A 72,089-nucleotide genomic window follows, 5' to 3' on the forward strand; every position below is an offset into this window, starting at 1 on the left:
TTTGTATGAGCTGTGACGGCGAATTGTGTTCAGTTAATTGTGGTTTCACGTCACTGGAGGTAGAGAGTGTTTGAGGGTGAGTCTGCCATACGGAGTCAGCAGCAGCGGGGACGGGTGGAGGCCGTACTCACGATTCATGATAAAGCGGGAGTCCAGGAGCTTGTAAAATGTTGTAACTGACAAAGCTAAAGGCCGCACAGGAGAAACCGGCTACTTTCGATCACAGCAACATGGCCGCTCACAGCTCTAATGTGTCGTGTGGTGACATCACCCACAGCGGCCCTCCGTGTCGATGCATTCGGTCATTGGGGAAGTGTGATCATAGCGTGATGTCATCGCAATGATGCCGCATTGTGGGTAAACAAGCTAGGTGAATACATGTTATGGTTCATTTGTGATAGCTATATGATGGGATTTAAAGGCGCAAACATTTACAGTGCCCTCCATAATTATTGGCACCCCTGAAGAAGATGTGTTTATTAGCTTCTAATATATATATTTTTTCAAATAATATGGGACCTTAAGGGAAAAAAAGAGAAAAATCCAACCTTCTATACAAGTGCATTTATTCAGTGGAGAAAAAATCCCACATAAAGAAATAATTATTTGACATCAAATAATGTGTGTCACAATTATTAGCCCCCCTGGTGTTAATACTTTGTACAACCCCCTTTTGCCAACAAAACAAGGTCTGGGGACTGAGATGGCCATGGGAGGAGCTTGTTTTTGTGTCTGGTGAACCATTTCTGTGTAGATTTGGCCATATGTTGAGGGTCATTGTCTTGCTGAAAGACCCAGTGACGACCCATCTTCAGCTATCGGGCAGAGGGCAACAGATTTTGATTTAAAATGTCCTGGTATTTTAAAGCATTCATGATGCCATGCACCCTAACAAGGTTCTCAGGGCCTTTGGAAGCGAAACAGCCCCACAGCATCACTGACCCACCCCCATACTTCACAGTGGGTATGAGGTGCTTTTCAGCATATGCATCTTTCGTGGCACGCCAGACCCACTTAGAGTGTTTGTTGCCAAAAAGCTCAATCTTGGTCTCATCTGACTAACCGGTCCCAGTTGAAGCGGTCCACGGTCTCACACAAAAAACACACACGGTCCCAAGCTTCAACTGGGACCGTATGCTTTGTGTGTGTATAGTGTTCGCAGCGGACAGCAGGAAATGGGTTTTTTTTTTTTCCAGCGAAAACGTGCCGAATATTGTCAACAATAGTCCCGCTTTGTCAGTGCTACGTCAGTAAACCAGCGAGCACTGTCAGTATCACATAAGGCATATCAATTTGCACAATGCAAAATAACCAAATACCACAGCAAAGGAGCTGATACTGCCCGCAGCAAAAATAAAAACCATCTCTCCGTCCAATGACACTGTTGTTTTTGTTCTATTATTTTTTGTTTTGTTTTTTCCAGTCTAATAGTTTGGAAAATTGTCCTCTTAAGTTAATGTGTCTAATCAATTTGAATTTATGATTATTTATTGATTTTACTTTTTTTCAGTGTCAAATGGTCAAAAAATGTATCTCGAGTATATTTTTACAGTATGGCTGTACAACTTTTTTTTCTTCTTTAATATTAAAACAGACACAATGTTATGCAGTGGTGTACTTATAATAATAAGTATTTTATAGACAGATGGTACTACAGTATATTTACAGTGGGAGCAGAGAGTTGGGGGGGGGGGGCGCAGAACGTTTACGTCTTCCTGGAGGGGGCATAACAGATCAAATTGGGGTCTACATCAAATTGGTGTACATGGCTGTCACCCCACCTCTTCTGAAGACTGGAGACTCTGCTGGAGACATGTCAACAAAGCACTTGGATTATATTGACTACTAAGGGAAAATGACAAGCAGTACTCAATTTGGACATTTAGGGATGTAGTTTCTAAGGGCTGTACTCACCTTTGTTGCCAGGGGTTTAGATATTAATGGCTATATTTTGAGTTATTTTGAGGGGGAAATAAATTAACTCTATTATATAAGTTGCACACAGACTACTTTTCATTGTGTCAATGTGTCATTTTTTCACTTATACTTAAATATCTGCAAAAAGGGGTGTACTCACTTTTGTGATACACTGTTTGAATAAACTGGAAAACAAAGGATTCACATTTTTTCCCCCCCGCTACACATAATTGGTCTTGTCCTCGCCCACTGGTGCTTCCAGTGCACTTAGCCGTCGGCTGCCACCCCCCCAGGAGAAGTGTCTGGCGCAGCTTGTAGCTTGAGTGCAATCATCACGCAGTCACACCTCACCAACAGAAGAGGTCTGCTCCGTAGAGACGAGTCCTTGTCATGTTGCGGTCAGAATGTCCTTTTTTTTTAATGCAAGGTTGAGGATTTGAAAGCCGCTTTGTTTGAAGCTTCCATCTGGGAACCCCACGATGAAGATGGCTGTAATTACTGATCAAAATTGAACACTTGTGCAGGCAACAAACACCCCCATCGCACTCACGTTAATGTGTTTTAAAACCTAAATGGAACATGGTGGTTTTAAGGCGCATGTGTCAGAATCACATGGATTCAGGAGCACTTGCCGTTGTAACTCGCTGGACTGAATTTTTGTGAGTGTGTTCCACTTGAGTATCAGAACGCATGAATAGATCCATAAGATGCCCAGCAGGATGCTTTGCATTCATGTATTTCGACTCCTCGGTTCCTTTTGACTGTGTAGGTTTGCGTACTGAATGACAAGGGCTATCAGTAAGTCTGACCAATCAATGGGAGATTATTGATGGAGATAGTACCTTTTCTCGTAGGCACCGTCTAACTGTTTGCATTATTCTAACACACTTAATATAATCAATCAGGGAATAGTATCGTTTCTGATATTTACTGTTTGACTGTTTATATTACTCTAACACACCTAATATAAAATAAATAGCACTTATACCGTAGTTTAAGAAGCCCAACGTGTGCGTTATGCAAATGACTGAGCAAGATTGACGCTGATATCTACAAGCCCACGTCTGCTCTACCAACTCTCGCAATCAGTTCTCCTGTACATCCTGAACAAATGGCGGGACACCCTGTCCCAATACAAGGTACACCGGAGAACGCCCGATATCCACTGATAACATGACTGACAAGACTCCAAGAGCCCCTTTGACGCTGAGGTGGCAAAATCCACAAACTTCGTTGCCCTTAAAACAGTAACTCCCGAATCCTCCTGTCCAATCCACAAACAGACAATAATCCTAAACAACGCCTAAACACACCCTTCTATCTGCCCACAGCCCGCCCCGCGAGAGCCTCCAAAAGACTGAATGTTTAACTAATCATTACCATTTTTCTCGGGAACCTTTTGTTGACTTGTGATATGGTGACATTGTGATATGGTGACATTGGTCCTCGCCTGCTGTCAACTCAGAATGAATTGTCAACTTGTGTTTCGGAGCCTTTTTCCAGCTTTCAAAATGGAGTCAGTACAAGGGGTTAAGACGCGAACGCGAGTTTGGTTTTTTGGCCGGATTGTCGGGTTCTTGCCTGCCTGGATCGTTGAAGGTGCGCCAGAGCGGGTCAGGCGGTTCGGCTGGCGTGATTCCAGCAATCTGACTCTAAGGTTAGATTCCTTCATTATCAATGTGTAAGTGTGTGTCAGTAAAAAAACTGGAAGGATTGTGTGCTGTTGTATGTCACCAGATGGTGCATTTTTTAAGGTTTAGTTTTAATAAAAAAGAGCATTTTACATACAGTGGGGCAAATAAGTATTTAATCAACCACAAATTGTGCAAGTTCTCCCACTTGAAAATATTAGACAGGCCTGTAATTGTCAACATGGGTAAACCTCAACCATGAGAGACAGAATGTGGAAAAAAAAAAAACAGAAAATCACATTGTTTGATTTTTAAATAATTTATTTCCAAATCGTGGTGGAAAATAAGTATTTGGTCTATACCAAAAGTTGATCTCAATACTTTGTTATGTACTCTTTGTTGGCAATAACGGAAGCCAAACGTTTTCTGTAACTCTTCAAAGCTTTTCACACACTGTTGCTGGTATTTTGGCCCATTCCTCCATGCAGATCTCCTCTAGAGCAGTGATGTTTTGGGGCTGTCGTTGGGCAACACGGACTTTCAACTCCCTCCTCACCCCATGGTGTCAAAATGATAACAAGAACGGGGAGCAAAAATCCCAGAATCACATGGGGGGACCTAGTGAATGACCTGCAGAGAGCTGGGACCACGGTAACAAAGGCTACTATCAGTAACACAATGCGCCGCCAGGGACTCAAATCCTGCACTGCCAGACGTGTCCCCCTGCTGAACAAAGTACATGTCCAGGCCCGTCTGCGGTTCGCTAGAGAGCATTTTGATGATCCAGAAGAGGACTGGGGGAATGTGTTATGGTCAGATGAAACCAAAATAGAACTTTTTGGTAGAAACACAGGTTCTCTTGTTTGAGGAAAAAGAATACTGAATTGCACCATACCCACTGTGAAGCATGGGGGAGGAAACATCATTCTTTGGTGCTATTTTTCTGCAAAGGGACCAGGACGACTGATCTGTGTAAAGGAAAGAATGAATGGGGCCATGTATCAAGAGATTTTGAGTGAAAATCTCCTTCAGTCAGCAAGGGCATTGAAGATGAGACGTGGCTGGGTCTTTCAGCATGACAATGATCCCAAACACACAGCCAGGGCAACAAAGGAGTGGCTTTGTAAGAAGCACTTCAATGTCCTGGCGTGGCCTAGCCAGTCTCGAGGTCTCAACCCCATAGAAAATCTGCAGAGGGAGTTGAAAGTCTGTGTTGCCCAACGACAGCTACAAAACATCACTGCTCTAGAGGAGATTTGCATGGAGGAATGGGCCAAAATACCAGCAACAGTGTGTGAAAAGCTTGTGAAGAGTTACAGAAAACGTTTGGCCTCCGTTATTGCCAACAAAGGGTACATAACAAAGTATTGATATGAACTTTTTGTATTGACCAAATACTTATTTTCCACCATGATTTGCAAATAAATTATTTAAAATTCAAACAATGTGATTTTCTGTTTTTTTCCCACATTGTCTCTCATGGTTTAGGTTTAACCATGTTGATAATTACAGGCCTCTCTAATATTTTGAAGTGGGAGAACTTGCACAATTAGTGGTTGATTAAATACTTATTTGCCCCACTGTATTGGAGCCAGTAATACTGGGCCACAATAATTTTAGAACAACATCTAGCAGGTCTCCCAGTTTGAATTTAAAAATCAGATTGCAAAACTTAGCTTACCTGACAAAACAAAGCTGCGCCATCCCATACTGTAATGCTGTCACCAACTATGACATTCAGCGCTGCATTATGATGCCATCCGTAAATTTTCACTCGCCATGTGATTATGTTTGACTGAGGTCCAATTCATGTTACACTTTCCTGCAGCTTTGCCATAGTCATGGTAATTCTCATGAAAAACAATGCACCATTTTCAGTAAATTTTCCTAACTCATCTGCTGTTTCAATTGAACACCCTAATAAAGTTAAGCGCGAGGCAAAGTAATCACTCCGGAAAATTCCCCTCTTGATGAAAATCGGATTTTCAAGCAGCGTGGTGTCTTCCACTGCGCACTGACAAGTTGGAGCGCATTAATTGGGGTTTCAATTAGTTCTCCTGTCTTTAATTAAAACTCCCGAGCACGGTATTGATGAGATGGTGAAGCGGTGAAAGGGTAACACAGATTAAGACGTAGTGCGCTAAAGATGGAACAAGAGAGTAAAAATGAGGGATGGACTTGTGGAAGGATAAAAAAAAAAAAAAAAACGTGCAGATTTTGTTGGTGAAAAAACCACAGATAACCCATGAAAGGGAGGAAAGGAAGGGGGATGTGAACTTAGGGTGAATGAGGCCACAAGTAGGACCACCCTTGTGGCCAGAAGGGTTTCCATGGCAATAAGGGCACTCGTTAAGGCTCATCGAGTACTCAGCAGCAGGTGTCCCTCCTGATATTGAAGACCCTCCATGTTGGCATAATTGACAAATACTCCCCATCACTTCACCATGGTTAAACGAAGTCTTTCATACCATTGACAGAATACATATATATTGGTGCAAGTTGTGAAGAATCGCATCAGTAAAAACATGAGTTTTACACATGCTTGTTTAAAAGAAAATATACCAGAAATTTACATACAGCGGTGTGAAAAAGTATCTGAAGATTTTTGAAATTTCTCACATTTCAGCATAAAGTCACCATCAAATTTGATCTGCTCATTGTCAAAATCACATAAATGTAAAAACAGTGTCTGCTTTAACCCTTAGATGCATAAGTGGGTCAAAAATGACCCGGTGAGGTTGTTTTCTTGAGAAATCTTCGGAATGAAAAAGGGTTATCGATTTATATTCCAGGTATTCCTCAAAAAACATGTTTTGATATAATGCCATTCATATTTTTGATGAACTTTTTATACATTTGAAGAAATTGTCATTTATGTATTACTACCCTAAGCTTCCACAAGTGGGTCAAAAATGACCCACATGCATTTTCTATGGAATCCAATGGGAATCTTTCATTCTTATCAACTTGGCTGTCAGGAATAAATTTACCCTGGACCACACAGACTAGGTATGTAAAAAGCTACATCCCTTAAGAAGATTATTTTACACAGCAAGAGCTGATACGTGTAATGTAAGTATTATGTCCATATAGTATTTTGTGTGTGTGTCTTTCATGACTCTTTATTATTATTTATCAACAAATTAACCTACTTCATAACTAGCCAGCTAACTAAGGCTCGGTTCATACCGCTGGTCTTAATGCACAATTTCGATTTTTTGCCATATCTGTTTTTTTTTTTGTTTTTTTTTGGCGTAACCGTTCAGACTGCCTTTGTCCATTGAGCCTGTTCAAGTATCACACATGCGGTCTAATTCGCTGTCCGAGATGTGCTGAGCAAACTGGCCCGCATGCGCAAGAGCATTGGAGCAGAGAGAAAACCGAGCATTGTCAGGCTTATTCTCAACCCATTTTAGTTTTTTATGACTTGTCAAGCCCGCTCCTTCCCCAAAAGCCGCGTTCAAGCTAAGCGCTAACGCTAATGCACAGCTGCACCGCTACCGTAGCACCCTGTCGCTCTCACTCTTTGTTGATGTTAATTGCTGCATGAATTCCAATTTGGGGGACTTCACAGTTCGGACCGCAGCCACATTCTGGAAAAATGTGGCCCGGATGGGATTTTAAATACATACGAAAGTGACCTGGATCGAATTTGAAAATGGTCCACTTTTATGCAACTTTTCCTGTTCAGTCGAGTGGGAAAAACATGAAAAAATCGGATTTGTGCTAGATTTACAGCTGAAATGGTCCTACAGATGTTGGATGATGGAGAGGCAGTGCCGGGGTTGGACTCAAGTGTCCGAAATTTCTGATGATGAGGACCCAGACTATTGTCCAGGTGGCAGTGGCAGTGGTCCACCTGGAAATCCAACTGAACAGGATCAATCTGACTTATAAGATTCCATTTATGTGTCCTCTGAAGAAGAAAGTGTCCAAATCACGGCCAACAGAATGACTTGGTAGGGCTCTTAATAAAGAGAATTACCTCCCACCCAGGGCAGAACACAGAGCCACAATATCCTCAGAAATCAGTCAGTGCGTCTACAAGGACTTAGCACCGCTGGCTCACCAAAAAGATGCATGGGAGCTCTTCCTCATTGATGATAAAATACAAGGGAGGATGAACTCTATTGCTGTTTTTTTATTTATTTTTTTATTTTATTTTTTTTTATGTTAATTGAATCATAAAGATATTTCAAGCATTGAATCATTCTTGTGTGGCCCTAAATATCATACTAATTAATATACACGTGATTATTCTTCACCAAAATGGCATAAAAACACATTGGTTCCAATATGGGTCATTTTTGACCCACTTATGGAAGAGTGTAGGGTCCAGTAACTTGTGCATCTATGGTTTAACTAAAACCACCCAAACATTTATAGGTTTTCATATTTTAAAATAGGGAAAATAAGTAAGTGGTTCACTTACTTATTTGCCTAAGTACACTTAAAGAGCAATTGAAACCAATTTTTACCAAACATTTTAAGTAAGGTGTGTGCCCAATCACTGATGAGTGGTTTAAAGCTGCCCTGTCCACTATAAAACACACACCTGGTAAGAAACTTCTTACCTTCATGCATCATGGCTCGGTCAAAAGAGCTGTCTGAACACCTGCAATCAAAGATTGTTGATTTGTATAAAGCTGGGAAAGGATACAAAACCATCTCTAAAAGTCTGGATGTTCATCAGTCGACAGTCAGAGAAGTTGTCTACAAATGGAGAGAGTTTGGCACTGTTGCTTCTCTACCAAGGAGTGACCGTCCACCAAAGATGATGCCAAGAGTTAAGCGCAGAGTACTCAGAGAGGTAAAAAAGAACCCTGTCATGTCTGCGAAAGACTTATAGAAATTACTGGCACAGGCCAATTTCTCTCTGCACACATCAAGTACATGGCCAAGAATCGTGTTCATGGGAGGACTCCAAGAAGGAAGCCACTGCTGTCTAAAAAAATATTGTTGCTCGTTTAATGTTCGCAAAAAGGCACTTGGACACGCCACAGAAGTTTTGGCAAACTATTTTATGGACTGATGAAACCAAAGTTGAATTGTTTGGGAGTAACACACAACGTCATGTGCGGAGGCAAAATGGAAACGCTCACCAACATCCACACCTCATCTCCACCGTGAAGCAGGGTGGAGGGAGTATCATGGTTTGGGGCTGTTTTGCTGCCTCGGGGCCTGAACAACTTGCAATCATTAATGGAGGAATGAATTCAAACGTTTTGCAGGAAAACCTGAGGTTCATCTGTCAGACAGTTGAAGCTAAAAAGAGGATGGATGCTGGAACAAGACAATGATCCAAAACACAGACGCAAATCAACTTCAGAATGGTTTCAGAAGAACAAAATACACGTTCTGGAGTGGCCAAGCCAAAGTCCAGACTTGAACCCCATTGAGATGATGTGGCATGACCTAAAGACAGTGATTCATGCCAGACATCCCAGAAATCTGACTGAAATACAGCAGTTTTGTGGGGAAGAATGGGCCAAGATTAGTCATGATCAATGTGCCAGATTGACCTGCAGCTACAGGAAGCGTCTAGTTGAAGTTATTGCTGCCAAAGGTGGGGCCACAAAATATTAAACGTGATGGTTGACTTACTTATTTCTCCCCCTTTCTGTCATTGTTAGCGTATTATCCTCATTAAAATATGAAAACCTATAAATGTTTGGGTGGTTTTAGTTAAAGCAGACACTATTTTTTCATCTGTGTGATTTTGACAGAGATCACATTTGATGGTGATTTTATGCAGAAATATGAGAAATTCCAAAAGGCTACGATACTTTTTCATACCACTGTAATTTAATTGGGGTCCTCAACCTTTTCAGCACATGAAATACATTTTGGACATCTTAAGTTTCTTTGTATCCGCCAACCTGTCATTAGCGGGCTACTGGTTTGCTGTTTGGATTGGAAAAAGGAAAGAGCTTTTGAAGTCACAAAACCTCATTAGTTGCTTGCAGTCCTTAGAAAGGGCATTTAAAGAAGCTATTATTGCAGCAATGGCGCAGGTTGGTGTGTTTTTGTGTTGAAGGTCTTTCCCTTGCTACACGCACACTTGAGATCCATCAATGAATATGCTTTGAACTCAGTCAACCGTCCACTTTTTCCTCAGTGACCTAGAAATGAGTGACAAGGCAAGCAGAAGTAACCCTTTCCTGTCTGTTTCTGCTCAATATAGGAACATTCCAGCTAATTCAGTTTATGATGTATTCTTAAAAATAAGTGATTGATTGTTCATGTTAACTGCAAAAATGCATCATGCAAAATGTAGCGTTTTATCACAAGTTTATTCACCTCAGTTGCAGAACAGTATCGATAGCGTATCAGTAACGTGTCCCCATAGCAACAGCCTCGCTGGCTAGGCGGCAAGAGGATGGATTATTCCTTTGCTTTAAATAGAATGAATAAAGACTTTGGAAGGAGTTGCCATAGCAAGCTGACAGCGAGGAGGTTTACTTGTCGCAGAAAAAGTAGAGCACAAACCATATCCCAGTTGTCATCAAGATACCTGCACTCACACTGAGAACCAGTTCCCACTAGTGAGCAGTGCTTAATTTGTAAATCATAAGTTGCCTGAACGCAAAGTATATGTATAAGTGGATCTCCTATTCAGGCGAAGTAGGGGATCGCCTTAGGCCCCCAACCAGTAGGGGGACCCCCAACCAGCTGCCCTTGCCCCAACGAGCAAGAGCTTGCGGAGCCAGCAGCACCCCCAACTATTCGTCATGTATAATTATGTCAGCATACCAAACAAACAAATAACAAAACAAAAAAAGCCATTTGAATGCTGCATTCATATTATCACCCCCCCCCCCCCCCACACACACACACACGTACTACAATGGACTGAGTATCAGTCGCTTAGCTTCATTTAGCACCGTAGCTTCGCTTAGCTCCGTTTAGAATCGCTTAGCTCCGCTTAGCTGTTCGTTAGCTTCACTTAGCTCACCTGCGTTTTTAACGCCACTAAGCTCGCTATTTTTACAGCTCACTTGCTACTTTGCACGTCGGCTATCGTTTATTTCGAACACATGAGCGAACGTGCTCTCCATGAGAGCCAAAGTGTAGTAAGGGAGAAATTGAGAACAGGCCGCTAATACCTCTTTTAACTTTCTTCTTCTTCACACCGAACATAAAATACACGACAGCGCACCCTGTGGCAGAGAAGATATATCAATTGGTAGCACTACTATCAATTGGTAAGCTGAACAAAAACACTAGATGGCAATATTTAGCCAGAATATACAAAGTCACATTTATCCTTTAAGAATTACAAGTCTTTCTATCCGTGGATCCCTCTCAGAGAAAGAATGTTAATAAAGTAAATGCCATCTTGAGGATTTATTGTCATAATAAACAAATACAGTACTTATGTACTGTATGTTGAATGTGTATATTCGTCCAAGTTTTATTCATTTTTTTTTCTTAATGCATTGCCAAAATGTATATGATCGGGAAAAATTATCGGGAATGATTGGAATTGAATGGGGAGCAAAAAAAAAAAAAAAAAAAAATCGGATCGGTAAATATCGGGATCGGCAGATACTCAAAACGATCGGGATCGGATCGGGAGCAAAAAAACATGATCGGAACAACCCTAGTGGCAATACTTTTATCCAGCCGATTTTTGGAGTTTTGTGTAAAATGATAATGATTTCGTTTTTTTCCCCCATTCTACAAACTGCCAAACTAGGAAAAAAACTGCGACCTATAGTCCGAAAAATCTTTTTTTCATTGCATCAACAAATCTCTGACTCTTGACTCAAATGAAGTAAATTTTTTATGAAAAACATGAAATTCTTGGGATTTGTTCTGTAAATGAATTTATACATATTGTTATTTTATACTGTTTTGTCCGTAACTATGCACGGTCCCTTTAACTCATTTTCTCCCAAAAACGTATAAATACATTCTATTTTTAATTGTTTCAGTGTCCCAAAGACATATTTATACGTCTTTTACGTTTGGGATGTAACTAAAGCAAAAAAATAGCTGTGTTAAAGTCAAGATACACGAGAGGTGCCGGATCTGCTCAAATAAGTCCTAGAACACAGGGAGGCCAAAATCCAGATGTGCCGGATCTTGTTCCGGCAGGATCCGGCACAAATTAACCCCTGCTAGTGAGTTAAAAGAAAGACAAGAAACTGAAGCACTTTTACGGTTTTAATGTACAGTTTTTCATTCTTTGATAGACAAAGGGACAGTTTTTGGCTATAAAAAGCTATTTAGAAACCAGTGAGCAGGTATGAAGACAACAGTGCATGTGCTTACATCAGCAGCCACCAATTATAGACAGGGGACACTCACACACCTCGGAATACATACTGTATGCGACGAGAATCACTTCAACAGTTTGAACCGCACAAAACTACACACCGAACCACTTAGAATTTGCCGTAAAATATTCTGGCAACATTTGGGAGGTCAGTTTGACTTCGAATCCGCAGTTGAGATGACGAGCTGTGATTTGTGCTCAGGTTTGCGAGTAGCACCACGGGAGTTGTTGGCACTCAAGAATCAACCTTTGGGATTGACGACTCACGAGTCAAACTGACCTTGCGTGCTGGAAGGACTGCGAGAAACGGCGAGCTGCTGCTACCACAAGACAGACAGTAAGGTATTTGGCAGTGCAGTTGAACTGATTGTGATACACACAGTATTTATAAACATTGCACCTGGGTCGTGACTATTATAAGGCCTGTTTGAATTCATTTTGGTCAATCTTACAAGAACACGTGAGAGTCGCCCCCATGAAGTGATCGCTAATTAGCCGAGGAGAAAAACCGTGCACCGTTATGACCTTTTCGAAGTACTTTAAGCATCTTGGATTGCATATTATCCATAATCAATAAGGGGCTTACTTGGACATGGAGTGATAATTCCCTAAAGTGTGAAAAAGTGCTGATAGAGGAAAAAGTACAATGCCGTCTGGCCTTTTACTTCGCTTCCTATTACAGTGTGTCACAAAAGTGAGTACACCCCTCGCTTTTCTGCTGATATTTATTTAATCTTTTCAGGGGACAACAATTACAAAATAACACTTTGACACAAAGAAAGTAGTCTGTGTGCATCTTATATAATAGATTTCATTTATTTTCCCCTCAATATATAGCCATTAATATCCAAACCCCTGGCAACAAAAGTGAGTACACCCCTTAGAAACTACATCCCTAAATGTTCAAATTGAGTACTGCTTGTCATTTTCCCTCCAAAATGCCATATGACTTGATAGTATTACTAGGTCCAGGTGTGCATAGTGAGCAGGTGTGTTCAAATTTGTAGTGCTGCTCTCACACTCTCTCATACTGGTCACTGAAAGTTCCAACATGGCACCACATATATGGAAAACGTACTGTTTAAAATGAATAATAAGCATGTCTTTTGTTGTGGAGACATTAATCTTGAGATAAAATATGTACAACATGTTGTTTGATTTTTCCTCAGTGATCTTTGTGTGCGGCAATGTTGCCACCATGTACACCTTAGGAATGTACCCTTTAAAGAGACTTATAAGAAAAGCATTTTGAGTCGCTACTTGCACACTAGCTGTGATAACAGATAACACTTTTGCCACACACATAGCCACAACAAAAGGTTCCCACAACAAACAGATGCTAGAATGTCAGGGATAATGACAAAGCCATAACTTTGTACGCTCTGAAACTCAGTGTCACTTAGTGTCATGTCCTAATTATTGCGGTCTTATGGCAGTCTTATGACGCCGCTGTCAAATAAAGTCCTATCAATTAACCCAAATAAATCAACGAATAAGCCGCACTGGACTATAAACCGCAAGATTCAAAGTGAGAGAAAAAAGTAGCGGCTTATAGTCTGAAAATTAGGGTATATAAGCTGCACACAGGCTACTTTTTATTGTGTCAAGGTGTCATTTTTTCACTTATACTTAAATATCTGCAAAAATGCGAGGGGTGTACTCACTTTTGTGATACACTTTAACATAGAACATCACACCCTGAACATTGTGTTTTCAATTTTTATTGAAGTTTGCGACAGATATCCAATAGTGCTTACATTTTTGCAAGCTGTGAGGACCAGCAGTACTCAATTTGGACTGTTTGGGGTGTAGTTTCTAAGGGGTGTACTCACTTTTATTGCCAGGGGTTTAGATATTAATGGCTATATTTTGAGTTATTTTGAGGGAGAAAACAGTCATTTTCGGACTGTGTGCCGCTACTTTTTTCCCTTCATTATGAATCCTGCGGCTTACCGTCCAGTGCGGCTTATTTATAGATTTAATTGGGTTGAAATGAACAGGTAATACTTTATTTGACAGCGGTGTCATAAGATCGTCATAATTATGACATGACACTATCATGGGCATTACTGAATGCTTGTGAGAGATGTCATTAAGTGTCATCCGGCAAATTATGTCACTAATTCCATTTACGTCCAGCTTGGATCTTTTACATCCACTCAAAAATGAGATCATTTGCGGGATGACACTAAATGAAATTAATGCTCATGACAGTGTCATGTCATAATTATAATTGTCTAATAACAGTCTTATTGCTCCACCGTCAAATAAAGTGTTACCAAATTCCATAACTATCAATTAATGAAACAACTAGAACAGTAACTGAAGAAATAATTACCGTAATTTTTGCACTATAAGCCGCTACTTTTTTTCCTCATTTTGAACCCTGTGGCTTACAGTCCCGTGCGGCTTTTTGTTGATTTATTTGCGTTAATAGGTAACGCTTTATTACACAGTGGTGTCATAAGACTGTCATAAAACCATCAAAATTATGACATGACACTATCATGGGCATTACTAAATGCTTATGACAGATGTCATTAAGTGTCATCCATCTGGCAAATTATGTTACTAACTCCATTTATGTCCAGCTCAGATCTTTTAAATCCATTCAAAAGTGAGATAATTTGCCGCATGCCACTAAAAGACATCTGTTATAAACATTCATTGATACTCATGACAGTGTTTTGTCATAATTATAATGGTCTAAACAGTCTGGTCAGTATTGTACCACTGTCAAATAAGGTGTTACCAAATACCATAACTAGCAATTAATGAAACAACTGGAACAGTAACTTAAGAAATAATTAACACACAACATGGATAATGATTGTTATTTACATCTGTAGCGCTGCAATGCATGCTAGGAGGCATGTTGGAAAACAACAGTGTTGACAGCAGGTGGCAATAGACCCTACCCACCGACGTCACAAAACCACGTGCTCGCTGTATGGTTCCGCCCACTTGTCCGTCATTTTGTCTCTGTATTAGCATTGGTTTCAATTGATCGAGGAATTTAAAATGCATTTCATGGAAGACCCGGTGCTTTCTGATGCCGTAAACTCACTGGATGTGTTGCATAAAAGGCGTTATGTGGAAAAGCTTCGTTCTATACAGTCGCCAGATCCATATTTGATGCCCAAATCGATGTTTTTCGACCCACTGTCTTTGCCCTGTCTGCCTGATATTGTCCACACAAAATCAGCCTATTCTCACGAAAATTTGAAAAACTTCAAGAGCTTGGAGGCTTATAAATACTTCGTTGCTGGTTGGGTGAAACAGGTCCTTGTCCACGAAAATTCGGCAGGAATCTATCTTGTGCTTGGAAAGGTGAGTTACGAAATTTTCAATTCAAAATCTTTTGTTATTGCTAACATCCACTGTCAAGTCTAATGTATTTCATGTCGTTTGTCAATGGAGTTAAGGCTTTTAATGTTTATATGGTTTAGCGATAGCACTCTCACTACATACATACGTGTATGCTGTCGGCGATTAGCCTAGCAATGATCTTAATTGTGGTTATTTGTCAGCCCAAAACCCTCTAAGTATATCTTAAATGCATCTTACCGGATATAAAATGACTACTACATAGTCTGTGGTGATTTTTTGGTGCCCAGTTTTCACGTCGAATTGCAGCCGTCCATTTCGCTCTCCTTTTGGATCCCTCGGAATACGGTAAAACTTCAAGTCTCTCCTTCCATCTTCTCTGTTAGTGCAACCAACAGCCACACACGCCTTCACCATTTTGATTATTAATGTTAAGGAGCAGAAAAACACGCCGTAAATAGGAGGAATGTACGTAGCCGTAACAGGTTAACACTATGTTTTGACGGACAATTGGGCGGTACCATTCAGGAGAGCGGAGTTGTGACGTCACGTGGGTAGGGTCTATAGAGGTTGACTGTCTCCCCAAAGGGAGCAGTGATGGCCAAATGAAGCTTCATGAAGCAATGAAGCTTTGTAGCCAATTGGTTCAAAGCTTTATGGTGGTTCATGTGGTCTTATGACAGTCGTATGATGCCGCTGTCAAATAAAATGTTACTGGTTAATATCTTTTGGTGTAAATATCCCATAATACCGTGAGGATAGCCGCAGCTAATAGTGCAGTGCGGCTTATCTATGAACAAATGTAGTTTTGGTGTCAAATTTGGTGGGTAGCGGCTTATAGTCAGGTGCGTCTTATCGTGTGAAAATTGCGGTAAATGAACTCTATTATATAAGCGGCACACAGACTACTTTTCATTGTGTCAAAGTACCATTTTGTCAGTGTTGTCCCAAATATCAGCAGAAATGCGAGGGGTGTACTCACTTTTGTGATACACTGAATGTCTTGGGTGAAAGATACTACAAAATCAATAGGATTTTTTTTTTGAGACATGAAAAAAAGCAGTGGAAGTGTAATTATTCATCAATCTTTTTTTGATTGTGTGACTTTCAAGAAACCACTGAGTAGAAATGTAAACCACCCATTTTGGTGTTTTCTCTCAGTTGTCATGATTGTAAGGAACATTTTCAAAATTATTTTGACCCAGGTTTCCTTTACAGGGTTAACAAAAAAATACAGTACAAGACACGCATTGATTTAAAAGTCGCCACTTTGGTGCTGTTTTTTTTTTTTTTTTTTACATGCTTGTGATAGCATTCTACTTTCTACCTGATCAGTAATTCAAACATTGTTTATTTTTCTCATTGTTAGTCCACACACAAATTACTAGCTTTTGTCTTCTTGACCAAAAATTAAGCGTGCGGCTCAATTGCTCGTGATTCTAAGTGGACCTGATTGATTTGTTGTTTACAGCGCATTCATCATAAGAGCACCAAAGAGAGTGAATTTTTTGTTGTTGTAATATACAGCCCCAAGTATAAGGCGTAATATGATACAAGAGTGTAGTGGGCAGCCTGTGTCGTCCATGCCGAGTGCTTGTTTTATGTTCCATCGCAGTCCATTTGATGAGCCCATTGAGAACCTTTTAGTTCCACTTGTTTATGCTTCTCTGAGACCAGCCCAGTAATGTCCAATGTCCAGTAATGTATTAAATATGTACAGTGTAGACACTTTATTAAGTTCACTTGCACAATTGACTACTGTATATTGACATCCGAAACCACAACTGTATCAAATGTTGAACAATTTTTGACACAGCTTCTGTGTTGGCTTTCAACAGAACGTGCAAGCTAAAACCTGCACAGATAAGAGGAAATGCACCTAAAAACGTGTAAAGTTACAGTAGGTTTTGTATGTAAACAGGCAGTGTCAACTGACTGGATTATTTATTATTTCAACCTATAGTGCTGGCCAAAAAGTATTGGCACCCCTGCAATTCTGTCAGATAATGTTCAATTTTTCCCAGAAAATGATTGCAGTTACAAATGCTTTGGCAGTAATTCATTCATTTATGTTGCTTGCAATGAAAAAACACAAAAGAGAATGAGAAAAAAAAATAAATCATTATCATTTTACACAATTCTCCAGAAAATGAGCCGGAAAAAAGTATTGGCACCCTCAGCCTAATACCGTATTTTTCGGACTATAAGTCGCAGTTTTTTTTCATAGTTTGGCAGAGGATGTGTCTTATACTCTGGAGCGACTTATGTGTGATTATTTACGGTTGGGTCGGGCCGACTTCTCTCTACTTTTTAAAAACTAAATATATATTCTAGGGCTGTCAAACGATTAAAAATTTTAATCGAGTTAATTACAGCTTAAAAATTAATCGTAATTAGCGCTGCAACGATTAATCGATTAACTTGAGTATTCGATTAGAAAAAAATATTCGGAATAAATTTTGCTGCTTCGAGTATTCGTTTGATTGGCGTAGTAATGGTTTGTTATGAAAGTGTTTGCCTTTAGTTTTATTGATTTGGGTGGATACACTGCCCTGTAGTCTGCCTCATTGACATGGCTGAATCCATTTGCTCTCTGTTAAGACCAACATAAGCTGAGTTTTGTTTGAGCTAATGTTTTTGTTCATGCATTCGTAGTTTAGTTTAAAGGTATATGTAGCCAATTTTTGTAGGAATATGTGTCTGAACCATTTGTTTAGAACATTGTATAAAGGAAAAAAAAACCGTTAGTATTTTATAGCATTTAAGCTAGCGGACTTTTACTATGCAAGTTAGCCAATTGTTCTTTTGCTGTACCTAGATTCTTAATTTATTTTCTACACCGTTTGAGGCACAGCTAAGGTATTTTAATTTTTTTATGTTCCTTATCCGATTACTCGATTATTCGAACTAACTAGTTCATCGATTAATCGACTACTAAAATAATCGATAGCTGCAGCCCTAATCGTAATTAATCGCAATTAAAACCATCTATAAAATATGCCATATTTTTCTCTAAATTATTGTTGGAATGGAAAGATAAGACACAAGATGAATATATACATTCAACATACGGTACATAAGTACTGTATTTCTTTATCATAACAATAAATCAAGATGGCATTAACATTATTAACATTCTGTTAAAGCGATCCATGGATAGAAAGAGTTGTAGTTCTTAAAAGATAAATGTTAGTACAAGTTATAGAAATTTTATATTAAAACCCCTCTTAATGTTTTTGTTTTATTAAAATTTGTAAAATTTTCAATCAAAAAATAAACTAGTAGCCCGCCATTGTTGATGTCAATAATTACACAATGCTCGCCCATGAAATCAGTCGGACCTAAACGCCAGCAGAGGGCGACAAAACTCCAAAAAACACAAGTAACAAGTTGGCATTGCACTGTGCTGTCATTTTAATCTGTTTGAGCGGGGCATGTGCGTTAATTGCGTCAAATATTTTAATGTGATTAATTTAAAAAATTTATTACCGCCCGTTAACGCGATAATTTTGACAGCCCTAATTTATACTAAAACGATGTATGAATGTTAAATAAAACAAATAATTTGAAAAAACAACGCAATGGCCCACTTTCTTTTCAATCTTCCCCTCCAGCCCTGGCGCCCTCCGCAAGCATCCTTGTATTTCCTTTTCGATATGGAGCAGCTAGGAGTAAAAAGCAAACTAAAGACAGGGGAATTAAAAAGCAAACAACTGCGGCAGGAGTGGGGTATGGAAAAGATTCAAATTGATTGTTAAACTCCAAACTAGGAAAAAAAACGAGTTATAGTCCGAAAAATATGGTATTAGGCTGAGGGTGCCAATACTTTTGTCCGGCCCATTTGTTTGGAATTTTGTGTAAAATGATAATGATTTAATTTTTTCCCCCATTCTCTTTTGTGTGTTTTTTTCATCGCAAGCAAAATAAAGAAAGATATTACTACCAAAGCATTTGTAATTGCAATCATTTTCTGGGAGAAATAGAGCATTATCTGACAGAATTGCAGGGGTGCCAATACTTTTGGCCAGCACTGTGTGTCTTGCAATAGCAGGCCACACATACTGTGGTTTACTAATGTCGAAAAGATTGTTCTCAAAATAAGACAGGCCTCCTTGAAGAGCACCACGCGACATTAACTGAGCTGCATTGAGGTGGTTTTGAGTTCAAAAAACAAAACAAAATACAAAAGTATTGGAAAACACACAAAATTGCAAGCATTAAATGTATAGGAAATACTGTATGTGATTATAGTGTCTGTAGAAGTGTGCGCCTTTAAGACGCCAGGCCTGCCAGGAATTGTCAAGTTCAATTTTTGTCCTTTGACCAACCTTGTAACTCATTAGACTTGTGTATCACATCATATTACTTCATTGAAATGTCATTCATTTGTTGTTGTTGTTGCACCCATAACAATTATTTTTATTACCTGCGCAAATTCCAGTAAAATAGGTAAACTAACTAAAAAACTTGTCCTTATACAGTCCTTGACAAAAGTCTTGTCGCTTATCCATTTTGTAGAACAATTGCTAATAACCTGACTTTTAATTATTCAATTGGTTTCAGAAATGGCTTATATGAAAGCTAAAACCCTCCCAAATGATGTTAAATGTACAAAAATATATTTGTTTCACTGAAAAAAGATTTATCATTTAATGAAGACATAAAGGTCCAACTTTGGCAAGACAAAAGTTTTGGCGCCTACAGAAAATAGCCGGAAAATTGGACAATAAATGTACTTCAAATTAGTTCTGCAACGATTAATCGATTAACTTGAGTATTCGATTAGAAAAAAATGATTCGGATTAAATTTTGCTGCTTCGGGTTTTCGTTTAATTAACGTGGCATTGTAATGGTTAATTGTGAAAGTGTTTGCATTTAGTTTTATTGATTTGGTTGGATACACTGCCCTCTGGTCTGCCTTATTTCACATGGGTGAATCCCTCTGCTCCCTGTTAAGACCAACATAAGCAAAGTTTTTCTTTGAGCTAATGTTATTTTTAATGTATGCGTAATTTAGTCAATAAGTATATTTAGCCATTGTTTGTGGGAATACTGTATGTGTCCGAACCATTTGTTAAGAGCATTGTGAAAAAAGAAATGTTAGCATTTTATAGCATTAAAGCTATTGCTATGAAAGTTAGCCAATTGTCCTTCTATTGTACATACAGTACATCCTCATTTATTTATTTATTTTTATACTGTTTGAGGCTCAACTCAGGTATTTTAATTTTTCATTTTCCTTATCCGATTACCCGATTATTCGAACTAACTAGTTCATCGATTAATCGACCACTAAAATAATCGATAGCTGCAGCCCTACTTCAAATACAAAAATATGTTACATAACATAAGAGAATTAAGTAGTGGTGCTGTGAGATCCAAATTTAATATTTTGTATGACTTCCATGGGCTTCAGCAAGGATTCATACAATTTATTGATGAAGTCATCAGGAACATCAAAGAAAGTAGTTTTGCATGCCTCCCAGAGTTCATCGACATTCTTGGGTTTCGTCTTCCATGCTTTCATCCTACCCCAGACATGCTCAGTGATGTTCATGTCTGGTGACTGGGCTGGCCAGTTCTGTTGGATCTTGATCTTCTTTGCCTTAAGGAACTTTGAGGTAGAGATTGAAGTATGCGATGGAGCACCATCCTGCTGCAGAATTTGTCCCTTTTTATGGTTAGGAATGTAAAAGGCAGCTAAGATTTGTTGATATTTCAGAGTATTTATGTTGCATTCCACCCTGCATATCTCACAGGGTGCAGACAATAAAAAACTGTGTAGCAATTGCCAAGGCCCACAGCCTGTCAAAAGGATGCACGCTGGAAAAGTGGCAAAAGGTGGATTGTTCAGATGAATCTTCCATTGAATTACAAAACAGTCGCCGCAAATATTGCAGGAGACCTACTGGAGCCCGCATGGATCCGAGATTCACTCAGAAAACAGTGAAGTTTGGTGGTGACAAAATCAGGGTCTGGGGTTACATCCAGTATGGGGGTGTGCGAGAGATCTGCAGGGTGGAAGGCAACATAAATAGTGTGAAATATCAACAAATCTTGGCTGCCTCTTACATTCCTAACCATAAAAAGGGACAAATTCTGCAGCATCATTGCATACTTCAATCTCTACCTCCAAGTTCCTCAAGACAAAGAAGATCAAGATCCAACAGGACTGGCTAGCCCACTCACCGGACATGAACATCAATGAGCATGTCTGGGGTAGGATGAAAGAGGAAGCATGGAAGACGAAACCCAAGAATGTTAATGAACTCTGGGAGGCATGCAAGACTGCATTCTTTGAGGTTCCTGATGACTTCATCAATAAATTGTTTGAATCCTTGCCGAAGCCCATGGAAGTCATCCAAAATATTAAATTTGGATCTCACAGCACCGCTACTTAATTCGCTTATGTTATGTAACATATTTTTTGTATTTGAAGTATATTTTTTGTTCAATTTTCACACTACTTTCTGTAGGCGACAAAACCTTTGTCTTGCCAAAATTTGACCTTTATGTCTTCATTAAATTATCAATATTTTTTCAGTGAAACAAATATATTTTTGTACATTCAACATCATTTGGGAGGGTCTTAGCTTTCATATGAGCCATTTCTGAAACCAATTGAATAATTAAAAGGCAGGTTATTAGCAATTGTTTCTACAAAATGGATAAGCGACAAGACTTTTGTCAGGGACTGTAAGGTGTAACTCAGCCAAACACACAGACAGGTTTGTTGTTGAGTGTCTTCATCTCTTACCTCCCTGAAGCCTGCTCGCAATTCAAATTTTGGCACACAACACAAAGTAGGAAAGAAAATCCACCAAGCTCTTAACTCAAAAAACTCTTTATAGTTTATGTAATATAAGGGAGTTGCGAACACGGACGGTAATAAATGAAGATCAACTCTGTTATGCGTGTACAGTGGGGCAAATAAGTATTTAGTCAACCACTAATGTTGCAAGTTCTCCCTCTTGATAATATTAGAGAGGCCTGTAATTGTCAACATGGGTAAACCTCAACCATGAGAGACAGAATGTGGAAAAAAAAACAGAAAATCAAATTGTTTGATTTTTAAAGAATTTATTTGCAAATCATGGTGGAAAATAAGTATTTGGTCAATACCGAAAGTTCATCTCAATACTTTGTTATGTACCCTTTGTTGGCAATAACGGAGGCCAAACGTTTTCTGTAACTTTTCACAAGCTTTTCACACACTGTTGCTGGTATTTTGGCCCATTCCTCCATGCAGATCTTCTCTAGAGCAGTGACGTTTTGGGGCTGTCGTTGGGCAACACGGACTTTCAACTCCCTCCACAGATTTCTATGGGGTTGAGATCTGGAGACTGGCTAGGCCACTCCAGAACCTTGAAATGCTTCTTTCGAAGCCACTCCTTTGTTGTCCTGGCTGTGTGTTTGGGATCATTGTTATGCTGAAGGACCCAGCCACGTCTCATTTCAATGCCCTCGCTGATGGAAGGAGATTTTCACTCAAAATTTCTCGATACATGGCCCCATTCATTCTTTCCTTAACACCAGTGGTGTCCAAACTATTCCACATAGGGCCGCAGTGGGTGCTGGATTTCATTCCTACCAAACAAGATGACATTTTTTCACCAATCTGGTGTCTCACAAGTGTAATCAGCTGATTGCAGTCAGGTGCTGCTTGTTTTAGCGCAAACTTCATTGGTTAAACCGTCTGTGCTCGATTGGTAGGAACAAAAACCAGGACCCACAGCGGCCCTTGAGGACAGGTTTGGACACCCATGCTTTACACAGATTGGTCGTCCTAGTTCCTTTGCAGAAAAACAGCCCCAAAGCAAGTTAATTCCACCCCCATGCTTCACAGTGGGTATGGTGTTCTTCGGATGCAATTCAGTATTCTTTCCCCTCCAAACAAGAGAAACTGTTTCTATTAAAAAGTTCTATTTTGGTTTCCTCTGACCATAACACATTCTCCCAATCCTCTTCTGGATCATCCAAATGCTCTCTAGCGAACCGCAGACAGGCCTGGACGTGTACTTTGTTCAGCAGGGGGACATGTCTGGCAGTGCAGGATTTGAGTCCCTGGTGACGCATTGTGTTACTGATAGTAGCCTTTGTTACTGTGGTCCCAGCTCTCTGTAGGTCATTCACTAGACCCCCCCTCCCCTTGTGGTTCTGGGATTTTTGCATCTTGCATGAAGCCCCAGATCGAGGGAGATTATCAGTGGTCTTGTATGTCTTCCATTTTCTAATAATTGCTCCCACAGTTGATTTCTTTACACCAAGCGTTTACAGAAAACCTTTGGCCTCCGTTATTGCCAACAAAGGGTACATAACAAAGTATTGAGATGAACTTTTGGTATGGACCAAATACTTATTTTCCACCATGATTTGCAAATAAATTCTTTAAAAATCAAACAATGTGATTTTCTGTTTTTTTTTTTCACATTCTCTCTCTCATGGTTGAGGTTTACCCAATTTTGACAATTACTGGCCTCTCTAATCTTTTCAAGTAGGAGAACTTGCACAATTGGTGGTTGACTAAATACTTATTTGCCCCATTGTATGTGGTGATTGGAACATATAAGGCAAACGGACCTACATATTAGCAATGAGATCCTGCCGGTGTGTAGTTGCTCAGCTCACGGCGAATGGTGCTAAACGGCGACAACTCCAGCTCGGTGGTACACTCGTGTTCGTTATCGTCACTGGCTGTAGTGGAGGAGGGCGTACGGCTGCAGCAGCAGCAACAGCAGCAGTCCAAAAAGGCCCTGCCCAGCGGGCGACACAAGAGCAGGAGCAACACGGGCGTCACTGCCGCACGGCAGAAGAGCAGCAGCTGTGAGAGGAGGTGGAGCACCGACATGGTGTTCTCGGGAACGCCGGCCGCCATGTACACCGAAACGATGTTGCAGATGTTCTCGGGCACCACGCAGGCGCCGTAGACGATGGCCAGCGCCACCACCGTGCAGTTCATCTGGCTCTCTAGGCGTATTTGCTTCTTGTTGCTTCGCACGCTGGCCTGCTCGGCGTGTCGGATCTTCCGCGCCGTCACCAACGAGCACCCGATGGTGAAGAGCGTGGGGAGGCAAAAGTAGCAGCCAAAGCACCACCACAGCCTGGCGCCCTCGTACGTCAAGCCCAGCACGTAGAGCATGTCGGGGAGGGACGTGGAGATCCGGATGATGCAGCGTTCCTCGGGAGGTTCGTCCGGGATTTCGGCCTCTTCCACCACCAGTTGCCGGATAAGCAGCTCGGGCAGCGCCAACAGGAGCGCTCCGATCCAGATGACGGCTAGCTTGGCCGTGGTAGACGTGCAGTTTTCGATCATCTCGTAATACATCTGCACATTGGTGGCCGCCCGGAAGCGATCGATGCACAAGGCGCACAGGGTGAATGTTGTCACGCCCAAGGAGGCCACCTGAAAGGAGCAGAGAGGATTACCGTCACATTAAAACCAACATCCATTATCCGCCGCATTGTTACTTCAGGGCTAATCTGACAAGCGCCACTGATGTGACAAACCTTCTGAACTTTTTGTCCACCCTGTCAGAGCCCCATTCTTTACTTGCAATAGGATAACAATGAGCAGACCTGTTTATCTCCACTTTGTGGATTTCCTTGCAGGAAACAAACCGATTCTAAATAAAGAGACAGGGTGAAGATGTCTGACACTCAACAGAAGGCTGCAAGCTGCTATTAAGGCTCATGAGGAGGATTGTTCCTCTTGCAAAGGATCTGTTGGATTAACAGCCTGTTTGGCACCATGCAAAGTATTCCTCCGCAGCAGCTGGAGTGTGCATACTGTACGTGCTTACGCGTTTGTGTCTGTCCTCACACGAACTGGCCTGCAGCACCAAACCTGCCAAACAGCCTCTGATCCCAGCATCCTCTTCGCTCCATCTCTGGCTTCTCTCCCAACGACTTGACTTCCTCACACTCTTATTCCACATTAAACATCCGTTCCTCTCAAGTAACCCACTACTGCTACTACCGCCTTCCCCCAACTGTCCCTCCTGTCATATCAAATTGAATTACGACAGATAGCATCCCAGATGGCAATAGTGAGCCTCGACTCCAAACCCAAACTTCCTGGAAAAGGATGTCTATATACTGTACACAGTAGGGGTGTGTCAAAATATCGAAATGGTGATATATCGTGATACTTTGTATCCCAAAAGGTTATCGATATGCTCCTGCCAAGAATCGAGATATCGTTTTAAAAAGGTCTTTTTAAAAAAAAAAAAGGGACCAACAAGTTGCCACCAAAATCTTCCACCATAATAGTGTCTCAGGTAACTAAGGCTGCCATTGACGGTGCTCGACGCCCAATCCATTTAGACTGGGAACGTTCGTTCCTTCAAAATAGGGCTGCAGCTATCGTTTATTTTAGTAGTCGATGAATCGAACTATTTAGTTTGAATATTTGAGTAAACGGATAAGGAACATTAACATTTTTACCTGAGCCTCACACGGTATGTATGTATGTGTATATATATATATATGCCAATGGGTTTTCCCATTGGCAGTGTATCAAATACTTGTTTGGGGGCGTGGCCTGATCATTTCAGGTCATTTGGGGGCGTGTCCTATTGATATCTGGTTATTTCCTGTTGATTTGGGCACACTGTATATATATACTCACCCCCCACTTTATTAGGTACACCTGTCCAACTGCTCGTTAACACTTTAATTTCTAATCAGCCAATCACATTGCGGCAACTCAGTGCATTTAGGCATGTAGACATGGTTTAAGACAATCTCCTGCAGTTCAAACCGAGTATCAGTATGGGGAAGAAAGGTGATTTGAGTGACTTTGAACGTGGCATGGTTGTTGGTGCCAGAAGGGCTGGTCTGAGTATTTCAGAAACTGCTGATCTACTGGGATTTTCACGCACAACCATCTCTAGGGTTTACAGAGAAGAAAAGAAAAGAAAAAATATCCAGTGAGCGGCAGTTCTGTGGGGGGAAATGCCTTGTTGATGCCAGAGGTCAGAGGAGAATGGCCAGACTGGTTCGAGCTGATAGAAAGGCAACAGTGACTCAAATAACCACCCGTTACAACCAAGGTAGGCAGAAGAGCATTTCTGAAAGCACAGTACGTCGAACTTTGAGGCAGATGGGCTACAGCAGCAGAAGACCACGCCGGGTGCCACTGCTTTCAGCTAAGAACAGGAAACTGAGGCTACAATTTGCACAAGCTAATCGAAATTGGACAGTAAAAGATTGGAAAAACGTTGCCTGGTCTGATGAGTCTCGATTTCTGCTGCGACATTTGGATGGTAGGGTCGGAATTTGGCGTCAACAACATGAAACCATGGCTCTATCCTGCCTTGTATCAACGGTTCAGGCTGCTGGTGGTGGTGTAATGGTGTGGGGAATATTTTCTTGGCACTCTTTGGGCCCCTTGGTACCAATTGAGCATCGTTGGAAAGCCACAGCCTACCTGAGTATTGTTGCTGACCATGTGCATCCCTTTATGACCACAATGTACTCAACTTCTGATGGTTACTTTCAGCAGGATAATGCGCCACGTCATAAAGCTGGAATCATCTCAGACTGGTTTCTTGAACATGTAATGTAAGAGGCAGCTAAGATTTGTTGGTATTTCTGACTATTTATGTTGCCTTCCACCCTGCAGATCTCTTGCACACCCCCATACTGGATGTAACCCCAAACCATGATTTTGCCACCACCGAACTTCACTGTTTTGTTGAAAAAGGCGGATTTTTCAGATGAATCTTCCATTGAATTACACCACAGTCGCCGCCAATATTGCAGGAAACCTACTGGAGCCAGCATGGATCTGAGATTCAGTCAGAAAACAGTGACGTTTGGTGGTGGCAAAATCATGGTCTGGAGTTAAATCTAGTATGGGGGTGTGCGAGAGATCTGCAGGGTGGAGGGCAACATAAATAGTCCGAAATATCATCAAATCTAAGCTACCTCTTATGTTCCTAACCATAAAAAGGGACAAATTCTGCAGCAGGATGGTGCTCCACCGCATACTTCAATCTCTACCTTAAAGTTCCTCAAGGCAAAGAAGATCAAGATCCTCCAGGACTGGCCAGCCCAGTCACCAGACATGAACAGGATGAACGAGGAAGCATGGAAGACGAAACCCAGGAATGTTGATGAACTCTGGGAGGCATGCAAGACTGCTTTCTTTGATGTTCCTGATGACTTCATCAAAAAATTGTATGAATCCTTGCGGAACCTCACGGATGCAGTCCTTCAAGCCCATGGAAGTCGTACAAAATATTAAATTTAGATCTCACAGCACCACTACTTAATTCGCTTATGTAATGTAACATATTTTTGTATTGCATTGTATTTTATACATTTTTTGTTCAATTTCACACTACTTTCTGTAGGCGACGAAACATTTGTATTGCCAAAATTGGACTTTTATGTCTTCATGAAATGATAAATCTTTTTCAGTGAAACATATTTTTGTACATTCAACATCATTTGGGAGGGTCTTAGCTTTCATGTGAGCCATTTCTGAAACCAGTTGAATAATTCAAAGTCAGGTTATTAGCAATTGTTTCTACAAAACGGATAATCGACAAGACTTTCATCAGGGACTGTATACTGTATACCCACATGCGGTTTGATGACCTCTTTACATGCATGGTATTATGTTGCTGAGAGACAAAGCAAGATGTCTGGTTGGTGGTACGAGTTCATACATGACCTCACCATCATTTTCTATTTGAATTGTCTCTTACTGGTATAATGTTTTTCTCTACAAACTCTACTGACACCCATCAAAATGCATGGAATGTGTTATTCTTGGCACCTTCATTCCCACATGTATCAGCATGCAGATTCATGGTGAATATTTCATGGTTAGATGAGTGTCTTTTAAATACCGCCACGGAGGACTGGCTTTGATCAGTGCATCAGGGCGGAGCGTGAGGGCACCACAAACAAGCTTTGTTCCCTGGGGAGGTTAAAAGAGACAGGAGCCCAAAAGTCAGGCCTGCTGGTGTGACAAAGCCGTGTTAGGGGATCGGATTTCATGCAGATGAGGCAAGGAAAACGGGAGGAAAGGCAAGAAAAAAAAGAGAGTTATAGAGTTATACGTTCAGTGGTATGAAAAAGTATCTGAACTTTTTGGAATTTCTCACATTTCTGCATAAAATCACCAAACAAATGTGATATTTGTCAAAATCACACAGATGAAAAAATGGTGTCTGCTTTAACTAAAATAACCAAAACATTTATAGGTGTTCATATTTTGATGAGGATTGTATGCAAACATAGACAGAAGGGGGAAAATAAGTAAGCGAATCGTCACATTTAATATTTTGTGGCCCCCTCTTTGGCAGCAATATCTTCAACCAGACGCTTCCTGTAGCTGCAGATGAGTCTGGCACTACGATCAGGACTAATCTTGGCCCATTCTTCTCTACAAAACTGCTGTAGTTCAGTCAGATTTCTAGGATGAATCATTGTCTTTAGGTCATGCCACAGCATCTCAATGGGGTTAAAGTCTGGACTTTGACTTGGCCACTCCAGAACGTGTATTTTGTTCTTCTGAAGTTGATTTACTTCTGTGTTTTGGATCATTGTCTTGTTGCAGCATCCATTCTCTTTTTTAGCTTCAACTGTCTGACAGATGGACTCAGGTTTTCCTAAAAAACATCCTGATAAACTTAAACTGAAGAATAAACTGAATTTATTCTTTCATTAATGATTGCAAGTTGTCCAAGCCTTGAGGCAGTAAAACAGCCCCAATTCATGATGCTCCCTCCACCACGCTTCACAGTGGGGATGAGGTGTTGATGTTGGTGAGCTGTTCCATTTTTCCTCCACACATGTCAATTCAACTTTGGTTTTATCAGTCCACAAAATATTTTGCCAAAACTTCTGCGGAGTGTCCAAGTGCCTTTTTGCGAACATTAAACGAGCAACAATGTTTTTTTTTTTTTAAGACAGCAGTGGATTCCTCTGTGGAGTCCTTCGATGAACACCATTCTTTGCCATATAGTTGATGTGTGCACAGAGATATTGGACTGTGCCAGTGATTTCTGTAAGTCTTTAGCAGACACTCTAGGAGTCTTTTTTACCTCTCTGGGTATTCTGCGCTGAACTCTTGGCGTCATCTTTGGTAAACGGCCACTCCTTGGGAGAGAAGCAACAGTGCCAAACTCTCTCCATTTGTTGACCACTTCTCTGACTGTCGATTTTTAGAGATGGTTTTGTATCCTTTCCAAGCTTTATACATATCAACAATCCGTGATCGCAGGTCTTCAGACAGCTCTTTTGACCGAGCCATGATGTTCATCAGACAATGCTTCTCATTAAGACATTTCTTAAGTGTGTGTTTTATAGTGGGCAGGGCAGCTTTAAACTACTCTTTAGTGATTGGGCACACACCTGACTTATAATTTGTGGTAAAAATTGGTTTCAATTGCTCTTTAAGTCTCCTTAAACAGAGGGTTTACTTAGTAATTTCCCCCCCCCCCCTTTTGTCATTGTTTGCATGCTATCCTCATTAAAATATGAAAACCTATGAATGTTTGGGTGGTTTTAGTTGAAGCAGACACTGTTTTTTCATCTGTGTGGTTTTGACAAAGATCAGATCACATTTGATGGTGATTTTATGCAGAAATGTGAGAAATTCCAAAAGGTTCAGATACTTTTTCCTACCACTGTAAGTCTGTTGAATTGTTTGGGAGTAACACACAACGTCATGAAAAATGGAACAGCTGACCAACATCAACACCTCATCCCCACCGTGAAACATGGTGGAGGGAGCATCATGATTTGGGGCTGTTTTGCTGCCTCAGGGCCTGGACAACTTGCAATCATTAATGGAAGAATGAATTCAAAAGTTTATCAGGATGTTTTGCAGGAAAACCTGAGGCCGTCTGTCAGACAGCTGAAGCTAAAAAGAGGATGGATGCTGCAACAAGACAATGATCCAAAACACAGAAGTAAATCAACTTCAGAAGAACAAAATACACGTTCTTGAGTGGCCAAGCCAAAGTCCAGACTTGAACCCCATTGAGATGCTGTGTCATGACCTAAAGACAGCGATTCATCCTAGAAATCTGAATGAACTACAGCAGTTTTGTAGAGAAGAATGGGCCAAGATTAGTCTTGATCGATGTGCCAGACTGATCTGCAGCTACAGGAAGGGTGTAGTTGAAGTTATTGTTGCCAAATGGGGGGGCCACAAAATATTAAATGAGATGGTTCACTTACTTATTTTTCCCCCTTCTGTCATTGTTTGCATACTATCCACATTAAAATATGAAAACCTATAAATGTTTGGGTGGTTTTAGTTAAAGCAGACAGTTTTTTCATCTGTGTGATTTTGACAAAAATCACATTTGATGGTGATTTTATGCAGAAATGTGAGAAATTCCAAAAGCTTCAGGTACTTTTTCATACCACTGTACCAAGTGATTAACTTCGTTGATAGTCTTATTTCCTCTTCTGGACTGATTGAAAATGGTGCCGCTATATATCCATTTTTAAACAGTCATCTTGGTTCATGTATAATTTATACTTTCAAATGGCTTTATTAGCCAGGCATTACTCAGTCTGGCAGCTCAAAAAAAGAGGGCAAAGGACACGCCTTGTTTGAAATTCCAAAATTTCTCCTAAATGACTTTTAGCTCAATTATTAAGGCCGTTTTCTATTTCAGCCTTGGGCTTTGGAATGTTTCTGCAACACATGTTGTGGTCATTTACATAAGCACCAGGTAATGCAGACAAGCAGTGTCCCTCTGTGCATTTATTTAATAAAAGGTCATTAACTCCCTGATTAAAGGTCCCACAATGGCTGCGCATTATTAATTGGCTCCTAACGAGCAGTGGTGGAGCCTCTTCGGCCATGTGACCGGTGTCACTGTCGGCCCTAATGGGAGTTATCAGTTGACGAATGAGGACAATGTGCACAAACAACAGACGTCTTAGCGGCGTCACCGAACCGTAACGCCAAGCGGCCATTGACAGCCATCATCCGTCTGCCAGCTAGGGTGTGTCTGACAGGTACAGTGGGGCAAATAAGTATTTAGTCAACCACTAATTGTGCAAGTTCTCCTACTTGAAAAGATTAGAGAGGCCTGTAATTGTCAAAATGGGTAAACTTCAACCATGAGAGACAGAATGTGGAAAAAAACCCAGAAATTCACATTATTGGATTTTTAAAGAATTTATTTTCAAATCCTGGTGGAAAATAAGTACATTGACAATGACGCAACAAGGAGTGACAAGAAACTGGGTGCTTATATACACACACGCAGACAAGGGGTAAGGAGACAACGAGGAACAGCTGGGTAACACAGGAGGATGCAAATTGCAGGATACACTAGGAGAAGGCACAACAGGTGAAATCAATGGGCAATCACAGGGACAAGTCACACTACAAGAAAACCAACACAAAACCTAACATTCTATAACTCTTCACAAGCTTTTCACACACTGTTGCTGGTATTTTGGCCCATTCCTCCATGCAGATCTCCTCTATGGGGTTGAGATCTGGAGACTGGCTAGGCCACTCCAGAACATCTTCAATGCACTTGCTGATGGAAGGAGATTTTCACTCAAAATCTCTCAATACATGGCCCCATTTTACACAGATCAGTCGGCCTGGTCCCTTTGCAGAAAAATAGCCCCAAAGCATGATGTTTCTACCCCCATGCTTCACAGTGGGTATGGTTTTCTTCGGATGCAATTTAGTATTCTTTCTCCTCCAAACACGAGAACCTGTGTTTCTACCAAAAAGTTCTATTTTGGTTTCATCTGATCATAACACATTCGCCCAGTCCTCTTCTGGATAATCCAAATGCTCTCTAGTGAACTGCAGACTGGCCTGGACATGTACCTGCTTCAGCAGGGGGACACGTCTGGCAGTGCAGGATTTGAGTCCTTGGCGGCGCATTGTGTTACTGATAGTAGCCTTTGTTACTGTGGTCCCAGCTCTCTGTAGGTCATTCACTAGGTCCCCTCTTGTGGTCCTGGGATTTTTGCTCACCGTTTTTGTTATCATTTTGACGCCACGGGGTGAGATCTTGCATGGAGCCCCAGATCGAGGGAGATTATCAGTGGTCTTGTATGTCTTCCATTTTCTAATAATTGCTCCCACAGTTGATTTCTTTACACCAAGCGTTTTACCTATTGCAGATTCAGTCTTCCCAGCCTGGTGCAGGTCTATAATTTTGTCTCTGGTGTCCTTCGACAGCTCTTTGGTCTTGGCCATAGTGGAGTTTGGAGTGTGACTGACTGAGGTTGTGGACAGGTGTCTTGAGTTAAAACAGGTGCCATTAATACAGGTAACGAGTGGAGCCTCGTTAGACCTCGTTAGAAGATGTTAGACCTCTTTGACAGCCAGAAATCTTGCTTGTTCAAAGGTGACCAAATACTTATTTTCCACTCTAATTTGGAAATAAATTCTTTAAAAATCAAACAAAGTGATTTTCTGCTTTTTTTCCCACATTGTCTCTCATGGTTGAGGTTTACCCATGTTGACAATTGCAGGCCTCTCTAATCTTTTCAAGTACGAGAACTTGCACAATTGGTGGTTGTCTAAATACTTATTTGCCCTGTAACTGCTTCGAATGGGTCAAGAAATAGAAGTAGAGTTGATACAGTGTATTTTATGCGTGTTTATAATATAATACACTGCAAAAACTTTAATTGTTCAACCAATAGCACGCATCAATGAGCATCATTTCTATGATTTTATTATATGCCGAGTAATGTTTTATATGAGCTGCAATGAGGGTTGTTGCAGTGTGCAACAAAGTGAAATACAATAATTAGCGAAAGTAGGGCCTCTCATGAGATGAAATATCAAATGCGCCATTTAGTGAGGCCGCTCCCTGCGTTTTATAGCATCTGCCTGGCACTTTCTTCTGGACAATAAATTCCTCCATTAAATTACATCACGGTCTGGGGCATATTTCCCTCGGATATGAAAAAAAAACAACATCCTTTGCATCCTAGTCTTGAGCAAAGAAGCGGAAAAGTGACTTTTCCAGGCCGTTAGAAAAGATGTGGTTTTCCAACTTATTTCGTACTTTACTATCGACTTGTCCCTGCAGCTGTTTATTGTACTGACTGAATTGTGCAAATACATATCTCACAATGATCCGTTTAAATACTAATACCAGATCTACAGTGGTATGAAAAAGTATCTGAACCTTTTGGAATTTCTCACATTTCTACATAAAATGACCATCAAATGTGATCTGATCTTTGTCAAAATCACACAGATGCAAAAACAGTGTCTGCATTCACTAAAACCACCCAGACATTTGTAGGTTTTCATATTGTAATGAGGATAGCATGCAAACAATGAAAGAAGGGAGAAAAATAAGTAAGTGAAACCTCTGCCTAAGGAGATTTAAAGAGCAATCAAAACCAATTTTTACCAAACATTTTAAGTCAGGCGGATGCCCAATCACTGATGAGTAGGGTTGGGCATCGAGCGTCGATGGGAACCGGTTCTACCAGTCGGATGCTCCCAGAATCGTTTGAAATTTTAAATTTCGATTCCTCGTTTCGATGCTCTGACCGGCAAGTGAAGAAAAATTGCTGAATTCATAGACTGATATTTATATACAAATTAAAATTACCCCTGTGAGAAGTTCATTTAATCTAAAAAATCATCGAGAAGTTCAGACTTTAATATAAAATATGCTTTTTTTTTTCACCCTGCATTTTTTTTTACCCTGCCTCGTAAAAGAATCGGAATCAAGAATTGTTCGGAACCGGAATCGAAACGTGGAATCGGAATCGGAACCGGAATCGTTCAATTTCAAACGATGCCCAACTCTACTGATGAGTGGTTTAAAGCTGCTCTGCCCACTATAAAACACACACCTGGTAAGAAATATCTTGATGAGAAGCATTGTCTGATGTGCTTCATGGCTTGGTCAAAACAGCTGTCTGAAGACCTGTGATCAAAGGGTTGTTTATTTGTATAAAGCTGGGAAAGGATACAAAACCATCTCTAAAAGTCTGGATGTTCATCAATCGACAGTCAGAGAAGTCTACAAATGGAGAGAGTTTGGCACTGTTTCTTCTCTCCCAAGGAGTGGCCGTTTACCAAAGATGACGCCAAGAGTTCAGCGCAGAATACCCAGAGAGGTAAAAAAGAATCCTAGAGTGTCTGCTGAAGACTTACAGAAATCACTGGCACAGTCCAATGTCTCTGTGCACACATCAACTATATGTAAAACGATGGTCAAGAATGGTGTTCATGGGGGGACTCCACGGAGGAAGCAAATGCTGTCTAAAAAAACATTGTTGCTCATTTAATGTTCGCAAAAAGGCACTTGGACACTCCACAAAAGTTTTGGCAAAATATTTTGTGGACTGATGAAACCAAAGTTGAATTGTCATGTGTGGAGGAAAAATGGAACAGCTCACCAATATCAACATCTCATCCCCACCGTGAAGCATGCAGATTTGGGGCTGTTTTGCTACCTCAGGGCCTGGACAACTTGCAATCATTAATGGAAGAATGAATTCAAAAGTTTATCGGGATGTTTTGCAGGTAAACCTGAGGCCGTCTGTCAGACAGTTGAAGCTAAAAAGAGGATGGATGCTGCAATAAGACAATAATCCAAAACAAAGACGTAAATCAACTTCAGAATGGTTTCAGAAGACCAAAATACACGTTCTGGTGTGGCCAAGTCAAATTCCAGACTTGAACCCTATTGAGATGCTGTGGCATGACATAAAGACAGCGATTCATGCCAGACATCCCAGAACTACACACTGAGCTATAGCAGTTCCGTAGAGAAAAATGAGCCAAGATTAATCCTGATCGATGTACCAGACTGATCTGCAGCCACAGGAAGCGTATGGTTGACGTTATTTCTGCCAAAGGGGGGCGACAAAATATTAAATGTGATGGTTCACTTACTTATTTTTCCCCCTTTCTGTCATTGTTTGCATACTATCCTCATTTTCTGGTCTTTGCCTTTTTGGCAAAGCCAGATAATGTTATTCTGCAACTTTATTATTATTATTAATCATCTACTCTCTGCGTTTTTTCGGTGCGCCGCGCAGCCCAAACCATTTGACCAATCGTCACCGTTCAAGTATCGACACGACCGGAATTTTTTTGCGCGAAGCAGGGAATTTTTCAAACGGCCCCGAAACGGCGATTTTCCGATTTTTAAAAATTTTATCAAAACGCTACTTGTCCTACAATTTTTAACCAAATCACATAATTTGGACATCAAAAATTCCACGTCCAAATTTTCCATTCATTTCCAATGGCATTTCCTCTGTTTAACGCCATTGACAAGCATGTTTGTCCATTCTATAGATGCCAATGTACTTGGATGCCATTGACGGCTATGAACGTCCAAATTTTTTCCCATTCATTTTCAATTGCAAAAAAAAAAAACAATGTCCCCAAATCAACTGGAAATAACCAGATATCAATAGGGCACGCCCCCAAATGACCTGATATGATCAGGCCACGCCCCCTAAATGTTCTCAAATGACCTTATACGATCAGGCGACGCCCCCTAAATGTTCCCAAATGACCTGATATGATCAGGCCACGCCCCCTAAATGTTCCCAATTGACCTGATATGACTAGGCCACGCCCCCAAATGCTCCCAAATCACCTGATATGAATAGACCACGCCTCCCAAATGTTCCCAAATGACCTGATATCATTATCCCATGCCCCGTAAATGTCCCCATATAGACAGGAACTGACCTAATATTGCCCCCGAATTGTCCCCAAACCAACCTAGGCTGGGGCTAAGATCTGTATCTCCACATGGCAAAGACCAGAAGTAATTTCTCCCGAAATTGCAGTTTGTAGTTAAAATATGAAAACCTATAAATATTTGGGTGGTTTTAGTTAAAGCAGACACAGTTTTTTCATCTCAGATCAGATTACATTTGATAATTTTATGCAGAAATGTGAGATATTCCAAAAGGTTCAGATACTTTCACATACCACTGTATGCATAATATTGTGAGGGTTGGTTTCTTTATTTAAAAACATAACGTGTGCTTTATATGCCCACGGACAGCTGAGCTGCTGAATTATTTAAATGCTGTCTAATTAGCAATCAATGGCGAGAGGCTGCGACGCGGAGAGGGCGTGACATCAGACATAGTGTATGTAGCTGGGTTGCGAGCTGCATAAAATGGTGCGACTAAATGCTTCAGCACTACTTACTGTGCATGAGCGACAGTGTGTGTTCTCATGAGGCTTTTGTCTAATCACAGATAGCTGATGCAGGGAGAATAGCCTCAGGCAGCGATCAGTGGAGGCAAGGCCATTCCACCCATCTGCTGGATAAGCACGCACCACTTTGCATGTGTATGTGCAGACAAGATGGTTGACTACATGTAGGAAAATTACCATTGTTGCAGTGTTACACAAGCCAAAAATTGTAATTCCGATCCCTCAAAGTCAGTGAATGGGAATGTGTCAAGCTGACAAATGCCCGCCAGTTCGATGGGTGTTTACCCACAGCTCCTCTGCAGGTCCTAGCAGCCCTCTTTAATAAATCTCACTGTCTTTTCTCCCTGGTGCTGCATCAATTTGCTGGTTTTCGCTGGACCCCCTGCCCAGGTCAACTCTAGCATAACAGTGGCAGCCTGGAGGGGTGGAGTACAACCAGGGGCGTCGATACTGATTCTAAGGGCCCATGCCCTGATGGGGGCCCACAAAGAAAATTAGAACATTAGGTAATTGTTTGCAAATGTAGATATTAATCATTATAATTTTAATAGGTATAAAACGAAGGGTTTCTTTTTCGTGTTTTGCTTTTGGCAAAAAGTAAACACCCAGAGAGCATACAGTGGGGCAAATAAGTATTTAGTCAACCACTAATTGTGCAAGTTCTCCCACTTGGAGATATTAGAGAGGCCTGTAATTGTCAACATGGGTAAACCTCAACCATGAGAGACAGAATGTGGGAAAAAAAAAAACAGAAAATCACATTGTTTGATTTTTATTGAGAAATTATTTGCAAATCATGGTGGAAAATAAGTATTTGGTCAATACCAAAAGTTCATCTCAATACTTTGTTATGTACGCTTTGTTGGCAATAACGGAGGTCAAACGTTTTCTGTAACTCTTCACAAGCTTTTCACACACTGTTGCTGGTATTTTGGCCCATTCCTCCATGCAGATCTCCTCTAGAGCAGTGATGTTTTGGGGCTGTCTTTCGGCAACACGGACTTTCAACTCCCTCCACAGATTTTCTATGGGGTTGAGATCTGGAGACTGGCTAGGCCACTCCAGGACCTTGAAATGCTTCTTACGAAACCACTCCTTTGTTGCCCTGGCTGTGTGTTTGGGATCATTGTCATACTGAAAGACCCAGCCACGTCTCATCTTCAATGCCCTTGTTGATGGAAGGAGATTTTCACTCAAAATCTCTCGATACATGGCCCCATTCATTCTTTCCTTTACACCAGACATGTCCAAAGTCCGGCCCGGGGGACAAATGCGGCCCGTGGTCAAATTTCATCTGGCCCCCAGCCTCTGTCATAAAATCAATCCCATCTGGCCCACACAAAGACTTAATAAATTGGTCAGCAGTACTGCTACTAGCATAAGAAGCATCTTACACACTAAATGCTGCTCCTCATTTACCCAGTAAAATGCAGCAGCACTCCAAGCAACATTACCCCGTGTGACCCTTTACTCTCAATTTTCTAAAATGGCGACAATCAACAACAATAAAAAGTTGACTGCGACGGCCGACGCTTCAAGGATAGGTGGAAATTGGACTATTCTTCACTAAAATACGCAACAACTGTCTGCCTCATTTGCAAAAAGACAGTCGCTGTTTTTAAACAGATACCAAACAAGACATGCTGACATGTACGACAAGATTACAGGGAAGATACGTAGAAATTGAAGCAACTTGAAGCTAGTTTAATTTCACAGCAGCAGTATTTCGCAAGAGCCCGAGAGTCGAAAGAGAATGCTACAAAGGCTAGTTGCGAGATTGTTGAAATAATTGATTAAAAAAATAATAAAGCAAATGTGACGCACAGAATGGCTTGCTAAAATTTGCTTAAATATATTGTCAAGCCCAAGGTCGGCCCCCCACAATTTTACCACAGCAAATCTGGCCCCCTTTGCAAAAAGTTTGGACACCCCTGCTTTACACAGATCGGTCGACCTGGTCCCTTTGCAGAAAAACAGCCCCAAAGCACGATGTTTCCACCCCAATGCTTCACAGTGGGTATGGTGTTCTTCGGCTGCAATTCAGTATTCTTTCTCCTCTAAACACGAGAACCTGTGTTTCTACCAAAAATTTCTATTTTGGTTTCAACTGACCATAACACATTCTCCCAGTCCTCTTCTGGATCATCCGAATGCTCTCTAGCGAACCGCAGACAGTCCTGGACGTGTACTGGTTTCAGCAGGGGGACACGTGTGGCAGTGCAGGATTTGAGTCCCTGGCAGTGCACTTTGTTACTGGTTGTAGCCTTTGTTACTGTGGTCCCAGCTCTCTGTAAGCCATTCACTAGGTCCCCCTTGTGTGGTTCTGGGATTTTTGCTCACTGTTCTTGCTATCATTTTGACGCCACGGGGTGAGATCTTGCATGGAGCCCCAGATCGAGGGAGATTATCAGTGGTCTTGAATGCCTTCCATTTTCTAATAATTGCTCCCACAGTTGATGTCTTTACACCAAGCCTATTGAAGATTCAGTCTTCCCAGCCAGGTGCAGTTCTACAATTTTGTCTCTGGTGTCCTTCGACAGCTCTTTGGTCTTGGCCATAGTGGAGTTTGGAGTGTGGACAGGTGTCTTTTATACCGATAATGAGTTAAAACAGGTGCCATTAATACAGGTAAGTGGAGCCTCGTTAGACCTCGTTAGAAGAAGTTAGACTTCTTTGACAACCAGAAATCTTGCTTGTTTGTAGGTGACCAAATAGTTATTTTCCACTCTAATTGTGAATTCTTTTAAAATCAAGCAATGTGATTTTCAGTTTTTTTTTTTTTTCCACATTCTGTCTCTCATGGTTGAGGATTACCCATGTTGACAATTACAGGCCTCTCTAATCTTTTCAAGTAGGAGAACTTGCACAATTGCTGGTTGACTAAATACTTATTTACCCCACTGTATGTATTGCCAGCCACCCCCCCCCACCCCGTATTTTCATTAAATGGTTTGGTCCGCCCTTCCTTCGATCAGACCGGGAGCAGCGGTGCACATTTACACCAGTCAATGAGTGTGCGGCGTGCGGTACTGCAGAAATGTTTTCCAAAAAAAAAAAACAGGTTTTCAAAAGAGGAAAAAGCAAAACAGGAGATAGGTAGAAAAGGCCATAGGATGTGACAAAGTACTTCACAAAGGAAGGTTGGTGTCTTGTGTCAGTGTAGTGCTGAAAATTAACCTGTTATCTTAGCTCGGAAGCGAGGTCCCAGATCACTCCGTAAGAAATACGGGATTTTCCCGGCATCAATGAGCTACATTCACCTATTCAAAAACATGGATTCCAAATATTTTTTGGGTATCCTACAGAGAAAACTTGAAAGCTCGTGTGGAAATTTTCTTGTAATTGAATCCAGTTTGTCAAGAATTTATTGAATTTAGTTTGTCATAAATTGAATTTAGTTTGTTAACAAGAGACCTCGTTTCGGAGCTGTAGCCTATAGTGGAGATCGCGAGTTTCCAGATGAGGCTAAGCCTGCTCCATAATGAAATACTGTAATTGTTTGCTAGCTTGTATTTGCTCCACTTTTAGCTTACATTTAATCAGTACAGCAGGCAAACCCTTAGCAAGCTCTTCATACTAAAACAGTTGCATACCGTATACTGTAATGTATACTGTAGTATAGTTAAAACTAGGGTTGTTCCGATCATGTTTTTTTGCTCCCGATCTGATCGTTTTAGTTTGAGTATCTGCCGATTCCGATATTTCCCGATCCGATTGCTTTTTTTTTTGCTCCCGGTTCAATTCCAATCATTCCCAATAATTTTTCCCGATCATATACATTTTGGCAATGCATTAAGAAAAAAATGAAAAAAACTCGGACGAATATATACATTCAACATACGTACTGTATTTGTTAATTATGACAAAAAATCCTCAAGATGGCATTTACATTATAACATTCTTTCTATGAGAGGGATCCACGGATAGAAAGACTTGTGACTTTGTATATTGTGACTAAATATTGCCATCTAGTGTGTTTGTTGAGCTTTCAGTAAATGATACTGCAACCATTCAACCCAAATGCATGATGGGAAGTGGAACCATGACTGTGTGGAGTGCCACCAATTAATATCTTCTCTGCGTTGGGAAATAACATAAGGTGTTAAGAAAAGATCCCATGATATTCTATAACATTCTTTCTATGAGAGGGATCCACGGATAGAAAGACTTGTGACTTTGTATATTGTGACTAAATATTGCCATCTAGTGTATTTTTTGAGCTTTCAGTAAATAATACTATAGCCATGCCCAAATGCATGATGGGAAGTGGAACCATGACTGTGTGGAGTGCTACCAATTGATATCTTCTCTGCGTTGGGAAATAACATAAGGTGTTAAGAAAAGATCCCATGATATTCTATAACATTCTTTCTATGAGAGGGATCCACGAATAGAAAGACTTGTGACTTTGTATATTGTGACTAAATATTGCCATCTAGTGTATTTTTTGAGCTTTCAGTAAATAATACTATAGCCATGCCCAAATGCATGATGGGAAGTGGAACCATGACTGTGCGTAGTGCTACCAATTGACTGCGTTGGGAAATAACATAAGGTATTAAGAAAAAGATCATTTGCTACCTTGCTTCCCCACATTGCTTCTCATGATATTCCTAATTGTGGGAAGAGTGATTGTAAGGCTTTAGCCAATTAAAAAAAGGCTCCAAAGGCTGCCAAAATTCTCTCTACTCATTTTCCCCCTGCCTGTTAGCTCTATATATAGGTAAAACGGCGCCATTATAGATTGAACGCGACAATGCATGAGTGGGTCGTGCAGCGCATGCGATAATTGCATTAAATATTTTAACGTGATTAATTTAAAAAAAAAAAAATTACCGCCGTTTACGCGAAAAATTTGATAGCCCTACTTTAAGCCAAAACTAAAGACTCTGGATGAGTGTAACATATTATGTCTGTAACGCTAAATACAATTAGAAAACGATTTAATTTTTTAAAATTATATATATATATGTATATATATTAAAAAAAAGGCATGGCCAATATTTTACGCTGCCTTTTAGCTCTCTATAGAGGAAAAACGGCGCCATTACAGATTGTGTGCAACAATGCGTGAGTGGGTCGTGCAGCGCATGCATTAATTGCGTTAAAGATTTTAACGTGATACATTTTTAAAAACCGACGTTATCGGGATAAATTTGATCACCCTACCTTAAGCCTAAACTAAAGACTCTGGATGAGTGTAACATATTATGTCTGTAACGCTAAATACAATTAGAAAACGATTTAATAAAAAAAAAAATATATATATATATATGTATATATATTAAAAAAACGGCATGGCCAATATTTTTTTGCCGATTCCGATACTTTGAAAATAACGTGATCGGACCCGTTCGATCGGGACATCTCTAGTTAAAACAAAACATGTCTTCTAAGTCATTCATTATGGTGTTTGCCTTGAGAATATTTCCAATAAAATGTATATTTAGATTGTAAAAGATGGCCTTCAGTACATATCTTATAGATGATATCAGTCTATTTATTATTGCTCTATACGCTGTATGTTTACATAAATATATTTTCATTTTAAACTAATGCAGAAAATGCACAAATTAGTGTGTAAGGATTCACCAGAATGCAAGAAATTACGTAGTTAATACTCTAAATGTGTGTGTGTGTGTTTCCTGACACTGGGGGTGGGGCCCAAGTGATATCTTTTCATGGGACCCAAAATCCCTGGCAGCACCCCTGAGTACAACAGCGGAGGCCACCTTTTAAAACCCCTTAAGCCATTGATGAAAAAAAAATAAGACATGTCACAGTTATGAGACACTGGTTAACTAGTCTTGACTGGAAATTAGCCACTTTAAACTGATCATCATTATCTTAGAATTTCGCATGCATCTGTTGGGTCTCATTATAATGAGTAGGTGTACCTAATAAAAACCTAATGAACAATCAGTTTCGTGTATGTTTATGACATAGCTGACACATGACTTACCGGTTGCATCGTAAAAGTGTCAAAGGAGTACTGTCAAAAGAATCACTCGCCTTGAGGGACTTGTTAGATTTGTGTTCCGTGATGATAAGGGACAATTAGCATTAAGCCAGATGGAAAGAAATGTGTGTTTGTGGGTGGAGGGTACATCCCCGTTCATCCAAAGGGAATAGTCAAAAATAATGCATGGCAATGTGGTTTTACAGCAATAAAACAAGGGACATTTACTTCAATTATAACCTTGTAAACAACTGTGTCATCTCACTTTAAATGCTAATTTTTTTTGACATGTTCTACAACCCCTAGCAAAAAAGTATGGAATCACCAGTCTCGGACGAGCACTAACTCAGACGTTTTATTATGTAAAGGCAAACTCAGATAAAAAGCTTGAAAAAATAATGAATTAGTTCAAAAGTTCAACTCTTTAGCATTCAGAAACACTAAAAGAAATGAATAAAAATCCTTGTGGTGGTCAGTAAATGTTAGTTATAAAAATATATGAAATCATTAGAAACAAACAAAGAAATACCAATCGAAACACATCTCTAATATTTAGTTGCACCACCTCTGGCTTTTATGACAGCTTGCAGTCTCTGAGGCATGGACTTGATGAGTATTCTTCATTAAGTTGGTGCCAACTCTATTTGATTGCAGTTGCCAGATCATCCTTGCAGCCTTTTTTTTCAATTTCCACCACAGGTTTTCAATAGGGTTGAGATCTGGGCTATTTTCAGGCCATGACATTGACTGGATGAGTCTTTCTCCAAGGAATGCTTTAACAGTTTTAGCTTTGTGGCATGATACATTGTCATCTTGGAAAATAACATATTTTCAATTGAAGTGATAAGAAAGCTGTCTAAAATTTCAATGTAAACTTGTGCATTTAGTGAAGATTTAACCACAGCCATCTCCTCAGTGCCTTTGCCTGACATGTAGCCCCATATCACCAAGGACTGAGGGAATTTTGATGTTTTCTTCCGGCAGTCATCTTTGTAAATCTCACTGGAACGGCACCAAACAAAAGTTCCAGTTCATCACCTTGTCCAATTCAGATTCTTGACTCATCACTGAAAATAACCTTCATCCAGTCATTCACAGTCCATGAGTGCCTCTCCTTAGCCTATTGCAGTCTTGTTTTTTTCTGTTTAAGTGTCAATGATGGTTTCCTTTTAGCTTTCCTGCATGAAAATCCCATTTCCTTCCTCCCATTTCTTCTTCATTTGTCTTTTTGTACATCTTCTGTTTTCAAGACATATTGCCTTTAGTTGTTTGTCATGACGTTTGGATGTCTTCCTCGGTCTACCAGTATGCTTAACTTTAACAACCTTGCCAAGCTGTTTGTACTTGGTCCAGATTTTTGATACAGCTGACTGTGAACAGCCCACATCTTTGGCAACCATACGTGTGGAATTACCTTCTTCAAGAAGTTTGATAATCCTCTCCTTGGTCTCAAGAGACATCTCTCTTGTTGGAGCTCTGATTCTTGTGAATCCACTTGGTCCAGCAGCCCTCCAAGGTGTGATAACTGCACTGTTTTTAACTGCTGACTAACGAGCAGATCTAATCTGAGGCAGGGGCCCAAATCAGGAAAGGAAATTGACTGGGTATGTCTGTATTTTCTACTCAAAATGTTGTGATTTGATATTTTTTTTCTTCAGATTGGAGTGATTCTATATTTATTTCCCTGCACTTGCTCTACTAAAGTAACATTTACTGACCACCACAATGTTGCGTATGTAGGTCTAAAGCTATCAATGTTTTTAGTAGTCGATAAATCGATGAACTCGGATAAGGAACATGAAAAATTAAAATACCTGAGTTGAGCCTCAAACGGTAAATAATAAATAAATGAGGATCTATTTACAAGAAAAGGACAATTGGCTAACTTTCATAGCAAAAGTCAGCTAGCTTAAATGCTATAAAATGCTTACGTTTTATTATTTTACAATGCTCTCAACAAATGGTTCAGACACATATTCCCGCAAACAACGCCTAAATATACACTAAATTACAAATGCATTAAAAATAACATTAGCTCAAACAAAAACTTTGCCGTTGGTCTTCACAGGGAGCAACTGGATTCACCCATGTGAAATGAGGAAGACCAGAGAGCAGTGTATGCACCCAAATCAATTAAACTAAATGCAAACTCTTTCAAAACAAACCATTACAACGTCACTTTAATTAAACGAATACTCAAAGCAGCAAAATTTAATTTGAATTTTTTTTTCTAATCGAATACTCGATTTAATCGATTAATCGTTGCAGCACTATTTGTATTCATCTCTTTTTGTGTTTCTGAATGCCAAGGAGTTGCACTTTTGAACTAATTCATTATTTTTCAAGCTTTTTATCTGAGTTTGTTCTACATGATAAAATATTTGAGTGAGTGCTCGTCCGAGACTGGTGATTCCATACACCATCTATTATCACTAGGGGTTGTAGTCGTGTAGCATTCTGTGCTCGAATATCTGTTTAGTTTCTTTGCAGCTTTTTTTTCTCTCTCAAGAATTATGGTAAATCTCATTATGTCAACTACAGTCCTCTACATGCCAGAACAATCCCTGTCACCCGAGGGAGTCGAAATGCTTCCTGTCCTGGTTGTTATTTTGGGGCGCTTTTAAGTCTCCTTCAAAACAACAGCGTGGTTCAAGAATACCAGTATTTATCTCCACTCAACTTTATGAGGAGCCATTATTCAGGATTACCTTTCACACTGAAGGATATAGTACCTTTTCTCGTAGGCACCGTCTATATGTTTGCATTATTCTAACACACTTAATATAATCAATCAGGGAATAGTATCTTTTCTCGTATTTACCGATCCACTGTTTGTATTACTCTAACACACCCAATATAAAATAAATAGCACTTATACCATAGTTGAAGGAAAACAAGCAGAATATAGGGCATAAGAGATACATGACACCTTCTTATCAGGGAAGCCCAACGTGTGCATCATGCAACTGACTGAGCAAGATTGACGCTGACAAGCCCACGTCTGCACCACCAACTCTCGCAATCAGTTCTCCCATACAGTCCAGAACAAATGGCGGGACGCCCTGTCCCAACACAAGGAACACCGAAGAATGCCCGAAATCCAACTGATAGCACGACTGAAAACACTCCAAGAGCCCTTTTGACGCTGAGGTGGCAAAATCCACAACCCTCGTTGCCCTGACACCAGTTACTACCAAATCCTCCACAATAATCCTAAACAACGCCTAAACCAGGGGTGGGCAAAGTATTCCACAAATGGCCGCAGTGGGTGCGGGTTTTTGTTCATCCCCAATCAGTGCAATCAGTTGATGGCAGTCAGGTGCTTCTTTTTTCCACTAAAACTTCATTGGTTAAACTGTCTGTGCTGAATCAGTTGGAACAAAGACCAGGACCCATTGCAGCCCTCGAGGACTGGTTTGCCCACCCCTGGCCTAAACACACCCTTCCTCCTGGCCAAGGCCTGTTCCGCGAGAGCCTTCAAAAGACTGATTGTTTAACTAAGCATTGTCATTTTTTCTCGGAAACCTTTTTTTGACCTGTGATATGGTGACCTTCTCGCCTGAGTCTGTTTCTGTTTCGCCTTGCCGTTTGATCGCTGTCAATCTGAATAAAGTGTCAACTTGAGCATCGAAGCCTTTTTCAAGCTTTCAAAATGGAGTCAGTACAAAGGGCCAATTGATCGGGTCCGATTACGTCATTTTCAAAGTATCGGAATCGGCAAAAAAATATCGGCCATGCCTTTTTTTAATATATATATATTTTTTTATTAAATCGTTTTCTAATTGTATTTAACGTTACAGACATAATATGTTAAACTCATCCAAAGTCTATAGTTTAGGCTTAAGGTAGGGTTATCAGATTTATCCCGATAACGGCGGTAATTAATTAAAAATATATATATATCACGTTAAAATATTTAACGCAATTGATGCATGCATTGCACGACCCACTCACACATTGTCGCTCTCAATCTGTAATGGAACCGTTTGACCTATTTAGAGAGATAAAAGGCAGCATAAAATGAGTAGAATGAATTTTGGCAGCCTTTGCAGCCTTTTTTTAATTGGCTAAGCCCTTACAATCCCTCTCCCTACGGTTAGAAATATCATGGGATCTTTTCTTAACACCTTATGTTATTTCCCAACGCAGAGAAGATATCAATTGGTAGCACTCCACACAGTCATGGTTCCACTTCCCATCATGCATTTGGGTTGAATGGTTGCAGTATCATTTACTGAAAGCTCAACAAACACACTAGATGGCAATATTTAGTCACAATATATCAAAGTCACAAGTCTTTCTATCCGTGGATCCCTCTCACAGAAAGAATGGTAAGAATGTAAATGCCATCTTGAGGATTTATTGTCATAATAAACAAATACAGTACTTATGTACTGTATGTTGAATGTATATATTCGTCCGAGTTTTATTCATTTTTTTTTTTAATGCATTGCCAAAATGTATATGTTCGGGAAAAATTATCGGGAATGATTGGAATTGAATCGGGAGCAAAAAAAAAGCAATCGGATCAGGAAATATCGGGATCGGCAGATACACAAACTAAAACGATCGGGATCGGCTCGGGAGCAAAAAGCATGATCGGAACAACCCTAGTTAAGACTAAGGTGAACGCGCGGGGTTTGGCCTTTTGGCCGGGATGTTAGGGTCCCGCCAGAACGTGTCACTGGAGCTGCGCCAGTTCATCGGTTCGGCTGGCGTGATTCCGGCAGTCTGGCTAAAAGGTCAGATTCCTTCAACACACTTTACCGAAATGTGTTTTTCGATAATGTGTGTGTTTTACTACACTAGAATTGTGAGAGTAACCTAAATAATGTCCCTAGCGACCCCTCATCAGAATGTGCTGCTCTGTGCGCGACTGTTTGGCATCAGCCTGACAGCACGGCTTATCTGAAATAATGCCGACTGGCTGCATCCCAAATCTCTGTCGCGCTTGTTGCACCTCTCCATTGAACATTGACTAAAACCAGGTTCACTGAAGGCAGCGTTATCTACTACATAATGTGCTCACGGTGGTTGTGCATACGTGTTGTCGTGTTTTGTGGTAATATAGGCCAGATGCTAACGTTCGCTCACACTGAATTTGGGTTAAGTGACAACTACAGCGTTACGGTATGTGTGTGTTCCACTGGGAGATAATTAGCCCTCGGCTACATTGCAAACGGACTTTTTCCACTTGCATGCACGCAAAGTGTCAGACAAACACTCATTATGTTTTTTGATATCGCGCCTTTTGCTTATTGGCTTTTGATTGGATTTACTTGTCATACATGTAATAGCAGTACTTGTAGCATTGGCTTACATGTGACTGCAAATAAATGCACTTTTCGTGTGTTTCAAAGTACATATGACAGTGCAGGGATGACGACACGGGCACAGGTCCCGGAACATATGCAGAAAATGGTACTGAAAACGAAATGCAAATGCCCACTTGCCATGCTGTGGGACTTTTCTTTTTTTCTTTCCTTTCTCTGTGCTTTTCTGACTCGTTTTGAACCATCTTCCTTCTTTTTGAAAAAAGACAGTAAATGTCTTTTTGGCATGTTGAAATACCGTTTGAAGACAGGCGAGAAGCAACAGTTCGCGGTCGAATGTGGTGGCAGTCCGCAATTATTTTGTTTATTGTTTTCTTATTGTTGCCACAATAAAGTGGAGAAAGCCATCAATGACTCCCCCCAACGTTTCTATATTATTAATATTATATATGCACGAGAGGTGCCGGATCTGCCCAAATAAGTCCCGGAACACAGGGAGGCCAAAATCAAGAGGTGCCAGATCTTGTTCCGGCAAGATCCGGCTCAAATTAACCCCTGTTTACAGTGGGGCAAGTAAGTATTTAGTCAACCACTAATTGTGGAAGTTCTCCCACTTGAAAATATTAGAGAGGCCTGTAATTGTCAACATGGGTAAACCTCAACCATGAGAGACAGAATGTGGGAAAAAAAACTAGAAAATCACATTATTTGATTTTTAAAGAATTTATTTGCAAATCATGGTGGAAAATAAGTATTTGGTCAATACCAAAAGTTCATCTCAATACTTTGTTATGTACCCTTTGTTGGCAATAACGGAGGCCAACATTTTCTGTAACTCTTCACAAGCTTTTCACACACTGTTGCTGATATTTTGCCCACTCTTCAATGCTGATCTCCTCTAGAGCAGTGATTTTTTGGGGCTGTCGTTGAGCAACACGGACTTTCAACTCCCTCCGCAGATTTTCTATGGGGTTGAGATCTGGAGACTGGCTAGGCCACTCCAAGACCTTGAAATGCTTCTTACGAAGCCACTCCTTTGTTACCTGTGTGTTTGGGATCATTGTCATGCTTAAAGACCAGCCACGTCTCATCTTCAATGCCCTTGCTGATGGAAGGAGATTTTCACTCAAAATCTCTCAATGCATGGCCCCATTCATGCTTTCCTTTACACAGATCAGTTGTCCTTTGAAGAAAAACAGCCCCAAAGCATGATGTTTCCACCCCCATGCTTCACAGTGGGTAGGGTGTTCTTCGGATGCTATTCAGTATTCTTTCTCCTCCAAACACGAGACCTTGTGTTTCTACTAAAAAGTTCTATTTTGGTTTCATCTGACCATAACACATTCTCCCAATTCTCTTCTGGATCATCCAAATGCTCTCTAGCGAACCGCAGACGGGCCTGGACGTGTACTGGCTTCAGCAGGGCGACACGTCTGGCAGTGCAGGATTTGAGTCCCTGGTGGCGCATTGTGTTACTGATAGTAGCTTTTGTTACTGTGGTCCCAGCTCTCTGTAGGTCATTCACTAGGTCCCCCCGTGTGGTTCTGGGATTTTTGCTCACCGTTCTTCTTATCATTTTGACGCCACGGTGTGAGATCTTGCATGGAGCCCCAGATCGAGGGAGATTATCCGTGGTCTTGTATGTCTTCAATTTTCTAATAATTGCTCCCACAGTTGATTTCTTTACACCAAGCATTTTACCTATTACAGATTCAGTCTTCCCAGCCTGGTGCAGGTCTACAATTTTGTCTCTGGTGTCCTTCGACAGCTCTTTGGTCTTGGCCATAGTTGAGTTTGGAGTGTGACTGACTGAGGTTGTGGACAGGTGTCTTTATACCAATAATGAGTTAAAACAGATGCCATTAATACAGGTAACGAGTGGAGCCTCGTTAGACCTCGTTAGAAAAAGTTAGACCTCTTTGACAGCCAGAAATCTTGCTTGTTTGTAGGTGACCAAATACTTATTTTCCACTCTAATTTGGAAAAAAAATCTTTAAAAATTAAACAACGTGATTTTCTTTTTTTTTCCCCACATTCAGTCTCTCATGGTTGAGGTTTACCCATGTTGACAATTACAGGCCTCTCTAATCTTTTCAAGTAGAACTTGCACAATTGGTGGTTGACTAAATATTTATTTGCCCCACTGTATATCCCTCGGCAGTTTCTGACAAAGGAGCTTCCAAAAATAAAACCCGTCGTGTAAGACAGGAAAACGTCTTCTGTCAGGTGAAGCTGATGGAATTGCAGCGAGCGCACAAAGGGGAAGGAATCAACATGCTGTAAACAATCTGTCATTCAAAGCTGGCTGTTTGTGTGTAGGGAAATGACAGATGGAGGTGAGACAGTCCTAGATTCACGGTGTTTGTGCAAAAAGGTCGTCTGTAGGTGTACATGGAGGTAGGAGGTGTGCTTCCAACCAAGAGTGGTTTAAATTGTGTCTAGTACTTGCAGGGCCAAGCAAGGCTTCTCACACGTTCTGGCAAACCAGCGTCTTTTTGTTTTTGCTCGCGTCCTTAACCAGCTCCTGTCTGTGTTTTTCTTCACTGTTAGCTCCCAGAATATTTAGCTCTATGATTATAATACAGTACCTGACAAAAGTCTTGTCGCTTGCATACACTTGGACCTTAAGTGTCCCTCTAATATATTCGTAATCAATATTTTCTTACAAGAAATGTATAATTTTAATCCCAACAGGTTTTGGAATAACATATCGGTGCCAAACAAAACTGTTGAAAAGTGTTCTGATTTTTACAGCTTGGTAAAGCCCATTGAGTCAATTTTTGCAAAGACATAAATCTTGTTGTCTTGTCAAATGATGCACCCAATCCCAGATTAGAGCTTCACCTGTTACCAATAATGGATCAATTAACTCTCAAGTGTGTATAAACAGTGGCGCCACCAGGGGGTGGCCAGAGGTGGTCACGGCCACCCCTATAAATTGGTTGACCACCCCACTAGCCACCCCGCTTGCCAGTATATTGTAAGATTGTTGTAGCATCAGTTATGCATTTCATCCCAAATGAATGCATTTATGTTGTTTTGTTAAATGTAGGGCTGTCAAATTTATCGCGTTAACGGGCGGTAATGAATTTTTTAAAAAAATTAATCACGTGAAAATATTTATCGCAATTAACGCTTTCGCGGTACGACTCATTCACGCATTGCCGCAAACAGCCTACAATGGCGCCGTTTTACTTATATACAGAGATAAGAGGCAGAGTGGAGTAGATACAAGCATTCATTGGGGCTGTGCTTTTAATTGGCAAAAGCTTTGTCATCTCTCCCACAGCAACTATAAATATTGTGGGAAGCGAAGTGGGGAAGAATGACAGGAGTTGATCTTTTTCTTAACACTCTGTAGTGTACCCAACGCAGAGAAGATATAGCATTTGCAGCCACCACACACAGTCATGGTTGCACCACTTCCCATCATGCATTTGGGCAGAACAGTTAAGTCGCTACAGTCTCATTTACTGAAAGCTCAACAAATACACGAGATAATATTTAGTCACAATATACAAACTCACATTTATCCTCTAAGAATTACAAGTCTTTCTATCCGTGGATCCCTGTCACAGAAAGAATGTTAATAATGTTAATGCCATCTTGTGGATTTATTGTTATGCTAAACAAATACAGTACGCATGAACAGTATGTTGAATGTATATATCCGTCTTGTCTTATCTTTCCATTCCAACAATAATTTACAGAAAAATTTGGCATATTTTATAGATGGTTTGAATTACGATTAATTGCGATTAATTACGATTAATTAATTTTTAAGCTGTAATTAACTCGATTAAAAATTTTAATCGCTTGACAGCCCTAGTTGGTATATGAAAACTAATTTCAATTCATGCTGTTCCTATTTTTTTTGTTTTCATGTCTACCGTCTTGTAAAATTTTATCATTGGTTCTGTCTGTTTTTTTTATTTTGTTTTTCGTTTGTCAATTATTTCTATTTTTTTCTCATGTCCAAATAAAGCATTCATTCATTTGAATTGCGATTAATTACAATTAGGGCTGTCAAACGATTAAAATTTTTAATCGAGTTAATTACAGCTTAAAAATTAATTAATCGTAATTAATCGCAATTCAAACCATCTATAAAATATGCCATATTTTTCTGTAAATTATTGTTGGAATGGAAAGATAAGACACAAGATGGATATATACATTCAACATACGGTACATAGGGACTGTATTTGTTTATTATAACAATAAATCAACAAGATGGCATTAACATTATCAACATTCTGTTAAAGCGATCCATGGATAGAAAGACTTGTAGTTCTTAAAAGATGAATGTTAGTACAAGTTATAGAAATTTTATATTAAAACCCCTCTTAATGTTTTCGTTTTAATAAAATTTGTAAAAATTTCAATCAAAAAATAAACTAGTAGCCCGCCATTGTTGATGTCAATAATTACTTACACAATGCACATGGGTGCTGAAGCCTATAAAATCAGTCGCACCCAAGCGCCAGCAGAGGGCGGCAAAACTCCATAAAACACAATTAACAAGTGGGCAAGTGGCTGTACTGCCATTTAAATTTGTCTGAGCGGGCTATGTGCGTCAATTGCGTCGAATATTTTAACGCGATTAATTTAAAAAATTAATTACCGCCCGTTAACGTGATAATTTTGACAGCCCTAATTACGATCAATTAATTTTTAAGCTGTGATTAACTCGATTAAAAATTTCAATCGTTTGACAGCCCTAGTTAAATGTACACCTTATGCCTAATATATACATAACACAATAAAACAGAATTGTTGTGGAATTCAAAATGTTGACTGGACAGTTATGGACTATGCACATTAAATCATTAGTAACATCAAATATTACACAATACACCAAAATATATCAGTACAGCATCTGTGTCCATAAGTCTTTCTGATAGTTTTCCCCTGACCTTTTTACTGCAATAATATAATGAAAACTTGAAATTTTAGTTTTGGCCACCCCAAGATTTTATGTGGCCCCATCTGGCCACCCCTATGAAAAATTTCTGGAGGCGCCACTGTGTATAAAAAGAACCCCAGTGCACTAGACTGCCATATCAACTGCAACCTGACCTCTGACAAGATGCCTAAGATTCCTCCTGAGACCAAAGTGTTAATTATCGAGAGCCTGGAGACCAGATCCACTGCAGATGTGGCAGACACCTTCAATGTGTCTCAGCGTCAGGTACAGAGGATTAAAAAAAAAAGATATGAACAGACTGGAGACGTTTTTGACAAGCCTAGGTCAGGCAGACCCCGCAAGACAACTGCTCGGGAGAACCGGTTGTTGGCTGGAAAATCCAAAGCTAGCCCTTTTTCCACTGCAGCAGAGCTCCACAAGCCCTGGTCACCTGAAGTCCCTGTGTCAACCAGAACATTCTGTCGAATTCTGTCTAGAAATGGCCTCCATGGTCGAATCAGTGCCCAGAACCCAGCATTAAACAAAAGACAATTAAAAAAACGTGTGGCATTTGCCAAGGCCCAGAGCCTGTCAAAAGGAATGACTCTGGAAAAGTGGCAAAAGGTGGATTTTTCAGATGAATCTTCCTTTGAATTACACCACAGTCGCCGCAAATATTGCAGGAGACCTACTGGAGCCCGCACGGATCCGAGATTCACTCAGAAAACAGTGAAGTTTGGTGGTGGAAAAATCATTTAGGGCAGCACCCTTCTGTGTTAGGACAAACCTCTAATAAAAAGAGCAAGGAGGGTTTTTCTTTGGATCAATTTTGGTGACTATACAGCGTAATCTAGCATTTCTCTGTCTAGTCCCTCCTTGCTCTCCTTGGCCAAGAAAACTGAGTGTCTTCTCTCCTTATTTTTGGGTAATTTTACAAATGTCTACCTAAGGGTCTATTTTTGAACTTGACACGACTCAACAGACAAAATAGTACTGTAACAGCACAAAAATTAAACGCCCAACATTACCTCCATATATGGCACCACCCTGCAGGTGAATTCCCCCAGTAGCCAAGACTTGGTCAACTCATGGAAGACCACCATGGGCAGGCAGAACAAGATGAGCACAAAATCCCACACAGCCAAGTTAGCCAGCAATGAATTTGAGATGCTCTTCATGTAGTAGTTCTGGCACACGATGCACAGGATGGCGATGTTACCGGCGACTCCCACAAGGAAGATGACCCCTGACACGCAAGTGATGGCGTAAGCGCCGTACGTCTCGCTGGTCACCGGGTAGAAGGGATTCTTGATCTCGTCGCCGAAGTCCTGCGAGCCAGGCGGCGTGATCGGCGTGGCGTCCCATGGGTTGTCCTCTCGGAATGTGAAGAGTTCGGGCCTCCTGGTGAGAAGGTCAAAGGGCGCGTCGGTGGATGTCAGGGCCAGCGGCTTGGGGATGGGTTCCCATGGCGATGTGTGAGCCCCTGAGCTTTTGTTCAAGCGGGTTCTCCCCCTCTTCCAAGCTTTCTCCTCTTTGGTACCCCTCCTGTGTCGATCTCCCTCCCCCGTTGAAGAAGGCTTAGGCGCATTGTGGTGTCCACCTGCCGGCGTGCCCCCACTTCTCGGCCCGTCGTTCAACTTTATCCTCTTACTACGGTGGCGGGTCTGATCCCAATGTAAGACCGCATCCTCCACGGGTGTCACCGTCCTATTCAAAATTTGCTTGTTGCGCGCCAAGCGCCTTGCTTCTGTCACGACCCCTCGTTTCCGCGGGTGCGTAGAGTTTAAGGTCCCTCGGATGATGGCGGACTCACCTGTAGGACTGTCTCTTGCTATTTTTTGGCGAATCTCCCGGGGTGACCCGCTGGAAGTTACGTCCTCTTTGATGTGCCCTTGCGCATTGTTTCTTATGGACAAACACAAGTGTGCATTTAGAAGGAAAAACACAAATAATATCGCAGGTGAGAGGATCTGCATGGTGAGAGTTGGAAACCCAGAAAGCGCACCTTCATGTACTCTTCTGCTCTTCCATTTAGTCAACACCCATGTTGGAGACAGCGCGGAAGGCTCGCCGTCTCAGTCAAGATATACATAAACAGGCGCAAACTTGTGGCTGTGCCGCATCTGCATTCATCATCACCGGGTAGCGGGGAGCGACGCCTCATTGGAATGAGCGAAGAGGATAGGAAGGAATCCGGTGCATATCCGTGAAGGAGAAACAAACAAGATTAAAAAAAATCTGGTGCAAATTGGGTCCACCGATTTAGTTGAGTGGGATGGAGCAGCGTCAATGCGGCGTGGAGCCGCCTGAAGCTCACTGATGCACAGGAGTGGAGCGCAAGAGAGATAGAGAGAGAGGGGGGGGGGGAGAGGAGGTTCTCTTCTCTTCACGCCTTCCTCTCTTCTCCCTATATCGCGGCGTGCACTGCAAAGAAAATGGACTCCCCTGGCGGCTAACCCCGATCTGTCACTCTTCATCCATCACTGGTGCATCCACAAGCCCCGGGGTAGACCGCGGCCGCAGACCCCCCCTCTTTTGTGGCTGCCTCAGGCAGACATGGCTGCCACGCCCGCATTGATAAATGCAGAAAAAAGTCACTTTCTCCTCATCACGCAAAGGCTGTGATAACTAGAGTAAGGGATTATTTTTTCAAATTGCAATATGAGACATTCTTTAACAACTTAACATGAATCTGTTCTAATTTGCCTTGCCTAAATAAATAAATAGTACTACAGCATGTAACTGCCCCCAAGTGGACAAGGTTTGCAACGCAGAAGGTCAAGCACGATGTCCATTGAACTGAAGCAAAAAGTTGCAAAAAATGCTTGTGAATGAATGAATGCTTTATTTGGACGTGAGAAAAAAAGTAGAAATAATAGACAAACGAAAAACAAAATAAAAAAACAGACAGAACCAATGATAAACATGAAAAAAAAAAAAAAAAGGAACAGCGTGAATTGAAATTAGTTTTCATATACCAACTAGGGCTGTCAAATGATTAAAAATTTTAATCGAGTTAATTACAGCTTAAAAATTAATTAATCTTAATTAATCGCAATTCAAACCATCTATTAAAATATGCCATATTTTTCTGTAAATTATTGTTGGAATGGAAAGATAAAACACAAGATGGATATATACATTCAACATACGGTACATAAGGACTGTATTTGTTTATTACAACAATAAATCAACAAGATGGCATTAACATTATTAACATTCTGTTAAAGCGATCCATGGATAGAAAGACTTGTAGTTCTTAAAAGATAAATGTTAGTACAAGTTATAGAAATTTTATATTACAACCCTTCTTAATGTTTTCGTTTTAATAAAATTTGTAAAATTTTCAATCAAAAAATAAACTAGTAGCCCGCCATTGTTGATGTCAGTAATTACACAATGCTCATGGGTGCTGAAGCCTATAAAATTAGTCGCACCCAAGCGCCAGCAGAGGGCGGCAAAACTCCATAAAACACAACAAGTGAGCGTTTCACTGTACTGTCATTTAAATCTGTCTGAGCGGGTCATCTGCGTTAATTGCGTCAAATATTTTTACGTGATTAATTAAAAAAATTAATTAACGCGATAATTTTGACAGCCATAATACCAACGTGAAAATAAACAGCAAAAGGCAAACTATTTGTAGCAAATTAGAAATCTGGAAGAAATTTGTACCAGGAATTCACTTAGATGTTAGCTTGCTAGGTTTTGAATTCGTAAAAAAATGGCTTTATTATGAAATTCCCATGGGTTCTATGAATGCACCTGTGAAACTCGCGGGGTTCGGTACCTTTAGCAAGGTTGAGAACCACTGCCCTAGAGTGTCTGCTAAAGATTTACAGAAATCACTGGCACAGTCCAATGTCTCTCTGCACACATCAACTATTTGTAAAACTATGGCCAAGAATGGTGTTCATGGGAGGACTCCACGGAGGAAGCCACTGCTGTCTAAAAAAAACATTGTTGCACATTTAATGTTCGCGAAAAGGGACTTGGACACTCCACAGAAGTTTTGGCAAAATATTTTGTGGACTGATGAAACCATAGTTGTATTGTTTGACACAGTCATGTGTGGAGGAAAAATGGAACAGCTCACCAACATCAACACCTCGTTCCCACCGTGAAGCATGTTATGATTTGGGGCTGTTTTGCTACCTTAGGGCCTGGACAACTTGGAATCGTTAATGGAAGAACGAATTCAAAAGTTTTGCAGCAAAACCTAAGCCTGTCAGTCAGACAGTTGAAGCTAAAAAGAGGATGGATGCTACACCAAGACAATAATCCAAAACACAGAAGTTAATCTCAGATATAATCTCAGAAGATATTCACAGACACTCGAAGACGAAGGATGCATTTGCGTCCTATATGGTATACTAAGGGCTGGTTTCAATAAGCTTCGGCTTCTCCCGTCTGCCCTTTTCTTTTAGGGTTGAATCATCCCTGAAGGGAAAAAAAAAAATCAACTTCAGAATGGTTTCAGAAGAACAAAATACATGTTCTGGACTGGCCACGTCCAGACTTGAACCCCAATGAGATGCTATGGCATGACCTAAAGACCGTGATTCATCCCAGGAATCTGACTGAACTAGAGCAGTTTTCTAGAGAAGAATGGGCCAAGATTAGTCCTGATCGATGTGCCAGATTGATCTACAGCTCCAGGAAGCGTCTGGTTGACGTTATTTCTGCCAAAGGGGGTCGCGGGTGCACGAAATATTAAATGTGATGGTTCATTTACTTATTTTTCCCCTTTCTGTCATTGTTTTGATACTATCCTCATTAAAATATGAAAACCTATAAATGTTTGGGTTTTCGTGAAAGCAGACACTGTTTTTTCGTCCGTGTGATTTTGAAAAATATCACATTTGATGGTGATTTTATGCAGAAATGTGAGAAATTCCAAAAGTTTCAGATATTTTTCATACCACTGTATACTGTGCATCCATTTAATTTCACATATTCCGTTCTCCATTGCTAAATGAAGTCAATGGTATCACATGAGAGCTGGACCTTTTCAGAACTCCACATGCAGTCTTTGAGGTCCATATGACCAATTGCTTAGTCAATAATTCAAGAGATTTTCAGCACTAAATGAAATGAGCACATTACGTGCTCTAAGTGATGGATTCACATTACATAGGAGACCGCAGAGTCCACTTTGTTCAACAAGCACCTTTGAAATACATTTGGTCGTGACTGTGTCCTACCCAAAGGAGATAGCGTGTGGACACCTACTAGGAAGTGACCTTCTACTTCAAATAAACCATCACAGCCAATCCAACCTGCAAGCGGGTGGCTGTGTTCGCAGCCAACTTTTGCTTCATTTTCACTCCCTTCAGCCAATATCTTTATTGACCTTCATCCAGTCAGGAAAAGCAGTGGATTTAAAGAAGTTACCCGCTTTAGAAGAAGAAAGCCTCGGATTGGAGCATAGGGCCCAAATTCCCACTGGTGCAACATCGCATATTGCGTTCATTTAGCCTGTGCAGGTTAAATCCTTGAAATAAAAGACTGATTTTGACCTTGAATACCTTCAGAGTAGGTGCAACAGGGCAACCTACACATGTAATTATGTCTTTTGTGTGTGTGCGAGTCCCACAGAGACCCCATTTCTTGGCGTTTGCGGGCGTAGATAAAGGAGAGAGGCTCCCCCACCGATGTGCTCATGCATAAATACACACACGCAGAGGGGGGACATCAAGGGCACACACACAAAAGCAAAAATCAGGAATGAGTGCAAATGTGCACAGCTGGATTAACGCGGAGAGGGATCTTGAGTGTACTGGGGCGTGTTGAATACACATCAGGACCGTGACGGTCCAATAGAATGCATTTGTTTTATTATGATTATACACATGGATCCACGCACACTTACATTGAATGTCTGAATAAAAGACTTGGCAGTGAAAAAAAAAGCCGAAATATGACCGGAGGAGTTAACGTCCTTAATTCCTGAACTGATAAAATAATTCTGTTGTCCTCACGTGTGTCTTTGTGTACTTTAAAATTTGCAAAGTTTGCTGATGTAAGCCCATCCTAACCCTTTATAGAGCACTTGTTTCACTAACATTTCAGCTGGAGTAGTCACCTGCCCAGGGGTGAAAGTGGGCCAGAACGGTCAGGAACGCAGTTCCGGTATAAGATTCAGGGCCGGAATGCTGTTCTGGTACACGGTGCTTTGATTCCGAAAATATGACGCCAACTGTCAAAACGCTATTTAAAAATAATAATAAAAAATGCTCAGCTGCCACACATGCATTTCATCTCCAAGAAGAAAACAATCTACCAACATCAGATTTACATACACAAGTGTTAACAACAAGCATAATAAAGTGCTTGTGTAGGGTAAATTAAATACAAATATATTTTCGTTCATATATATACAGACCTGGCTGCAGAAGGAAATTACAGGGGGGGCATTACATTTTTTAGGGGGGCACACTTCTTCAACCTAAATTTAGCCTGAACAGTGGCGCTTTTACCCGTTATATTTTCTGATGATGGTGTCAGTCAGTGAAACTGTAGGAAGTGGCAGCGCTATCCCTTCACAGCCGCGTCTTTGTCATGGCTTGAGTTCGTCTTTAGTTTATTGAAAAAAGCACGGATGTCCATTCCAATATGAATTAGCAACGGAGGAGCCGCTCAATCGCCATTTCTGTAACTGAAGCAATCCCTATCCAATCGCAGTACCCAATGGCCAGCTACTCGGCCCGCCCCCCTTATCTGTGATTGGCTAGAAATTGCTTTTATTCGCTGCTCAGATTGGTTGAATTGAATGACGACAGATCAAGATAGGATGAATAGAGCAGTGTTTTTCAGCCTTTTCTGAGTCACGGGACGTTTTTACATTGGAAAAAATCTTGTGGCACACCACACCAAAATGTTCCAAAATTACTTCTTGTACAGTATATTTAATTATAAAACAATTTCTCAGTATTTATACTTACTGAGTGTGAAACTTGAGCCTGTTAAGATGAACACAAAGCCAAAAAACTGGCAGGAATCTTCTTCAACAGCTCTCAGTCTCTCTTTGTTTTTATTTTTATTTTTTAGCAGTTAGGCTTGAAAAACTTGAGCAATGTCTTTAAGCACATCAGGGCTGGTCATCTCGCTAACAATGGCTTTGCAGGCAGGTAGTATTAACATCTCTGCCACAGTTTGGGACTTTTTGGATTTAGCAACAAAGTAACTGGATTTCAGGGCTTTCGTATTTACCTTTGTAGTTTTTCTTTAAAAAGTTGCCCATTTCTCTGTGTTTCCACGAAGGCGAACAAAATAGTCCATCGACTTGTTCTGAAGTGACGGGCGTTCATTTGGGGATGACGTTTAAACTTGTATGGCGGCATGGCGCTAGACAGCCTCTCGTGTCGCGTTCAAGAACTGCTCGGATTTCTAGCCATCACCCACCTTGCTGTCCTCAATAATGTGTTGGAATAAAACACAGAGGGAGGATTGACGGTGGTCAAATATGGATAAAATGGAAAGGACACTTTTGTGTATATCGACACTTGACGAGTCAAATGATGAACAGTAGACGTGCTGGGGTTCACGTTGTTGCGTAAGCAAGGTGTCTGATGGCTAGAAATCCGAGCAGTTCTTGAATGCAACACTAGCAATGCCTCGCTCATTTGCACACAACCGAGAACTTTTTGCCTACTCCTTCCTTCCTACTGCAACTTTGCCGGACGATGTTAAAAAAAAAAAGTAACATTGGATAATTTCTCGCGGCACACCAGACGATCTCTCACGGCGGCGGCACAATTGGTTAAAAAACACTGGAATAGAGGGTTCGTCCTCTCCGTGTGTGTGGGTGTTTTTGTGGAAGATTAAAAAAAAATTACACAGTAGTCTATTCGAGCTAGGGTGGGCACAGCAGTCTCTTAGGGCGGGCCCGGCCCCCTAATGCCCGCCCATGCCGCTGGGTCTGTATATATATATATATATATATATATATATATATATATATATATATATATATATATATATATATATATATTTATATTTATATTTATATTTATACACAGTCAATGGGAAAACCCATTTGCAGTGTATCAAATACTTGTTCTCCCCACTGTATACACACACATATATATAAATAAAAAAAATTAATTAATCGTAACTAATCGCAATTCAAACCATCTATAAAATATGCCATATTTTTCTGTAAATTATTGTTGGAATGGAAAGATAAGACACAAGACGGATATATACAATAAACTTACGGTACATAAGTACTGTATTTGTTCATTAAGACAATAAATCAACAAGATGGCATTAACATTATTAACATTCTGTTAAAGTGATCCATGGATAGAAAGACTTGAAGTTCTTAAAAGATAAATGTTAGTACAAGTTATAGAAATTTTACGTTAAAACCCCTCTTAATGTTTTCGTTTTCATAAAATTCTTAAAATTTTCAATCAAAAAATAAACTAGTAGCTCGCCATTGTTGATGTCAATAATTACACAATGCTCATTCATGGTCCTGAAACCAATAAAATCAGTCGCACCTAAGCGCCAGCAGAGGGTGAAAAAACACCAAAAAACACAAGTAATCTGTTTGAGCGGGGCATGTGCGTTAAATGTGTCAAATATTTTAACGTGATTAATTTAAAAAATTAATTACCGCCAGGGCCGGCCCAGGCCATTTGGGGGCCCCAAGCAAAATAATGCAAAAAGGCCCATATTTTTGGCCCACCATTTTGTCACAGTGTACTGTGAAACCCATACATGCAATCCAACCTATATGTCCATATTTTGTATATTAATCAGATTTTGTTGCACTGCATTCTTCAAACTTCTCACCCCAAATGATTGTCAGAACTTACAGTAGATAATGCCAAATCCTTTTCTAAAAGAGGAAAGAAAGAAGTTAAGGAAGAACTCTTATTTTTTAAGCTTGTAATCAAGTATCAAAACTCACAAAGGTCAAATAAAGCAAACTGTAGTAAACAAAATAGAATATAAAAAATTGCCAGATTGCCCCCTATCTGGGCCCCCTAGTGGCCCTAAGTAGCTGCATAGTCTGCGTATAGGCTGGGCCGGCCCTGATTACCGCCTGTTAACGCGATAATTTTGACAGCCCTATTCTAATTGTATGTTACTTATATCTTTATTATTAAAAAAAAAGAAAGTAAAAGTAAATGTTTACTTTAACTTCAATTTTAATATACATCCTATGTTTTTAAGTAGTTAAAATTGAGATTTGGCATTTAGTATGTGAGGAAATAAGGGAAAATAAAAATTAGGAGATGGAGGTTGGGGTTATTGCTGTTTTTGCTAACTTTTATTTTGCAAATCATTGAAAAAATACAATTTTGAATGAAAATCAGTTTTCGTATGTGTTATAGAAATAACTGTGCCAAAACAGTTTTCTTTGCATTGCAGTAGTTTTAGGAGGTTTGAACCCCCCCCCCCCCCCCCCCCCCCCCCCAAAAAAAAAAAAAAAAAAAAAATTCATAAATAAATAAACAAAAATTCCTGGCTCCGTGGCGACCTTCACGTCGGGGAGTTCCGGCAAGAAATTCTAGCCACTTTCACCCCTGCACCTGCCTCGTAAAGGGCTAAGAAAGATGCCATTTGTTCCAGGCTGGCAATGGATTCAGGCATTTGTGTTAGTTTGTCAATGCTACCATCTGCTGTTTTTTTACTGTAAGTGAACATACAGTGGGGCAAATAAGTATTTAGTCACCCACCAATTGTGCAAGTTCTCCTACTTGAAAAGATTAGAGAGGCCTGCAATTGTCAACATGAGTAAACCGCAACCATGAGAGACAGAATGTGGGGAAAAAAAACAGAAAATCACATTGTTTGATTTTTAAAGAATTTATTTCCAAATTAGAGTGGAAAATAAGTATTTGGTCATTTACAAACAAGATTTCTGGCTGTCAAAGAGGCTTCACTCGTTACCTGTATTAATGGCACCTGTTTTAACTCATTATCGGTATAAAAGACACTTGTCCACAATCTTAGTAAGTCACACTCCAAACTCCACTATGGCCAAGACCAAAGAGGTGTCGAAGGACACCAGAGAAAAAATTGTAGACCTGCACCAGGCTGGGAAGACTGAATCTGCAATAGGTAAAACGCTTGGTGTAAAGAAATCAACTGTGGGAGCAATTATTAGAAAATGGAAGACATACAAGACCACTTATTATCTCCCTCGATATGGGGCTCCATGCAAGATCTCACCCCGTGGCGTCAAAATGATAACAAGAACGGTGAGCAAAAATCCCAGAACCACACGGGGGGAGCTAGTGAATGACCTACAGAGAGCTGGGACCACAGTAACAATGGCTACTATCAGTAACACAATTCGCCTGGGGACGGGACATTCATAATTATCAATCAAAAATAAATCTGTAATAACTTATACTAATTTTAAGTGTATTGGTTCAGCTTACACCGTTCAATTCAAACCTTTGTTTTCAAAAACTACCATTAAAAAAACAAACAAAAAAAACATTTTGAAATGTTCCACAGAAAAAAATGCCCGGATTTTATGAGAATATTTAAATTGCATGATTTGAACTTAAATTATATTAACATGCACAATAAATACAAGCTTGTTAATCATCTCTTAACTATCCATGAATGCAAAAAAATATATAAGCAATTGTCTTAAGACCACTCAACATTGTCTAAAGAAATTAGATATAACTGAAAAAACTTCTATGTCAGGGAATAAAATAAATAAATAAAATAAAATAAATACAAAATGGAGCCATCCTTCAGGTAAAACACTACTGCTTTTGTCCACAAGCACAGCGATACTTGTTTTCCGAAATTTCCGGGTTCACAGTGAGTCAGCAACAGGCACACTTTTGCTATATATACGATGTTTATTGATTAGAAAATGCAGAATAAATGAGATTTATTCATTACAATCCCACAAGAGAAAGCAAACAAATATCAAAACAAGCATAACAAGTGGTAACGATGACGTTAGATCTTGCTTGTGAATCCCAGAATCCCCGCGCTACCGTTACAGCACAACAAGATGTTCCTTAGCAATGAAAATCGCTTACCATGATAAATGAGCGGGGAGCCAACGCTCCGGTAAAGCGGCAAAGGAACAAAGCCGAGCGATCCGTACGTGATCCTCCAGCGGACTTCACGGGTCGCCCGGAAAGGTCCGGTTCTTGTAGGAACGCGCCCCGTTGGGCCAACCCCCGCCCCCAGGCGGCGCGCGCCTTGACCAATGACAAATATTAAAGCTACTTTTGGTTCAGCCCCTTGAAAAAGGGCTTCTCACATGGTCAACAAGTTGTGCCGTCACACAGTTTAATGTTATTCTAACTGATGTGGGACGGACTTTCAGTAGCAAAACTAGTGGTCAGGCATGAAAATCTCTTACCTTTCGGCAAAATTCGCCGTTTTGAAGTCAGAAAGGGTGACCTTCTTAAATTGTGTAAATCCGAGGAGATAATTTATAAGGGGGGGATAAGGGAGATTTTTTTTAAAAATGTTGGACGCTTGGTTGCAAGCGGGGAAAGCGGCACAAAGCCAAAAAAGCACACCAGAGTGGCCAAAACATTGATTTATTTCAAAAGAAACAAAGGAGGGAAAACTCTTGTGTCCTGTCTCTTCAATGCGAAGCTTGGCTGCATGTCAGCCGTGAATGAACACCTAAAGCGTCGTCACCCAGTTGTAATTTTGGAAGACGATAGGAGCTGGTAGATTGTAAGTCTGTCTAGCTAACTAACGACACGTTTTATTGAAGTTGCTAAGCCTGTCGCGATATGCACTGAGTCCATTTATCGCACGGTAAATAAAAATTAGGGCAGTAATTTGCACGGCTGCGTTTTATCTACGCGTGCGTGTACACGTGCATGTTGATGGCATATGAGACTCCAGTTCTTTTCACAGATGTTTATTGGTCATCAACTTGCCGTAAAATTAAAGTTCATACATACAAAATAAGGAAACACATCTATATTAAACACTGTAAACGTTAGCATTGCTACACTGAGGCTAATGGGGAAAACAGACGACCTACTTTAGCCTGCTATAAAACATTGGCATTCTTCTCCAAAACACAAACTAGCAGTTAAAAGGAGCTGCTTAACAGCATTTACAAACGAAAAAAATGAGAAAAAAAATTGATGACTGACACCACGTGCAATGACAAAAAGAGCTTTGTTTTTTTTTTTTTTTGCAGAGTGTAAAGCTTCCTGTTAGCGGTTTAGCGAACGTACTTCAGATGAACATTTCAAAATAAAAGCACGTAATGTTCGTCATATAAATAATGATTTCTGGAGTTAATCACACATACTTCAGAATTCAGATTCTACACTAAGAGTAGCTTTGAACTTTTGTGTAAAAAAAAAAGAAATGAATAAATAAATACAAATTTAAAAATTAAAAAAAAAAAAAATTATGAAAAAAAAACAATGAAAAAAAAAATTGTTGTGAATAATAATTGTTGTGAATCATGTTGGAAAGGCGAAGTCAGTGTTCTGAATATGTTTACATTCCATTCTTTTGCACTACTTAATGCACTGAGCATTGGACCTCACTGTTTATTTGTGATTTATTGTTGATATTTACGTGTTTATTTGTATTTTAATAATGATCAATAATATGATTAAGTTTCAAAATGTTTTTGTGAATTAATAAGCGTCATCAAAAATGTCAAATAAAAAAAAAAGGGGGGGGGGTTATTAGACTAGTCAAATAATCGTAAAAATAGTCGGCTGATCAATCGGGAGAAAATTAGTCATTTGGGACAGCCCTAGTTGTACAGTATACCGGAACATATTTCCTACACACCCTTCTCACATTTTTAACCCCTGACCCATTTTCATGCCTGAGTGGTGTGTTCCCTATTTCCACAACATTGACGTCTTTTTACATTTCTTACAGTGGCTGCTGCTGACTGGGAAAAAAAAAAAAAAATTCTAATATCTAATATGTGCGTGTGTGGGGTGGGGGCTTTCAAGTCCTCAGCCAATCAAATGTGTGTTTAGGAGGGGACAAAAATGGACTGGCACATTCATATGGGAAGACAATCTAAATGAGCTATATAAATGAAGTCATGATACAGTGGGGAGAACAAGTATTTGATAAACTGCCAATGGGTTTTCCCATTGTATTTGATACACTGCCAATGGGAAAACCCATTGGCAGTGTATCAAATACTTGTTCTCCCCACTGTATAATGCAAATAAGATTGCTTAAAAGTTGGTGGGGACAATTTGAGTATCCTGAAAAGTTAGTAGTGTTTTGTTCCAACTGTCCCTATGCAAACTTACACCCTTGTTGGCAGCCCTCCCACTCAAAATTGATTGGACGTCTATCACTGTCAATGACAATGTGTAGAGTGAAATTGGATGATGACTTCATTCTAGTGCTGCAACGATTAATCGATTAACTTGAGTATTCGATTTGAAAAAAAAAATTCAAATTAAATTTTATTGCTTCGAGTATTCGTTTAATTAAAGTGGCGTTGTAATGGTTTGTTTTGAAAGTGTTTGCATTAGTTTTATTGATTAGGGTGGATACACTGCCCTCTGGTCTGCCTCATTTCACATGGCTGAATCCAACTGCTCCCTGTTATGACCAACATAAGCTAAGTTTTTGTTTGAGCTAATGTTTTTTATGCATTCGTAATTTAGTTTATAGGCATATTTAGCCGTTTTTTTGTGGGAATATGTGTTTTAACCATTTGTTAAGAGCATTGTAAAAAACTTTAGCATTATAGCATTTAAGGTAGCGGACTTTTGCTATGTAAGTTAGCCAATTGTTCTTTTGTTGTACAAATATCCTGTTTTTTTTTTTTTTTTTTAATACAGTTTGAGGGCTCAGCTCAGATATTTCATTTTTCATGTTCCTTATCCGATTACTCGATTATTCGAACTAACTAGTAAATCCATTAATCGACTACTAAAATAATCGATAGCTGCAGCCCGACTTCATTCGTTAATGTTTGTTTGACAGCTATTGTTTCTTCTTCACAATCACACTCTAATGGGGTGGGGGTTGCAGTTTATGTCACTAACAATAAGCTCTCGACTTTTCATATTGTAACGCAGTACGACTGCAGACATTTCCATCTCACAGCATCTTCTCTGCAGAAATTCTTTGTTTCATTCCTCATTAATTAAAGTCACAGCACTACAGTATCTCAATACCGATTTGGGCTAATGAGACACAATCGCCACAAATTGTCTGGTTGATACGCCGCAGTTGTTTTAAGTGAGCGGTGAATCTTATTTGCGTCTACGTCAGCAAAGACGGTGTGATTAAAAGGCCTGATTTTGGCATCGTTGAGGGTCACTGCAGTGATTCAATTCTTAGTTGATTAGTCTTATATACACAGCTACACTGCTGGCTAAAAGTATTGGCACTCCTGCAATTCAGTCAGATAATGCTCACTTTCTCCCAGATAATGATTGCAATTACAAATGCTTTGGGAGTAATACCTTCATTTATTTTGCTTGCAATGAAAACAACACAAAAAGAGAATGGAAAAATAATATTAAATCTTTCATTTTACACAAAACTCCCAAAATGGGCCAGACAAAAGTATTGGCACCCTTTGAAAAATCATGTGATGCTTCTCTAATTTGTGTAATTAACTGCACCTGTGGCACATAACAGGTAGTGGCAATAGCTAGATCACACTTGCGGCCAATTAAAAGGGGTTGAAGTTGACTCAACCTCTGTCCTGTGTCCTTGTGTGTACCACATTGAGCATGGAGAAAAGAAAGAAAACCAAAAAACTGTCTGGGGACTTGACAAGGAAAATTGTGGGGAAGCATGGGCAATCTCAAGGCTACAAGTCCATCTCCAAAGACCTGAATGTTCCTGTGTCTACCGTGCGCAGTGTCATCATTAAGTTTAAAGCCCATGGCATTGTGGCTAAGCTCCCTAGATTTTGACGGAAAAGAAAAATTGATGAGAGATTTCAACGAAAGATTGCGCGGAGGGTGGATAAAGAACCTCGACTAACATCCAAACAAGTTCAAGCTGTCCCGCAGTCAGAGGGTACAACAGTGTCAACCCGTACTATCCGTCAGCGTCTGAATGAAAAGGGACTCTATGGTAGGATACTAAGGAAGACCCTACTTCTGACCCAGAGACATAAAAAAGCCAGGCTCGAGTTTGCCAAAAGTTACCTGAGAAAGCCATAAACGTTTTGGAAGAATGTTCTCTGGTCAGATGAGACAAAAGTAGAGCTTTTTGGGAAAGGGATTAACAGTCTACAGGAAAAAAACGAGGCCTTAAAAGAAAAGAACACTGTCCCCCAGTCAAACTTGGCAGAGGTTCCCTGATGTTTTTGGGGTTGCTTTGCTGCCTGTGTCACTGGACTGCTTCAATCAATCGACCGATTGATCGATCGATCAATCAATCAACTTTATTTGTATAGCACAATAAAAAAATCTGCCAAGGAGTCCAAAGTTCTTTACATACCATAAAACAGCAAAATAAGTTAACTTCCAAAGATAAAACAAACACATAAAAATAAAATAAATAAAAAACGAGGTCATAATCAGTCATTGCACATTAAAAGCTGAAGAAAAATAAAATGTTTTAACGCACGATTTAAAATCCGTAAGTGAAGGGGCCTGTCTGTAAGTGGTAATTGTAAGCCAAGTTCTTGTTTGAGGTAATGTTTTTTAATGCATTCTTAATTTAGTTTATAGGTATATTTAGCTGTTTTTTGTTGGAATTTGTGTCTGAGCCATTTGTTAAGAGCATTGTAAAAAAAAAAAAAAAACAAACAAACAAACAAAAAAAACATTAGCATTTAAGCTAGCGGACTTTTTCTATGTAAGTTAGCCAGTTGTTCTTTTATTGTACATTGATCCTCATTTAATTTTTTTTTATATATATATATATATATATATATTTATACAGTTTGAGGCTCAGCTCAGGTATTTTAATTTTTCATGTTCCTTATCCGATTACTCGATTATTCGAACTAAGTAGACCATTGATTAATCGACTACTAAAATATTCGATAACTGCAGCCCTAGACAAGATTACAGGGAAGATACGCAGCGAGAAATTGAAGAAATTGATGCAACTTGAAGCTAGTTAAATTTCACAGCAGCAGTATTTCGCAAGAGCCCGAGAGTCAAAACAGAACGCCACAAAGGCTAATTGCGAGATTGTTGAAATTATTAATGGAAAAACAATAATAAAGCAAATGTGACACCCAGAATGGCTTGCTAAAATTTGCTTGAATATATTGTTCTACGTAAAGGACGTCAGCCAGCATCGGCCCCTCACATTTTTACCGCACCAAATCTGGCCCCCTTTGCAAAAAGTTTGGACACCCCTGCTCTAGATGAAGATGCTACCTCTCAGCAGACGTTAAGGTTAAATAAGGAGCTCTAAAGTGTTTTTCCATCAAGGTCGTTGTGACACTTCTGCCTCTTTGTGTATCCTCAAGAAGCAAAAGACCTCTTCTAATGCTATTCAAAAGTCTCAAAAGACTCATTTGCTGCCTTCAAGAACATTTTCAGGTGTGGGATTTGGTTTTACATACACCTACCATGGGTGAGCGTTGGGTGTATAATGAAATTAAATCATGTAATTCCCAGGATGGTTAGCAGGTGGCAGTGTTGTATAGCCATAACGTTGACAATAGCATCAATAAACAAATGTCCCCCACTGAATTAGTAAACATGAATGTTTTGTTTTAATGCATATGCAGAAATGCACTATGGACGTTCACTGCCATTGACGTTGATAGACAGTATGCATTACTGCATAAACAATTCTAGTGCATGCAGGCGTTGGCACTGCAGCTCATTACGTACCACTGGGGAGTCGCAGCGCTTCTCCAGATTTGGATGGCGGGTATTTGGATGGAGAGGTTGAACAGTAGGCCTCCAAAGTCCTGCTGTAAATTGGGCTGTATATCCGACAAGCCTGAAAGCACCAAGCCATCATCTGACTTGGAAAATATTCTACTTGCATAAACTGATGAGAGCCCCGTACAAGAGTTGGATCAAAAAGTGCTAAAAGCTCTCAGTGAATGAAAGGATTGTAGAATGAGCTGTCGTAGAAGGCAAATATAACAATATCTCTCACAATCACACAGGAAAAAGTCATGACCACGAAAACCTCTTGCACATACACTCATACAGTGTGTCACAAAAGTGAGTACACCCCTCGCGTTTCTGCAGATATTTAAGTATATCTTTTCATGAGATAACACTGACAAAACTAGAAACTGCAATTTCTGGAGAAATTACACCTGGGTCTTTCCTGTGTGGTGATACAGATGTTCGCCCCACACAGGTCTATCAATAATATGGACAATAATGCCAGTCAATGGCATTAAACAAAGTAAACGCCATTAGAAATGATTGGGAAAATTGGACGTCCATGTCCGTCAATGGCAGCACCCTCCATAAGCGTCAATGCAATCGGGGACATTTGGGGTACACGTCCGATTGATATCTGGTCATTTTCTGTTGATTTGGGGATATTGTTTTTTTTTGGCATTGAAAATGAATGGGGAAAAAAATTGGACGTCCATTGACGTCAATGGTATCAACTTACATTGGTGTCAATGGAATCTAAGTACATTGGCATCAATAAAATGAAAAAAACATGCTGAAATGCCATTGGAAATGAATGGGAAGTTTGGACGTCCATGGACGTCAATGGCATCACCCTCCATAAGCGTCAATCCAATCGGGGACATTTGGGGTACACGTCCTATTGATATTTGGTCATTTCCTGTTGATTTGGGGACACTGTTTTTTTTTTGCCATGGAAAATGAATGGGAAAAAATTTGGACGTCAATGGTATCCACTTACATAGGTGTCAATGGAATCTAAGTACATTGGCATCAATAGAAAGAAAAAACATGATGAAATGCCATTATAGACGTTGACTCAATGAAAAGTAGTCTGTGTGCAGCTTATATAATAGAGTTCATTTATTTTCCCCCCAAAATAACTCAAAATATAGCCATTAATATCTAAACCCCTGGCAACAAAAGTGAGTACACCCCTTAGAAACTACAAATTACAAATTGAGTACTGCTTGTCTTTTTCCCTCCAAAATGTCACGTGACTCGTTAGTGTTACTAGGTCCAGGTGTGCATCTAAAACCCTGGCAACAAAAGTGAGTACAGCCCTTTGTGAAAGTTGTCAATATTAACATACAACATGTCAACTGTCAATGTTTTGTGTGGCCACCACTATTATCCAGAACAGCCTGTACTCTCCTGGGCATGGAGTTGACCAGAGCTTCACAGGTTGCCGCTGGATTGCTCTTCTGCTCCTCCATGACGATGTTGCGGAGCTGGCGGATATGAGACTTTGCGCACCTCCACCTTCCGCTTGAGGATCCCCCAGAGATGTTCTATTGGGTTCAAGTCTGGAGACATGCTTGGCCAGTCCATCACCTTCACCCTCAGCCTGTACAGTAAAGCAGTGGTCATCTTGGAGGTGTGTTTGGGGTCATTGTCATGGTGGAACACTGCCTTGCGGCCAAGTTTCTGAATGGAGGGGATCATGCTCTGCTGCAGTATTTCACAGTACATGTTGGAGTTCATGTTTCCCTCAATGGAATGTAACTCTCCAACACCTGCAGCACTCATGCAGACCATGACATTCCCACCACCATGCTTGACTGTAGGTATGACACACTTTGTACTCCTCACCTGGTCACCACCACACATGCTTGAGACCATCGGAACCAAACAAATTAATCTTCGTCTCATCACACCGTAGGACATGGTTTCAGTAGTCTATGTGCTTTGTTGACATGTCTTCAGCAAACTGTTTGCGGGCTTTCTTGTGTACTGTCTTCAGAAGAGGCTTCCTCCGGGGGTGACTGCCATGCACACCAATTTGATGTAGAGTGAGGCGTATGATTTGAGCACTAACAGGCTGACCCCCACCTCTTCAATCTCTACAGCAATACTGACAGCACTCCTGCAAAGATATTTTAAAGAAAGCATTTGGATGTGACACTTAGCACGTGCGCTAAGCTTCTTTGAACGACCAACCCGAGGCCTGTTCTGAGTGGACCCTGCTCTTTTCAAACGCTGGATGATCTTAGCCACTGTGCTGCAGCTCAGTTTCAGGGTGTTGGCAATCTTGTAGCCTTGGCCATCTTCATATAGCGCAACAATACGTCTTTTAAGATCCTCAGAGAGTTCTTTGCCATATGATTCCATGTTGGAACTTTCAGTGACCAGTATGAGAGAGTGTGAGAGCTGCACTACAAATTTGAACACACCTGCTCCCTATGCACACCTGGACCTCGTAATGCTAACGAGTCACATGACATTTTGGAGGGAAAATGAGAAGCAGTACTCAATTTGGACATTTAGGGATGTAGTTTCTAAGGGGTGTACTCACTTTTGTTGGCAGGGGTTTAGATATTAATGGCTATATTTTGAGGGGAAATAAATGAACTTTATTATATAAGCTGCACACAGACTACTTTTCATTGTGTCAAAGTTTCATTTTGTCACTGTTGTCCCCTGAAAAGATATACTTAAATATCTGCAGAAATGCGAGGGGTGTACTCACTTTTGTGATACACTGTAAACACAAAAAACTCTCACACGTAACAAACATCCTACCCGCAAAATTCTCAGACATAGAACTCGCCTACCGAAACACTCATATCTCATGTACTTAAGTGTGACTTGCGCAGTG

At 40.3% G+C, this 72,089-nt stretch overlaps 1 protein-coding gene across 1 annotated transcript; it reads right to left on the reverse strand.

Annotated features, from left to right (window-relative positions):
- Positions 1 to 21,650: 21,650 nt before the first annotated feature.
- Positions 21,651 to 54,917, reverse strand: gpr37b (G protein-coupled receptor 37b). Its single transcript, XM_057855549.1, has 2 exons — positions 53,486 to 54,917; positions 21,651 to 24,559 (listed from the first exon to the last, which is right to left on the reverse strand). Exons 1-2 carry the CDS (start codon positions 54,431 to 54,433, stop codon positions 23,744 to 23,746), a joined length of 1,764 nt encoding a protein of 587 aa, XP_057711532.1. The 5' UTR covers positions 54,434 to 54,917; the 3' UTR covers positions 21,651 to 23,743.
- Positions 54,918 to 72,089: the final 17,172 nt, after the last annotated feature.

The sequence above is a fragment of the Corythoichthys intestinalis genome, chromosome 13 (genome assembly GCF_030265065.1).
Source record: "Corythoichthys intestinalis isolate RoL2023-P3 chromosome 13, ASM3026506v1, whole genome shotgun sequence".
NCBI classification, from domain to species: Eukaryota; Metazoa; Chordata; class Actinopteri; order Syngnathiformes; family Syngnathidae; genus Corythoichthys; species Corythoichthys intestinalis.

Coding starts and splice junctions, on each gene's coding strand:
- gpr37b (XM_057855549.1), bottom strand. CDS start 54,433: ATGCAGATCCTCTCACCTGCGATATTATTTGTGTTTTTCCTTCTAAAT. Junction 24,560..53,485: donor GGGTGGTGCCATATATGGAG/GTAATGTTGGGC, acceptor TGCTCCTTTCAG/GTGGCCTCCTTGGGCGTGAC.